Source organism: Elephas maximus, chromosome 3 (assembly GCF_024166365.1).
Source record: "Elephas maximus indicus isolate mEleMax1 chromosome 3, mEleMax1 primary haplotype, whole genome shotgun sequence".
Lineage (NCBI taxonomy): Eukaryota > Metazoa > Chordata > Mammalia > Proboscidea > Elephantidae > Elephas > Elephas maximus.
The window spans coordinates 24,245,948-24,318,036 of NC_064821.1; the positions used below are offsets into that span (position 1 = coordinate 24,245,948).

The 72,089-nt window shown below is 39.1% G+C and overlaps 1 protein-coding gene across 1 annotated transcript; it reads left to right on the top strand.

The window, feature by feature from the left end:
• The first annotated feature begins 14,104 nt into the window (after positions 1 to 14,104).
• On the top strand, positions 14,105 to 47,009 carry LOC126072068 (olfactory receptor 18-like). The gene is made up of 3 exons (XM_049876738.1): positions 14,105 to 14,566; positions 33,372 to 33,404; positions 46,077 to 47,009. The coding sequence occupies exons 1-3, from the start codon at positions 14,105 to 14,107 to the stop codon at positions 47,007 to 47,009; spliced, it is 1,428 nt and encodes a 475-aa protein (XP_049732695.1).
• The last annotated feature ends 25,080 nt before the right edge of the window (positions 47,010 to 72,089 follow it).

Genomic DNA, 72,089 nt, shown 5'->3' on the forward strand with positions numbered 1-72,089 from the left:
TTGAGGGCACCTAACAGCAATTACAACAACACTCACCCACCCTGACATTTCACTTCCTTGTTTTATTCACACAGAGACCCCATGCTCACTGTGCTCTTTTGTGGGGGGTTTCTGCTAGACCAAAGTGGAGAGCACTGGGTGTCTCTTGGTGCCTCAACTATCAGTAGGATAATTGTGAATACATGGAGAGATCACATCAGGAGTTGGAAGATGATAACTCAGGACATATCTCTCTTGCCTCTCACAGATTTTTTCTCAGTTTCCCACTTCCTCTTTCATCATTGTAACTTAGTACATCTCAACTTTGGAGACATAAAGACAGGATCTTGGGTCCCGTTCCTTGTCAGGAAGGTGTAATGAGTTAAAAGGTGTAACTTAGATGTATCTTTGCTTAAGTCCCCTGGACTTCTGCTTTAAACATTTTGAAATAAGAGGAAACAGAGTTAAGATGGTTAGTGTATGGGCCTCAGTGACTTACTTTAATTGTGAATCCTGTCTGCTGTACTTATGACCTGTGTGTCATAGGGAAAGTTCTTAGTCTCTCTCAGACTCTACATTGCCACCTGTGTTTATCCACAGTTAATAGAGAAAGAGATTAGCATTGCTGCAAGGATTGAAGAGATCATGGGTATTACATTATGTGATTAAACTACATGTTGTTGTTAGGTGTCTTCAAGTCGGTTCTGACTCATAGCAAACCTATCCACAACAGAAGGAAACACTGCCTAGTCCTGCCCCATCCTCACAATTTTTGCTATGCTTGAACTGTTTGTTGTAGCCACCATGTCAACCCACCTCATTGAGGGTCTTCCTCTTTTCTGCTGGCCCCCTACTTTACCAAGCATGATGTCCTTCTCTAGGGACTGATCCCTCCTGATTACACGTCCAAAGTATGTGAGACGTAGTCTCACCATACTTGCTTCTAAGGAGCATTGGGCTTGTATTTTTTCCAAGATTGATTTGTTCTTTCTTTTGGCACTCCATGGTATATTCAATATTGTTCTCCAATACCACAATTCAAAGGCGTCAATCCTTCTTCAGTCTTCCTTACCCATTGTGCAGTTTTCACATGCATGTGAGCGAATTGAAAACACCATGTCTTCTGCCAGTCACACCTTAGTCCTCAGGGTGACATCCTTCCTTTTCAAGGCTTTAATGAGATCTTTTCAGCAGACTTGACCAGTGCAACATATGGTTTGATTTCTTGACTGCTGCTTCCATGGGTGTTGATTGTGGATCCAAGGAAAATAAAATTCTTGACAACCTCAATCTTCTCTCCATTTATCATGATGTTGCTTATTGGTCCAGTTGTGAGGATTTTTGTTTTCTTTATGTTGAAGTGTAATGCGCACTGAAGGCTGTGGTCTTTGATCTTCATCAGTAAGTGTTTGAAGTCCTCTTCACTCTCAGCAAGCAAGGTTGTGTTATCCACTGAACACAGGCTGTTAATGAGTCTTCCTCCAATCCTGATGCCCCATTCTTCTTCATATAGTCCAGCTTCTCTAATTTTTTGCTCAGCACTCAGATTGAATAGGTATAGTGAAAAGATATAATCTTGATGCACACTTATCCTGACATTAAAACATGCAGTATCCCCTTGTTCTGTTTGAATGACCGCCTCTTCATCCATGTAAGCATGTCTAAGTGTTCTGGAATTCACGTTCTCCTCAGAGTTATCCATAATTTATTATGATCCACACAGTAGAATGCCTTAGCATAGTCAATAAAACATAGGTAAACGCCCTTCTGGTATTCTCTGCTTTTAGCCGGGACCCATCTGCCATCAGCAATGATATTGCTGGTTCTATGTCTTCTTCTAAATCCAGCTTGAATTTCTGGCAGTTCCCTCTCAATATACTGTGGCAGCCACTTTTGAATGATCTTTAGCAAAATTTTGCTTGCATGTGTTACTAATGATACTGTTCGATAATTTCCGTATTTGCTTGGATCACCTTTCTTGTGAATAGGCATAAATGTGTATCTGTTCCATCCAGCTGGCCAGGTAGCTGTCTTTCAAATTTCTGTGGATATTGGAGTGAGCACTTGCAGGGCTGCATCGTTTTGTTGAAACATCTCAACTGGTATTCCATCAATTCCTGGAGCCTTGTTTTCCCCCAGTGCCTCCAGTGCAGCTTGGGCTTCCTTCAGTAAAATCGGTTCCTGATCATTTGTTACCTCCTGAAATGGTTGAATTTTGACCAATTCTTGTTGGTATAGTGACTCTGTGTATTTCTTCCATCTTCTTTTGATGCTTCCTGTGTCATTTAATATTTTCCCTGTAGAATCCTTCAGCATTGCAACTCAAGGCTTCAATTTTTCTTCAGTCAGCTTGAGAAATGCAGAGCATGTTATTCCCTTTTGGTTTTCTACCTCTAGGTCTCTGCACCTGTCAGCATAACACTTTACTTTGTCTTCTCTAGCTGCCCTTTGAAATCTTCTATTCAGCTCTTTTATCTCATCATTTTTTTTTTCCTATTTCTTTATCTACTCGACCTTCAAGAGCAAGTTTCAGAGTCTCTTTTGACATTCATTTAGGTCTTTTCTTTCTCTCCTGTCTTGTTAATGACCTCCTGCTTTCTACATGGACTATGTCCTTGATGTCATTCTGTAACTCGTTTGGTCTTCGGTCACTAGTGTTCAATGTGTCAAATCTATTCTTGAGAAGGTTTATAAATTCAGGTGGGATATGCTCAAGGTCATTCTTTGGCTCTTGTGGACTTGTAATTTTCTTCAGTTTCAATTTGAACTTGCGTATGAGTAATTGATTGTCTGATCTGAAGTCAGCCCCTGGCCTTGTTCTGACTGATGATAATGAGCTTTTCCATCATCCTTTCCACAGGTGTAGGTGATTTGATTCCTTCATATTCCATTTGCTACATCCACACATGTATAGTCACCATTTATGTTGGCGAAAGAACATGTTTGGAATGAAGAAGTTGTTGGTCTTTCAAAATTCAGTTATGGGATCTCCAGCATCATTTTATCACCAAGGCCATATGTTCCAACTACTAATCCTTCTTATTTGTTTCCAACTGTTGAATTCCAATCACGAGTAATTATCAATGCATCCTGATTGCCTGTTTGATGAATTTCAGACTGCAGAAGTTGGTAAAAATCTTCAATTTCTTCTTCTTTGGCCTTAGTGATTGAAGTGTAAATTTGAATACTAGTTGCATTAGCTGGTTTTCCTTGTAGGTACATGTATATTATCCTATCACTGACAGTTTTGTACTTCAGGATGAATGCAAGGCCATTCCTCTTCAAAATGTTATTCCTGGCATAGGAGACCATACGATTGTCTAATTCAAAATCAATACCAGTCCTTTTCAGCTGACTAATGCCTAGGGTATCAGTCTTTATGTGTTCCATTCCATTTTTGTTGATTTCCAATTTTCCTAGGTCCACACTTCATACATTCTGGATTCCAAGTATTAATGGATGTTTTTAGCTATGTCTTCTCATTTTGAGTCATGCCACATCAGCAAATGAAGTTTCTGAAAGCTTGACTCCATCCAAGTCATTAAAGTGGGCCTATTTTGAGGAGATAGCTCTTCCCCAGTCTTATTTTGCCTTCCAACCTGAGAGGCTCATCTTCTGGCACTATATCAGACAGTGTTCTGCTGTTATTCATAACGTTTTCACTGGCTAATTCTTTCCAGAAGTAGACCATCTGGTCCTTCTTCCTAGTATCTTAGTCTGAAAGCTCAGCTGAAACCTGTCTTCCATGGGTGATCCTGCTGGTATTTGAATACCCGTGGCATAGTTCCCAGCATCACAGCAACACATAAGGCCCCATAGTAAGAGAAACTGATGGACCCATGTCATCTGAGTTGATCCAATGTTGCTAGAGAAAGAGATCTGCATTGCAGTAAGGATTGAACAGATAATAGACACTGCACGTGTGATTAATTCTACCTATCATTATTATTATTAATATAAACTAGATTAAGCTTCACACTACACAACTAAAGTATTCTGTGATGTGAAGTTTTTGTTTTGTCTGGATCCCTGTAAGGGCTTTTTATTTTCATTTTTTACAAGGATGTATAAGAATACTTGGGAGGAGACAACTGAGTGTTATTAATTTCTTATTCCAAGTCTATCTGGTGCTTGGCACTGAGTTAGTTACAACCACCACCACCACAACAAATCCGTATTAAATCCGGAATAGATCATTGGTTCCTTTGTTCCTTGTTTCAGAGGATCAAAGTGTAGGATGTGTTGTATATACTAAGTGCTTTCCTGCCTGTGTTGTCATCCCCCCAAGGATATCCCATTGTAGTAGAGAGAAGATAAAATGGGGCATGTATATGTCTATATCATGAGTTCTCAATGGGACCTATTTAATTAGTATAGTGTACAGCACCCAATTATTTTCAAAAAATTGTGCAGATTTTCATAAAAATGAAAGCGAAAAAGAAAAAATAGAGAAAGAAGGGGAAAATAAATCTTAATGTGTGACTATAGGCACATTTTATGATTTCAATTCATTCTATACTTGAATTTCCTGGCACATATTAGGCTTTTATCCTTACCACATAATCAAATAAAACTATGATTGTATTTAAAAATAAACCAGCTTCTTTTGTATGGATTCAAATGTTGATTACAAAACAATGTACAAGTATTGATTTAGTGCCAAACCTTTGTTGGCTGCCACATGATCTTTAAACCACTCTTCTTATTTCTCATCTGGCTTTATTGGTAAGTTTTTCCAATAATATTGAGTAAAGTTTACCACACCCTAATCCTGGCACTTTCCTTATACCTGTTTCCTTAGCCCTTGGTCAGGTAGCTTCTTTCTGTAGTTTCTGTGTATTGCCACGTTGCTAGTTTTTGCCTTTCAGTCCTTGTATAACTTTTATCAATTTCCTGTATGAAATGCTTTTCTTGGTGTTTTCACTTTTCTTTATTGAATATTGACCGATAAATTGTATTTGGGGAATAAAGATACTTGTAAAGTGTCTAAAATTGGGATGTACAAAGAATGCTTTAAAAAAAAGGTGGTTGTAAATGATATATTTAGTAAAGGTTGTGCAAGTGAGGATTAAGTTGTTGGAACCATATTTCCAATTGTTGTGGCTCTATTGGTACTCTAAGATCATTTATTCACTAAGTCATTATGAATAAATTAAATTTTATCTCATCTGTCATTAGTCTAGGCAAGCAAAGGGCCATGTCTTCCCCAAAGGGCAGCTCTTGCCTTTGGCTTGTAACATCTTGATGAAGCCTTATTGTTACTGTGTTTCCTTGTCTAGGCTGTTTCTCTGTTCTGCTATGGGTATGCATATGTCTTATATATACTCACATGATTTCTGAGGGAGCAATTTGGAATGTTCTGATAACCTGCCCAATCAATAGATTAATTTACTGTCTTCTACCACTGAGTTAAATCACCTAGAAACCTTCCTGACGAAAAATTTTGATAATGGAGAGTGGAAAGGACTTGACAGAGGATGAGGCCATACCAGTTCGTGGGAAGAGATGTTGTTGGTGTTGTTAGATGCCCTTGAGCCCATTCTGAGTCATAGCTACCCTATAGATAACAGAATGAAACAGTGCGCAGTCCTATGCCATCCTCATAATATTGTTATGCTTGTGCCCATTTTTTAGCTGCTGTTTCAATCCATCTTGTTGATGGTCTTCTTCTTTTTCAGTGACCCTCTGCTTTACCAAGCATGATATTCTTCTCCAGGGACAGATTCCTCCTGATTACATGTCCAAAGTATGTGAGACATAGTCTCATCATCTTTGCTTCTAAGGAGCATTCTGGTTGTACTTCTTTGAAGAATTTTCAGTCCATGGTATATTCAATATTCTTTGTCAACACCGTAATTCAAAGGCATCAATTCTTTGTCCATCTTCCTTATTCATTGTCCAGCTTTTGCATGCGTATGAGGTGATCGAAAACACAATGGCTTCGGTCAGGCTCACCTCTTCAAGGTGGCATCTTTGTTTTCAACACTTTAAAGAGGTCCTTTGCAACAGATTTGCCCGATGCAATGCATCTTTTGATTTCTTGACTGCTGTTTCCATGACAACCTCCATCTTTTCTCTGTTTATCATGATACTTTTTATTGGTCCATTTGTGAGGATTTTTGTTTACTTTATGAAGTCTGTGGTCTTTGATTTTCGTCAGTAAGAGCTTCAAGTCCTTGTCACTTTCAGCAAGGAAGGTTGTGTCATCTGCATAACACAGGTTGTTGAGGAGTTGTCCTCCAATATGTCGGAAGAGATAGTACTCATTAAAAAGCAGGAAGGTAGTGTTCTGATTCTCTAGTTATGGCTGACTGCAGAATTGGTTCCATCTGTCCCAGAAGTTAGTTTCATTTCCTTTTCTGCAAACCTAGGGATGACTAAAAAAAAAGAAAAATATGTATCCCAGGTATTGTTTCCTTTTGATATCTCCTGGGTATCAACGTCTATACCTACGGTGAATATATGGTGGGCTCATACAATAAACCCTAGGAAGCCAATTGATATCATAGCTCATACTATTCCAAGGTAACATTTTCTTCTCCCTTTTTAAACTTCAAGACTTAGAATAAGTCATAGTAGTTGACTATGGATGTGGAAAAGACGGAAAGGAAATATGCTAGAGTTTCCTAATGGCTATCAGAAAATGGTGTACTTATCTTTGACATGGAATTGGAACCATAGATAATAGAAAGGGTGTGGCATTTGGTGACACACCTCTAACCAGATCGTGGGTTATAAACTGGACACTTTTGACATCTCAGTGAACCTCATTGATCCTCAGAGTCCTCTTTGTCATTGCAATTAGTAGTGCTAATCTTCCAAGGCCATTGTTATGACTAAATGTAATGTTGTCAAGGTTGGATCAAATAACAGTTTCCCATCTAATGGTAATCCTTAATATCACTTTAACAAAGTTCATTTTAAGTGTGCATTCTAAGAATTCAAAAAGAACTTGATACTACAAAGCGATTTTAGGAAGAATATAAAACATGTTTCTGTTTAACTTCTTCATCTCTACGGTGTTGAGATGAAAAACACTTACCTGAGAGAGTGGCTAAAAGGAGCTGAATCAAAAGTACTGATTAGAAGAGTGTTTAGTACCTAGTAATGGATCAGTAAGGGAATTATATGCGTAGGCCAGCAACTGGTTTTGCAAGGAAACAGTTTGATTTTCAACATTAGCTCCTCTAACTCTTTAGCCATGTGGACATGGACTTGCTATTTAACTCTCATGGCCTTTGATTATTCATTTTCTATATTATTTACCTTTCAGCATTGTAAGGATTAAAAAGATAATGCATATCTTGCATTGTAAGAATTCAGTAAATATAGATATCATCACTGTTGTTGTCTAGGATAACACAGATGCCATTTAAATAAATTAATTGATCTCCATGTGTGTTTTCCCCTGGATGCCGGATGACCATTACATTTTATCTTCATACAACAAGATCTGGAGCTGTTCAGGGCAGAGATTGAGTAATCATTCATCTTTTTAATCAAAATCTACTGTATTAAGACCAGAGATTCATCCCATCTCTACTTTGTATAATGTTGAAAAATTACTATCTTATTAAAAAAATGGTGAAGACAATTTGACATCAATACATCCAGTATTTTTCTTTTATCCCGGAGCATTATACTTTCCACAGAGACCTTTAAGAACTCCTGAAGTAAGAAATGTACACTTGATTTGTTTTTATATCATGGACTTTTAATGGAATCTATTTCACCATTTAATTGTATGTGCAAGAATAAGAGTCATAGAATAAACAGTAGGGCTTTAAAAGTTCAATAAATAACACAAGAATAAAGATTTGAGAATAGACTTTCCTCATTTGGACATCTAAAATGGGAATGCAGGAATATGGTATATTTCTTTTTGCTTTAACGATACTCTGCCAGAGAGAATAGTGGGAAAAGTACAAAACAAATCTCTCTTTTTACTGTAGGAACACATCTCTCTGGTTTTCATACACTTGTCCTCTAACTTGCTTTGGCAATGAGTTTAGAAATTGATCCCATCTTTCCACTGTGTTTAATATTAAATATTTGCCACCATCCAAATTTAGGACTTATCATCTACCTCTCCAATCCACCTCTACACACCTGCCATTTGGTCTCCCCAAAATTATTCTTGGCCATTTATCCAAACATACATAAATAGCATCCTTTTGTCCGTATTCAGTTTCACTTGGTATATGTTCAAAGTTTCCTCATATCAGTTAATGACAAGTTAATCTCCTAGTTCTTGAGAACAGAGAAGACTTACCCAGGTGGTCACATGGATAGGATGTCAAATGTCCAATATGTCATCATTCCACATTATCTACTAGGGGAAAAAAAAAAATTATATAACCATAAAGCTAATTTTATTAAAGATTTCAAGAGTTCTGAACCGAAAGAAATCTAAGAAAAATTGCATTCTGGTCAAGGAGAAATCAGAAGCTGCTGGGGATAGTTTTTGAATTTGTTTTTGGAATGGCTGTGAGTGGCCTAATATTGATGGATGGACTCTGCTACTGTTATACAAACCAGAGTGGCTTCTGACTGTAAGATTTGGAACAGCATGATGGAGTTTTTAGGAATTCTCCTATGTGTCTGTTTTTTTCCAGGGAATGTTTGCTGAGAGCATGGTGGTACAATGGATTGAGACTGTGATGGAAAGTAGAGGGACTTCTCTAAAGTCTGGTGGTGCTTAGAGCCACCATCCTTATAGAGAGTGAAGCTTGTGTAGTGTGTAGCTTCCAAGATTCTCCCAACAACCCTTACTTCTTGCATTCATGTTCTTGTTGATAACCATCCCCTTGAGTGTGTGCTGGACTCAGTTCATTGCTTCCATCAAAGAGAATTTGGAAAACTATTGGAAGATCACTTCCAACAATGGGGTGTAAAAAGAATCTGACTGTCATCTTGCCAGTCCTCTTCTGCTCTCTGGCCACCCAACTCTTATGAAAACCAGCGTCCATGTTGTCAGCTGCCTGGTGGAGAGGCCCATGTGGTCAGAATTTAAAGGAGGCCTCTGGCCAATAGTCTGTGAGGAACAAATCCTTCCAATTGACACCTGAGTGACCTTGGAATCAAATCCTTTCCCAGTCAAACTTTGAGGTGACTGCAGGTCTTGCCAACATTGTGAATGCAGTCTTCCCCGACGCCCATATTTAGGTGAGGATGAAGTTACAAAAGAAGTACAATGAAATAGTTTTCTTAAGTACCAACATATATTAACTACACAGAATAACGAGAACTGATGATGTCATTCAAATTAGGAAAAAATAGAAATTGCCAATGCATAAAACCCAAACCACATGCAAGGGCTACAGAAAGAAGATAGGACATTCTCCTTCATGACACAAATATTAATTCAGAAAATGAAAATAGTATCAGATTTTTGGTATAGAAGATCTGTTGTTGTAGTTGTTAGTTACTGTTGAATTGATTTTGACTCTTAAGGACCCCGTGCGACAGAGGAGAACTGCCCAGTAGAGTTTTCTAGGCTGTAATCTTCATGGGAGTAGATTGACAGCTCTTTCTCCTGTGGAGTGCCTAAGTTTTTCCCTTTGCCAAACTTTCAGTCAGCAGTTGAGTGCTTTAACCACTGTGCCACAAGGACATTTATAGAATACTTATTCCTCCGTAAATTACTTGGTTCATTCAATGGGTTTGAGAATATTAAAACCCAGTGCCATTGAGTTGATTCATGTTAAAGCTCACATTTGTTCTTTAAATTGAAAAATTGAAAAAAAAAAAAAAGAGTGATTTTTATCTTAAGATTTGTAGAACTTGAAAGTTAGAGATGCGGAATATAGGTGGGCTTCCTCCTTAGAATGACATGGCCCAGAAAACAGGAACATTCAATTTTTGCTCTTTCTCTGTCATGTATACTAACAAGCCTTCAGAGACTGGAACAACATGAACCAATTTGGCTAATTATGAGCGCTGGGCATTAAGCTACCAAAGTGATACAACTGTAAATATTCTGCCCCTACCTCGAGAACTTCAGTTTGTGCTTTCCAGTCCAGCAATCTTCAAAACTCTGTATCTCCTCTACATTAGTACTTTGATTCAGGAGTCTTATGCCTGAATCTCTCTTCCTGTCAGTCCTGAGGAAAGAGCCTCAACTCTCATTGCCAACCAGGCAGGAGAGTGTTGGTGGACCGATACTCCTTGGTCATGCCCCAGCAGAGACCCAGTGCGATCCAGTGAGTTCCTTGGGAGACAGTGAACACAGAGGGGCTTGGGAGCATTGTTTCCTCCTTCTGAGGACAAGCAGCACAGTTGGGATGGCCAGATGAGAGGCCCTGAAATGTTAAGTTTCAGCTCAGAGGTCTGTGATGTTTCAGTTCGTGGTTCTGGTAGAGGTTTGAGAAGGCATATTTAGATTTTTAACTTCTTCTACATTGGTTCTGACTTCCATTGGTATGTCCCCACCAGAATGAGAAATGGGCCCCTCTCATCTGTCTCCTAAACAGTTCAACAAGATCTAGTTGATGCTGATAATGATAATGATGAGGATGATGGTAGTCACCATAGTATATTGTGAAAGTTTATTGAAGGCTGCCCAGTGCCAGAATCTGAGCTAAGCTTTCTCTGTAACTTGTTTCTTTTTCTGCACAACCACACCTAGAAAAGAGCAATTTCATAGAAGAGAAAATGAGCACAGTCTGTTTTTGTAACTTGTTCCAGATCATGGGCCAGAAAAGGTTGAAGCCAGGTTTGAATCCAGGCAGTGTGACACCAGACACAGGGCATCCAGCCAGATTCTCTTCTGCCACCCACCGTGCCATTCCACTTCTTTGGTCTCTCCACACAGAGACTCCCAGCTCACTGTGCTTCTTTGTGTGGGTTCTGCTTGACCACAGTGGACAGCAGTGAGTGCCTCTTGGTTTCTCCACTCTCAGAAGGATAATTGTGAATACAGGAGAAGATCACATCAGGAGTTGGCAGATGGCAATTAGGACAGGTCTCTATCTTGCCCCTTCTGGAATTTAACTTAGCTGTCCACCTCCTTTCATCATTGTAATTTAGCCTATCAATCTCAGAGACATGAAGACAGGATCTTGAGCTCCATTCTTCTTCAGGAAGCTGGAATGAGTTAAAGGTGTAACTTAGATGTATCTTTGGCTAGGTCCCCTGCACTTTTTCTTTAAACATTTTGAAATATGAGGAAACGGAGTGAAGATGGTTAATGCATGGGCCTCAGTGACTTACAATTTAATTGTAAATTCTGTCTGTGCTACTTATGATCTGTATGCCATGGGGTAAGTTTTTAGTATCTCTCAGACTCTATGTTGCCATTTGAGTTGATCCACAGCTGATAGACTGAAAGATCTGCATTGCTCTAAGGACTGAACAGATAATCCATATTATGTATGTGATAAAATATGTGATGGATGCATATCATCAGGGCACATTAATTTTACATATTATTGTTAGTATAAATTAGACAAAGCTTCATACCATTCATCTAATGCATCCTGTGATTTGACAGGTTTATTTTGTCTGGATCCCTGTAAGATTATTTTATGTCCATTCTTATACAAGTAAATATAGAATACTTGGAAGTGAACAACTGAGGTTCATTAATTTCTGATTCCCCAGAGCGTATCCTGTACTTGCCACAGAGAAGGTTTAACCACAATGACAACAACAAATCTGCATTAAATATGGACTAGACCCTTGGTTCCTTTTTTCCTTGGTTCATAGGATCAGATTGTTGGCTGTGCTGCTTCTGTGCTGAGTGCTTCCCTGCCTGTGCTTTCATCCCTCCAAGAATGCCCATCGATTAAAAAAGGCATGAATGTATCTATATCATGAGCTTTCTATGGGACCAAAGTATTTAGTAGAGGATATATCATTCAAATATATTTTCAAAAAGTTGTGGAGATTTTCATAAAACTGAAAACTAAAAAGGAAAAATGGAGAAAGAGAAGGGGAAAGTAAATCTTACTGGGTGAACCTAGGCACATTTTAAGATTTCAGTACATTCTATGCTCGAATTTCCTGGGACACATTAGGCTTCTGTCTTTCCCATATAATCAAATAAAACTGGGATTATATTTCAACAATAAGCCAACTGCTCTCATATTGATTCAAATTCTAACTGAAAACATCTTTCAAGTATTAAATGCCACAGCATTTTTAGCTGCCATGCACATCCTAGCAATGGGCACTATTCTCCATATTTCCAGGTAAGAGTTGTTGAAGGACGTACTTGCACCCCAGATTCATTGTGTGACAGATATGGGATTTGGGCCTTGCCCTTTTCACTCCTATTCCCGGATTCTGTCTCCTCAGCCAGAGCTTAATGATTGTGTTTTTTTTCAGATGAACAAATGGAGACTGAACCATTGATCCTTCCTCTTACAACTCAGTGAGTTGAACTGTGAATTAAGAAAATAGGCCAAATGGAGTCATGTTAGACCTACCAATAGAAATGAAGAAGTGTGTTGCCACCAGGGAGCTAAATGTGGTGAATTCCAATCTCCCCAATAAGGAAGGATTGACTTGGAAAGCTCTTAAGTGGGCCTATGATGACTGGGTTTCAAACCTGGCTTTGGAATGTCCCTGGTTGTAATTTCCTCAATTGTAAGTAAGTGTGTTCATTTGATAAGGAAATAATGCTTTCTAAACATTTAGGATGAACATTTCAGCCTTTTATGAAGGCGATAAAGAATGGAAACAAATAAAGGAAAATGTCAACTGAACGCCAGATATTTCCCTGAGATGGTATAGCATTGATGGAAAGCAGTGTCTACACAGTGAAAAATAGGAACAGAGTGTTTCTGAAAAGTAAATTGTCATTTAATCACAGGTGCATTTTACACTAATGCCATCTTTGGAATCAGCAATGTTGTATGAGTTGAACATTTATCAAACAGTTATCAAAGTTTGATGTCCAATAAGCCAAGGGAGAGGATATATACTTTAAAAGGTTTTTAAAGGTGACCCACATATTTGAATGACCATGTAGCTCCATATAAGATGGATGTCAGAAAACCAAAGAATGATGAAAACCTGTGAAGGTATTTGACATATAAACAAACTCTCTAATTACGAACATTTTATTTTAGTTTAGAATCCAGCTAATGAGGTCCCTGGGTGAAGCCAATGGTTTGAGCTCAGCTACTAACATAAAGGTTGGTGGTTTGATTGCACCCTTCAGTGCCATGAAAGAAAGACCTAGTTGATCTGCTTCAGTAAAGATTAAGGCCATGAAAACTCTGTGGAGCAGTTTTATTCTTTAACACATGGAGTCTCTGTGAGTTGGAATCAACTCTATGGCATTTTTTCTAAAAAAACGTGTCCCTATCCCATATACATTTTTTTTTAAATATACCAAAACAAGGGAATTTATACCAGTGTAAAAAAAAAAAAATTTTTTTTTTTCTTGGGTAAATACAGTACATTTGACTGCTCCTTAAAAAGAACTACCAGTTTCCATTGAGCAGATTGTGACTCATGGTGACACTATGTGTGTCAGTGTAAACTGTACTCCGTTGGGTTTTAAATGACCGTTTTTTTCAGAAGTAGATTACCCCAGTGAACTCTGTGCCATCGAGGCGATTCCGACTCGTAGCGACCATATAGGACAGAAGTAGATTACCAGGCCTTATTTCTGAGTTGCCTCTGGTTGGACTCCAGTCTTTTGCCTAGCTGCCAAGTGTGTTAACTGTTTACACACCCTGGAATGGGAAGTGATTTTCTTATTATCCTTTAATTGAAATGATTTTTTTCTTTAAAAAAGTGTATGTCTTATTGCGTATGCTTCTGTCATAGAGGGGTGTGATATTTCACTCTTTCTATGAACTTGTTATCATAAAATGTCCTTGCCATTTTAACTTTCTTTAGCCTAGCATCTCTAAAGTGGTTGGGTACAGAAAGAGGTGAATAAAACAGACAATGAGGGAAAAGCTTTGAGAAATACTACAGTTGGGTTTGCTGTAAGTGAGTAAGATTGCTGAAAAGTACTGGGGTATTAGGTCCTTAAGTGTGAACACATGTGAGTTTGCGGGCTTTGCTTGTGAGCTTTTTAAATTCAAAATACAGACACAATACTGGGTAGCTGTTTACCTGTTTCCTTTTAACAATCCTGTTTTCTTTTTCCAAAAGCTGTTGTAAGTACATGGAGCCACAGAATCTAACAGGTGTCCCAGAATTTCTCCTCTTCGGCCTCTCTGAGGACCCAGAACTGCAGCCCCTCCTCTTTGGGCTGTTCCTGTCCATGTACCTGATCACTGTGACTGGGAACCTGCTCATCATCCTGGCTGTCACCTCTGACTCCCATCTCCACACCCCCATGTACTTCTTCCTCTCCAACCTGTCCTTGGCTGACATCGGTTTCATTTCCACCACAGTCCCAAAGATGCTAGTGAATATCCAGACACAGAGCAAATCCATCACCTATGGCGGCTGCCTGATACAAATGTCCTTTTTTTATGTCTTTACATGCCTGGACGATCTGCTCCTCGCTGTGATGGCTTATGACCGGTTTGTGGCCATCTGTCACCCACTGCACTACACAGTCATCATGAACCCTCGCCTCTGTGGCTTGCTAATTTTGGTGTCTTTTTTCATCAGCCTTTTGGTCTTCCAGGTGCACATTTCAATGGTGTCACAACTTACCTTCTGCACAGATGTGGAAGTCCCTCATTTCTTTTGTGAACCTCCTCGACTCTTTAGCCTTGCATGTTCTGATAGCTCCGTCTATATCATATTAATGTATTGTATTGGTGCCATCTTTGGTGGTGTTCCAGTCTCAGGGATCCTTTTTTCTTACAGCCGAATTGTTTCCTCCATTCTGAGAGTCTTATCTTCAGGTGGGAAGTATAAAGCCTTTTCCACCTGTGGCTCTCACCTGTCAGTTGCATGTTTATTTTATGGAACGGACCTTGGAGTGTACCTCAGTTCAGCTGTCTCATCTTCTCCCAGGAAGTGTACGGTGTCCTCAGTGATGTACACCGTGGTCACCCCCATGCTGAACCCATTCATCTACAGCCTGAGGAACAGAGATATCAAGAGGGCCCTGTGGAGGCTCCTCAGCAGAACTGCTTAATGTCAACACTTGTGCCATCTTTTTTTGGCATATGGGTTGGAACAAATTTCAGATCCTAAGATCTACAATGATAAATCTTGCTTTTTGGCTACATAATTTTTCTAGGCCTCAGAGGTTTTGATCTTGAGATTTCATATCTGACCATTGCTTCCTTTGTCACATGTTTATTGGGATAGTGGAAATATTCTGGGATATGTCCATCTGCAAGATCAAATCCCATTGTACCTATGGAGCCATCTGTAGCTTCTCTTCTGTGACCCAGGATTTCTGATATAATGCAGTACTCTATTTTTATGTATTTAGAATCTTCATCCTTTACCATAATTCATCTCTATTATCCAGACTACTTTTGTATCTATCAGAACCGTATATGCAGGTTATATGTGAGAATGCATGTCACTGGTCTTAAACCTTGACTTCATAATGAAATCATACAGGAAGCTAAAAAATATTGGTGCTTTGGTCCCACCACTATGGATTCTGTTTTAATTGGAACAGCATGTGGCTTGAGCGTAAGATTTTTAAAGAACCTCAGGAGGTTTTAATGTCAAGTCGATGTGAGAACTACTGATCTTTTCAGACACTTCTTTAAAGATGACTAGTTTGTTGTGGGTCTTTTACGTCTCCTGAGCAGATGCTGTAGATCTCAAAGTGATCAGAGCTCACAATGGGAAAGATATGAGAGAACGCACCCTAGCAAGTGGTAAGTGAATTTTCACAATATTCCTGATGATGTTTCTTCTCATATCTTCTCCCTTTACATCATGTTGCTGTTGGTGGCTCTTGAGTTGTCTCCCTGACACGTGGTGACCTGATGCACAACAGAAGAAAATACTACCCAGTCCTGCACCATCTCTGTTATTGATCGTGGATCAGACCTTTGTGATCCACAGGGTTTTCACTGACTGCTTTTTGGAAGTAGATCTCCAGGCCTTTCAAACTAGTCTTTCTTAGTCTGGAATCTCTGCTGAAACCTGGTCAACATTTTTACATAGTGCATGCCTCTGCAGACAGGTCTTTGCTGCAGAAGAGGTACATTGGTTGTAAATCAGACCTGGGTTTCCACATGGAAGGGTAGAATTTTGCCAATGAACCACCAGTGATTCTGCCCTGCACAGCATGAAGTTGGTTATATGTGTTCGTTGATAAGCTATTGTCTCCTTTCTCCAGATTCACCTTCTATACTTTACTCCGAGATGCTGGGGCTAGAGAGGGGAGGATCCCAAACCACTCTTCTGAATTCCCATCTGACTTTATTGTTAGGTTTTTCCAATAATGATCAGTAAGGTTTACCACACCCTAATAAACTGGACATTTTCTTTATGTCTGTTTTCTTAGACCTTGGTGCCATAGTGTCTATCCCCAGTTACTATCTCTGTATTGCCACATTGCTCCTTTTGTCTTTTGTCTTTCAGTCCTTGTTTTTTGCCAGTTTCCTGTATGAAGTGCTCTTCATGGTGTTTTCACTTTTCTTTATTGAATCCTGACTGAAAATTGTATTTGAGGGATAAAGTTATGTGTGAAGTGTCTAAAATTGGAACAATTACAAAGCATGCTCAGGAAAAAAAAGATGGCTCTAAATTACATCTCTTGGTCAAGGCTGTACAAATGAGGATTTAGGTGGTGTACATGATAAATGGAGAAAAGATTGAAGTTGTCAAGGATTTCATTTTACTTGGATCCACAATTAGCAGCCACGGAAACAGCAGTCAAGAAATCAAAAGATGCATTGCATTGGTCAAATCTGCTGCAAAGGATCTCTTCAAAGTGTTGAACAAAGATGTCACCCTGAAGACTAAGGTGCACCTGACCCAAGCCATGGTATTTTCAATCGCATCATATGCATGTGAAGGCTGGACAATGAATAAGGAAGACTGAAGAAGAGTTGACGCCTTTGAATTGTGGTGTTGTTGAAGAATATTGAATATACCATGGACTGCCAAAAGAACAAACAAATCTGTCTTAGAAGAAGTACAACCAGAACGCTCCTTAGAAGCAAGGATGACGAGACTGCGTCTTCATACTTTGGACATGTTGTTAGGAGAGATCAGTCCCTGGAGAAGGACATGATGCTTGGCAGAGTACAGGGTCAGCAGAGAAGAGGAAGACTCTCAGCGAGGTGGATTGACACAGTGGCTGCAAGAATGAGCTCAAGCATAACAACGATTGTAAGGATGGCGCAGGACCAGGCAGTGTTTTGTTCTGTTGTGCATAGGGTCGCTATGAGTCGGAACCGACTCGATGGCACCTAACAACAACAACAATCATATTTCCAATTACTGTGGTTGTATTAGTGCTCTAGGATCATCAATTCACCAAGTCATTGTGGATAAATTTAATTTTATCTTAGTTTTCATTATTCTAGGATAGCAGAGTGTCATGTCTTCTGGAAAGCAGAGCCATTGCCTTTCACTTGTAGGAGACTGATGAAGACTTGACTACGTTACTATGTTTTCTTGTCTTCGGGCTCTTTCTGTGTTCTACACATGGGTGTGCAATGTCCTTTAGACATATTGGCATAATTTCTGAGGCAATTTTGGATGCTCAGAAAACCTGCCTATCCAATAGCTTAATTTTCTGTGTCCTGTACTACTGAGTTAAATCACCTACAAACTTTCCTGATTTGAAACTTTGACAACGGAGAATGGAGCGCACTTGCCAGAGAATGAGGCCATACTGGTTTGTGGGAAGAGATAGTTCTTATTAAAAAAACAGGAAAGTATCATGTGATTCTATGGTTATGGCTAACTGCAATGAGACTTTATGAGTCCCATCTACCCTAGAACTAAGTTACATATTCATTTCTGCAAACCGAGGAATGGGGAAAAAGATTGATGTACTTAAAGTATTTCCTTTTGATATCTCATGGTAGTCTTTCCTGAAAGGTAACATTTTCTTCTTTCTCTTCCAACATCAAGACTTAGAATGAGTGATGCTATTAGATTAATGCTATAAATGGGGAAAGCCTGGAAGGGAATATGTCAGAGGTTCCCAATGGCGGTTAAAAAGTGGTATACTTACCTTTCATATGGAAGAGAAATCGCGGATTTATGGAAAAGGTGTGGGAGTTGCTGACATACTTCCAACCAGATCTTGCCTTATAAACAGGACAATTTTGGCAACTCAGTGCACCTCATTGATCCTCAGAGTCCTCATCATCAAATTGTGATTAGTAGTGCCAATCCTCCAAGCCCATTGTGATGACTGTATGTAATGTTGTCAAGATTGGATTAAATAGTAGTGTCATCAAATGCTAGTCCTTCATGCCATTTTAAGAAGTTCATTTTAAGTGTGCATTCCAAGAATTCAAAACGAACTTGACACTACAAACTGTGCCTTTAGGCATAATATAAAACATGTTTCTGTTTAACTTCTTCATCTCTATTGTTGTGGTACCAAAGCACTCATCTGAGAGAATAGTTAAGAGGGGGCAATCAAAAGTAGTGAGGAGAACCCTGTTTAGTACCCAGTAATGATTAGTAAGTGGAAACTAATGTATTCACCATACAGTTAGGCCATTAGAGTAGCTCAACTAATGGGATTTGCAGGGAAACTGTTTGATTTTCAGCATTAGCTCCTCTAAGTCATTGTCTTTGTCAATGTGGACTTGTTATTTAACTCTCAAGCCTGTTGATTCTTCATTTTCTATATTATTTAGCTCACGGCATTGTAAGGATTAACTGGATAATACATGTCATGCATTGTAAGAATTCAGGAAAAATAGATATTATTGTTGTTGACATCTACTCAAAAGTAGAAGACATTCAAATAAATTGTTCTTTATCTTGGATGCCTGATGACCATTACATTTTATCTTTACACATTAAAACCCTGAGAGGTTCAAGGGCAAGGATAGTATGTCGTTTCTATATATAGTACAAATCTACTGCATTAATACCAGAGATCAGTCCCATCTCTAATTTTTATAATGTTGAATAAATTATTCATTGTCTTATAAAATAAAGGTGAAGAGAATTTAACATCCATACATCCAGTATTTTTCTTCCTCCTTGGGACATTATGTCTTCCATAGAGACCTTTAGAACTCCCAAAGAAGAAATGTATGGTTTGTTTGTTTTTGCTATTATGAGCATATGATGTGATCTTGTGTTCACATGCAAGAATAAGGGTTGTAAAATGAAGGGTAGGGTTTGATAAGTTCTATAAATAACACAGCCATAAAAAATCGAAGGTAGGTGTTCCTCAATTGGACATCTAAGAGGAGAATGCAGGAATGTGGTATCTCTCCTTTTCCTTTAAGGATATTCATTCAGAGAGGGAAGTGGGAAAAGCACAAAGCAAATCTCTCTTTTTACCACAAGAACACAACTCTCTCTGGTTTTTATACAGCTGTCCTCTACACTCAATTTGGCAGTGACTCTAGAATCTGATCCCCTCTTTCCATTATGTTTAATATTAAAATTTTGCAACTATCCAAGGGTGCTGAAAGCTCTCAATGCTTATCTTCTTTATCCACTCCTACACACCTGCTATTTGGTCTCCCCAAAATTACCCTCAGCGTTTTACCCACACATAGGTAAATAGCATCCTTTTGTCCATATTCAGTGTCACTGGGTATATATTCCAGTGTTCTTTTTGTCTGCTAATTACAGAGCAATCTCTGAGTGCTTCAGAATAGAGAAACCTAACCCAAGTGGCTGTTTGGATAGGAGGTAAAAGGTGCCACACACTATTATTCCACTTTATCTACTAGGGAAACAAACTGGATAAGCCATAAGCACATTTTATTAAAGGTTGCAAGAGTTGTGAACAGAAAAATCTAAGGAGAGTTACATTCTGGAGTGAAGCGAGCCCTTTGCAGTTAGGCTGATATCAGTTGTTGTTGGGGATGTGTGTTGAGCTTGTGCATGGAAAGGGTGCAACTGGCCTAATGCAAGGACTCTGCTGCTGCTAGAGAAACCAGAGGGCCTTCTGACTTCAAGTTCAGCAGCACTATGGTGGGGTTTCTAGGAATTCTACCCTGTGCCTGTTTTTCTTCAGAGAATGTTTGCTGCATGCATGGTGGTGCTATGGATTGTGATTATGCTGGAAAGCAGAGGGACCTATTTAGAATTTAGTTGTGCTCAGAGCCACCATCCTTATACAGAGTGAAGCCTGTGTAGTGTGTGACTTCTAAGATTCTCCCAACAACCCACACCTCCTGTATTAACGTTCTTGTGGATAAACATCCTCTGGAGTGTCTGCTGGAATCAGTTGTTTCCATCAAATAGAATTTGGAAAACTCTTGGGATATCACTTCCGACATTGGGGTGTAAAAAGAATCTAGCATCCATCTTGCCAGCCCTCTCCTGCTCTTTGGCCAGCTCGCTCTGATGAAAGCCAGCTTCCCTGTTGCCAGCTGCCTGGTGGAGAGGTCTATGTGGTCAGAAGTTACGGGAGGCCTCTGGCCAACAGCCTGTGTGGAACAAATCCTGCTAACTGATGCCTGAGTGACCTTGGAAAAAGATCCACTTTCAGTGAGGTCTTGAGCTGACTGCAGCCCTGACCAACCTTTAGAATGCAGTCATTTGTGAGGCCCTCAGAGGTATTTAGGGGACGGATCAAGTTGCCAAATAAGTATGACAAAAAGTAAACAATTTTCCAAAGTAGTATCACACATTAACAACAGAGAAAAATTAGAACTGTTGCTGTCATTCAAAGTAGCAAAAAATGTAAATTGCCAACTCATGAAATTACAGCCTTATGGAAGGATTATAGAAAGTAAGACTGAAAGTTGGAAATTTTCCTTCATGACACAAATAACAGTTCAGAGAACAAAAATAGCATCAGATTCTTGGTATAGAAGACCTTTTGTTGTTGTTAGGTGCTGTCAACTCATACTGACCCCATATGGCAAAGCAGAACTGCACCCTAGAGTTTTTTAGACTGTAATCTTTATGAGAGCACATCACCAGGTCCTTCTGCGGAGTGGCTAGGTGGATTTCAACCACCAACTTTTTGGTTAGCAACCAAGCACTTTAATCACTGTGCCACCAGGTTTTTACCAGATTTTTTTTTTAATTTTAGATGAGGGTTTAAAGAACAAAACAGTCTCTCATTAAACAATTAACATACATATTTTTTGTGACATTGGTTGCCACTCCCATGACACGTCAACCCTCATCCCTTTACTACATTGGGTTCTCCATTGCCAGCTTTCCTTTCCCCCACCTTCTCGTTTGCCCCTGGGCTGGCGAGCCCATTTAGTCTCATTTGGTTTTATTGGCCTGTCTAATCTTTGGCTGAAGGGTGAGCCTCAGGGCTGACTTCAGTATTGAGTCAAAAGTCTCGGGTTTTCTCCAGTCTGTGTCAGACAAATCTGTGTGGTCTTTTTTTTTTTTTTTTTTGAGCGAGTTAGGATTCTGTTCTACAATTTTCTCTAGCTCTATCTGGGATCCTCTATTCTGATCCCTGTCAGAGCAGTCGGTGGTGGTAGCCAGCCACCATCTAGTTGTGCTGGACTCAGTCTGGTGGAGGTTGTGGTAGTTGTGGTCTTTTATTCCTTTGAATAGTCTTTCCTCTGTATCTTTGGTTTTCTTCATTCTCTCTTGCTCCAGATAGGGTGAGACCAGTGGAGTATCTTACATGATCACCTGGAAGCTTTTAAGATCCCAGATGGTACTCAATAAAGTAAAATGTAGAATATTTTCTTTCTTTTTTTGAGGAAAAATATTTTATTTTTAAAAAGCCACAGTTCTGATGGGATCTGTATGCCTATTAGGCACTGCACAACTTCTCAGGCCTTGGAATCATACTAAACACCCTGATTTCCAGATTTCGTGTGGTATTTGCTTTTTGTCATGGCAACTTCCAAAAATTTAGCTTTGCAAAAATGTGATGTCATCAGAGAGAGTATATTATGATGCTATTAACTGTTGAAACTATAAATTATCTCAAGCAAATAGTTCACTCAGCATAATGCCTACCAGATTCAGATGTCACTGAGCTTCCCTCAAAAATGTAAAATAGTTCGTGGCACCCCTCTGAGTTCACTATGACACCCGGGGGTGACTTGATGCACAGTTTGTAAACCACAGCGGTATGGACAAGTTATCTTTTTTTTTTTTTTTCAGTTTTTATTGTACTTTAGACGAAGGTTTACAGAGCATAGTAGTTTCTCATTAAACAATATATGTATTGTTTTGTTGCATTGATTGTCAGCACTCTCTCCTTCTCAACCTTGGGTTCCCTATTACCACTTTTGCCCATTTTGTCTCATTTTGTTTTATGGGCCGGTCTAATTTTTGGATGATGGTGAACCTCAGGCGTGACTTCATTACTAAGGTATAAGGGTATCTGAGCGACATATTCCCAGGGTTTCTTCAGTCTCTGTCAGAGCAGTAAGTCTGGTGTTTTTTTTTTTTTGTTTGCTTGTGAGTTGGAATTTTGTTCTACATTTTTCTCTAGCTCTGTCTGGGACCCTCTATTCTGATCGCTGTCAGAGCATTTGGTGGTGGTAGCTGGGCACTGTCGAGTTGTGCTGGACTCAGTCTGGTGGACGCTGTGGAAATTGGGGTCCATTAGTCCCTTGGACTAATCTTTCCCTTGTGTCTTTGGTTTTCTTCATTCTCTCTTGCTCCAGACAGGGTGAGACCAGTGGAGTATCTTAGGTGGCTACTCACAAGATTTTAAGATGCCAGACGCTAATCACCAAAGTAGAATGTAGAACATTTTCTTTGTAAACTATGTTATGCCAATTGAACTAAATGTTCCCTGGGACCATAGTCCCCACAGCCCTCAGCCCAGTGATTTGGTTCCTCAGGGAATTTGGATGTGTCTATGGAGTTTCCATGAGCTTGCCTTGGACAATGTGTTCTGGCTTCCCCAGTATCGTGTACTGTCTTACCCTTCCCCAAAGTTACTACTTATCTATTGTCATTCAGTGTTTTTTGCTTCCCACTCTTCCCCTCCCTTTTAACCATCAAAGATAGTTTCTTTTTGTGTGTAAACCTTTTCATGAGTTTTTATAGTAGTGGTCACACACAATATTTATTCTTTTCTGACTGACTTATTTCACTCAGCTCAATGCCCACCAGATTCAGCCATTTTGTGAAATGCTTTGCAGATTCATTATTATTCTTTATTGTGTAGTATTCCATTGTGTGTATGTACCATAGTTGGTTTATCCATTCATCTGTTGATGGGCACCATCTTTTTGCTATTGTGAACAGTGCTGCAATGAACCTGGGTGTGCCTATGTCTATTCATGTGACTGCTCTTATTTCTCTAGGGTGTTTTTTTTCCTAGGAGTGGGATTGCTGGATCATATGGTATTTCTATTTCTAACTTTTTAAGGAAGCGCTGTATCATTTTCCAGAATGGTTGTACCAGCAGCGCATAAGAGTTCCAATCTCCCTGCAGCATCTCCAACATTTGTTATTTTCTGTTTTTTTGATTCATGCCAGGAAAGTCAGTGTGAGATGGTAACTTATTGTGGTTTTGATTTGCATTTCTCTAATGGCTTGTTATTGTGAACATTTCCTCATGTACCTGTTAGCTGCTTGAATGTCTTCTTTGGTGAAGTTGTGTACACATATCCTTTGCCCATTTTTTAAATGGAATATTTGTCTTTTTTTGCTGTGTGGATGTTGGATTTACCTGTAGATTTTAGAGATTAGACCTTTGTTGAAATTGTCACAGCCTAAACTCTTTTCCCAGTCTGTAGGTTCTCTTTTCACTCTTTTAGTGAAGTCTTTTGATGAGTGTGTTTTATTTTTAGAAGATCCCAGTTACCTGGCTTGTCTTCTAGTGTTTGTATGTTGCTAATTATGACTTGTGTCCTGTTTATGCCATGTATTAGGGTCTTTAGGTTTGGCCCTATTTTGTCTTGTATGACCATTATAATTTTTGGTTTTATATTTAGGCCTTTGATCCATTTTGAACTAGTTTTTTTTTTTTTTGTATGGTGTGAAGTACGGGTCCTGTTTCATTTTGTTTTGGAGATGGGCATTCAGTTTTGCCAGCATCATTTGTTAAAAAGACTGTCTTTTCCCCAATTAATGGACTTTAGTCCCTTGTCAAAGACCGCAGGCAGATGGATTTACACCTGGGTTCTCGATTCTGTTCCATTGGTCAATATATCTGTTGTTGTACCAGTACCAGGCTGTTTTGAGTACCGTAGCTGAATAGTAGGTTCATGAGGTCAGGTAGTGGGTGCCCTCCTACTTTTTTTTTCTTCAATAGTGCTTTATTTATCTGGATCCTCTTCCCTTTCCATATAAAGTTAATGATTACTCTTTCTATCTCATTAAAGAATGCTGTTGATATTTGGATTGGTATTGGACTATATGGGTAGATTCCTTTGGGTAGAATCGATATTTTCACAAAGTTTAGTCTACCTATTCATGAACTTAGTATGTTTTTCCATTTATGTAATTCTTTTGGTTTCTTACAGTAGTGTTTTTGGTTTTCTTCATATAGGTTTTTTATATCCTTGGTTAGATTTATTCCTAAGAATTTTATTTTTTTAGGGGCTATTATATATGATTTTTTTCCCCCTGATTTCCTTTTTGTAATTCTCTTTATTGGCATACAGGAATTCAACTGATTTTTTTATGTTTACCTTTTATCCTGCTAATCTGCTCAATCTTTCTATTAGTTCCAATAGTTTTCTCATGGAGCCTTTGGGTTTTCTTATGTATAGTATCATATCATCCTCACATAGGGACAGTTTTACTTCTTCCTCCACAATTTTCATGCATTTTATTTCTTTTTCTTGCCTTTTTGCTCTAGCAAGAACTTCCAGTTCAGTGTTAAATAGGAATAGCAATAAAGGGCAACTTTGTCTTATTCTTGTTCGCATGGGGAATATTTTCAACCTCTCTCCATTAAAATGATGTTGGCTGTTGGTTTTGTACAGATGTCCTTTAGTATGTTGAGGAATTTCCCTTCTATACTTATTTTATTGAGAGTTTTTATCAGGAATGTGTGTTGGACTTTGTCAAATGCCTTTTCTTCATTGATCGAGAGGGTCCTGTGATTCTTTTATTTATGTGGGGGATTTTGTTGATTAATTTTCTAATGTTGAACCATCTTTGCATACCTGGTATGAATCCCACTTGGTAGGGGTGTATTATTTTTTGATATGATTCTGAATTCTATTTGGCTAGAATTTTGATGAGAATTTTTGCCTCTATATTCATGAGAGATATTGGTCAGTAATTTGTGCATGTGTGTGTGTGATGTCTTTGCCTGCCTTTGGTATTAGGTTTATGATTGTTTCCTAGAATGAATTCAAAAGTATCCCTTCCTTTGCTATGTCCTGAAATAGTTTGAGTAGTATTGGTGTAAGCTTTTCTCTGAATTTGAATAGTATTCTCCACTGAAATCTTCTGGGCCAGAGTTTTTTTTGTTGTTGTTCTGAGTTTTTTTTTTTTTTTAATTACGTTTTCAATCTCTTCTCTTGTGATGGGTCTGTTCATATTTTCAACTTCAATTTGTGTTAATCTGGGTAGGTAGTGTGTTTTTAGAAATTTGTGGATTTCCTCTAGGGTTTCAAATTTGTTGGAGTATAGTTTCTCATAGTAGTCTGTTATGAATCTTTTTGTTTCAGTTGGGTCTGTTGTAGTGTCCTCTGTTTTATTTCTTATTTGGGTTATTTGTGTCCTCCCCTGTTTTCCTTTTTTTCAATTTTCCCAAATGGTTTGTTGATATTGTTGATTCTATCAAAGAACCAACTTTTGGCTTTGTTGATTCTATTGTTTTTCTATTCTCTATTTCATTTATTTCTGTTCTGATCTTTTTGTTTCCTTTCTTCTGGTGGCTCGGCTTCTTTTGCTGTTCTCTTTCTATTTGTCTGAGTTGTGTGGCTAATGTTTTGATTTTGTCCCTTTCTTCCTTTTTGATGTGTGCACCTATTGCCCTTAATTGACCTCTGAGTGCTTTCTTTATTGTGTGCCAAAGTTTTGGCATGAAGTGTTTTCATTCTTCTGTGATTCTGTGAATTTTTTGATTCCATCTTTGATTTCTTCTATTTCCCAATCACATCATATGCATGCGAAAGCTGGACAATGAATGAGGAAGAATGAAGAGGAATTGATGGCTTTGTATTGAGGTGTTGACAAGAATGTTGAATATACCATGACTGCCAAAAGAACAATCATGTGTGTATTGGAAGAAGTGCAGCCTGAATGCTCCTTAGAAGCAAGGATGGCGAGACTGCGTCTTACATACTTTGGACGTGTTGTCAGGTTGAGTCTGTTCGTGGAGAGGGACATCATGCTTGGGAAGGTACAGGGTCAGTAGAAAAAGGAAGACCCTCAATGACATGGTTCGATGCAGTGGCTGCAACAATGGGCTCAAGCATAACAATGATTGAGAGCATGGTATAGGACTAGGCATTGTTTTGTTCTGTGATACATAGGGTTACTATGAGTTGGGACCGACTGGATGGCACCTAACAACTACAGCAACATTTCCCAGTGGTTTTTAAGCAGGGTGTGATTCAGACTTCATGTATTAGGTTTTTTTCCTTTGCTCTCTGTGTTATTAATTTCTACTTTTATGGCATTGTGATCGGAGAAGTTACTTTGTGTTGTCTCAGTGTTGAGGATTGCTTGGTTGCCTAAGATATGGTCTGTCCTGGAGAATGTTGCATGTGCATTGGAAAACAGTGTGTGCTTTGCAGCAGTTGGGTGGAGTGATCTATATATGTCTATTAGTTCAAGTTGGCTGATTGTGGCCTTTAGATCTTCTGTGTCTTTGATGAGTTTCTTTCTAGATGTTTTGTCCCTTACTGAGAGTGGTGTGTTGAAGTCTCCTAGTATTATTATTGTGGAACTGTCAGTTTCTCTTTTCAGTTCTGTTAGAGTTTCTTTTATACATTTTGGAGCCTGTTTTTGGGTGCATAGATATTTATTATGGTTATGTCTTCATGATGGGTCATCCCTTTAATCATTTTGTAGTGCCCTTCTTTGTCTTTTGTGGTAGATTTTGTCTTAAAATCTATTTTATTTGAGATTAGTTTTGGCACTCCTGCTCTTTTTTATAATATCTGTTTCCTTGATATATATATATTTTTCCATACTTTGATTTTGAATAGGTTTATGCTTTTGTTTCTATGGTGTGTCTCTTACAGACAGCATATTGATGGATCCTGTTTTTTTTAATCCATTCTGTCACTTTTCAAGCTGCTCTAAGGATTCTTTCTTTGTCTTTGGCTTTAGCGAGTGTGATTATGATATGCCTTGGTAATTTTCTTTTGAGATCTGTCGTATATGGGGCTCCTTGTGCTTCTTGGATGGTCAGCTATTATATTAAGGAAGTTTTCTGTCAGCAATTCTTCCATGATCCTCTCTGTGTTTTCCATATTCTCCCCACCTCTTTTTTTTTTTTTTAAACTTGAATCACTCTCAAATTTTTGCTTTTGATTGTATGGGAAAGAAGACAGAGAGGGAGGTAGGAGCCGAAAAAAAAAAAAAATTGCGGAGGGTGACTTACATTGGAGTCGAGAGACAAGAAACCAAGAAATGAAGAAAAATAAACAGAAAAAAAAAAAATGCCTTCAGGGATTCCACCTACACGGTGGAGTGGACTGGTATAGCACTTCCCCAGCTGAGCAGTACTTCATAGCCTGTCAAGAAGAAACATAGATGGCACACAGAGTCAGGTGTTTGAGAGGTGGGGTGAGGGGGAGGAGGTGAGAGGCAGGGAAGAAATGAAAAGAACCTGAAAAAAGCAACACCAGCGACAAAGAAATGGCACTGAAGGAGCTGGGTGGTGTGGGGGGGGGGTCAATACTCATGGCATGGAGGAAGCACCTCCAAGGCCATGGTTGCTTGGCCCGCTGGGATGTAGTGGATCAACCCCCTGGGAAGTAATGGATCAGCTTGCTGGGAAGCAGCGGAAGCCAAGCAGGGGGAGGAAATGTAAGGGGTAGAAAAGCATGTATTGCTGGTTACCAGGTGCTCTGTCTCCCGCTGGGAGCTCTGTGAATCTGCTTTTCCTTACTCCCTCTCCACTGATCTCCACAGAATTCCAAGATGGTGAATTTGTGCTGTGTTAGCTGAAAGGGGATTTCCACTTGTATTTCTTATTGCTCTCTGTTCTTTGTGAGTTTCTCATTCCGTTCAGTGCTTGGTTGAGTTCTTTATCTCTTCATTTGATGCTTAGGGTTCCAGGATTGACGTTTGTTTCTGTTTTACTTATTTTTTTATTTTTTGGTCTTTGCTGTGGAGAGACGGCGTGGTGCTTCCGTCTAGATCTCCATGGTGGCTTTGCCTCCAGGTTTGTTAATTTTCTTTGTGGTACCTTGAAACTTAGCCCATCTTCCCAAGATTAAACGAGTTTTTATTGGTAGTGGCCTGACTTCCCCTCCCTTTGAAAGTTTTACACCTACACCATTTATTCCCTCTTTTATTGTTCTAACATTGTTGTCATTTTTTGATTGATCTCCCTGTTTCTCTGTCGTAAATTTTTTAGCTGGTCCCTCAGCTATGGTGGAGCAGGGCAGGTCCATTGGATGGCGAGGAGTTGGGATGGGTCATTTGCAGCACATACTGTAGCTGAGAGGGTGAGGCAGTGCAGCAGTGCGGGGCCGCCTGTGATGTTCGGGGATGAGTGCTCAGTGCATGGTGCAATTAGATAGGAGGAAAGAGGGAGGATGTGAAGTGTGGAACTAAGTAGGTGTGGGAAAAAAGAGAGAGAAGAGAGTGAGACAGAAGAAAAATAAATGGTGCTAAGGGACCCTGCTGGTGGAGTGACGTGGGCCCAGGGAAGCTGTGTGCTTGTGATTTCTAGCTGGGTGGTGTTGCAAAGCCCATCAAGAAGGGGCAGAGACTGCACAGTGGCTAGGTATGCAGAATAAAGGAAATGGAGGAAGGGAGAGAGAGATAAGAAAGAACCTGAAAGAAAACCACAAAAGTAAAGAAAAGAAAATGTGGACATGTGGTTAAGTGATGGAGAGTAAGAAAAGGAAGGAATGTAGAGAGAGACAAGAAACTGAGAAAAAAAAATGCCCTGACAGACTGCACTGGTGTGGTGGTGCATACTGTGAAGATGTGTGCTGTCAACAGTCTAGCCAAGCGGTATGGCACAGCCTGCCATAAAGCGGTAGGGATGGTGCATGTAGTCAAGTAGTCAGCAGAAAGGAAGTTAAAGAGAGATAAGAAACCCTAAAAGAAAAAAAAAATGTCCTAAGGGCGTTCCCTGGCATTGTGAAGTGGAATTGTGAAGCTGTGTGCCTGTGGCTCCCCAGCCGAGCAGTGATGACACAGCCTGCCCAAAAGCTGCGGTGAAGGTACAAATGGCCGCATGGTCTGGAAAAGGAAAGGAAGGAAAGTAGAGAGAAACAAGAAAATGCCCTGAGAGTGCTCATAAGCGTGGTAGCGCACACTAGTGAATTCATGTGCCTGGGGATCCCCAGCCAGTTTGGAAAAGCTTGTCAAAAAGCTTCGTTGACGGCACATGTGGCCAGGCCACCAGGCTTTTTATAGAATACTTAATTCTTCCTAAATTACATGATTCATTCAATGGGCTTGAAGATATTAAATTGTACACCGGTGTTTTAAATTGAACAATTGAAAAAGAAATCTCCGATTTTTATGTTAAGATCTGTACAAGTTTGAAATTAGAGGTGAGAAATGCAGGCTAGCTTCCTCCTTTTAATGGGAGAGCTCAGATACCATGGACATTCACTTTCTCCACTTCTTGTTACATTAATATTTACAAGTCTTCAGAGACTGGAATAACGTGAACCAATTTGGCTAATTGTGTACTCTGGGCATTGAGCTTCAAAGGCATATTGCTGTAAATAACATGCCTGTGCCCATCTGTCCAGTGAGGTCCGTACCCATGTCTCTTCTCTAGAGTGGTGGTTTGCCTAAGGACATCCAAGTCTGGTTCTCTCTTCTTGTCAGTCCTGAGGAAGGAGCCTTAGACATCAGGCACATGAGGGAGGGAAGGAGTGCTGAACCCACGAATTTTGATCATGCCCTAGCAGAGACCCAGTGCAATCCAGTGAGTACCATGGGAGACAGTGCACACAGAGGGGTGGGAGAGAATTGTTTCCTCCTCATCAAGACAAGCAACACACTTGGGATGGCCTGATGGGAAGCTCTGAAATGCTAAGTTTCACCTTCAGAGTCCCGTGAAGTTGGTGTTCCTTGTTATGGTAGAGATCCAAGAAAACTCATTTAGTGTTTTAATTTCTCGTACATTGGTTCTCACTCCCATAGGCACTTCCTCACCATAGCAGGAAATGGGTACCTCTCACCAATCTGTGAATACTTCAGTATGAACTTGTAGATGATGATGATAATGACAATGATAGGATGATGACAGTGTCAAGAATATTTATTGAAGGCTGCCCAGTGCCAGGATCTGAACTAAGTTTTCTACATTACTTGTTTCCTTTTTGTGCACAACCACACCCAGAGAAGAGCAACAAAGAGTTATTGTCATTTCACAGATGAAAAGGAGCACAGCCTTTTTTTTTTTTCTTCTTTGTTAGTTGTACCAGATCATGGGCCAAAAAAGGTTGAAGCCAGGTTTCAATATGGGCTGTGTGACATCAGACACAGGGTACCTGGCTATATTGTTCCCTACCCACCTACCCACTGATGGGAAGAGATCCATATGTATGCGTATTCACAAGAAAGGTGATCCACCTGAATGCGGAAATTAAAGAACAGTATCATTAATATCACACGTAAGCAAAATTTTGCTGAAGAGCGTTCAAAAACAGCTGCAGCAGTATTTCGACAGAGAACTGCTAGAAATTCAGCCAGTTTGAGAAAGGGTCGTAGAACCAGGCATATCATTGATGGTGTCAGATGGATCCTGGCTGAAAGCAGAGAATACCAGAAGGATGTTTACCTGTGTTTTATTGACTATGAAAAGGCATTCCACTGTGTGGATCACAACAAATTATGGATAATAGGGAATTCCAGAAGACTTAATAGTGCTCATGAGGAACCTTTACATAGATCCAGAGGTAGTTATTTAGACAGAACAAGGGGATCCTGAGTGGTTTAAAGTCAGGAAAGGTGTGCGTCTGGGTTGTATCCTTGCACCATACCTATTCAATTTGTATGCTGAGCAAATAATCCAAGAAAGTGGACTATATGAAGAAGAATGGGGCATCAAGATTGGAGGAATATTCAATAACAACCTGCATTATGCAGATGACACAACCTTGATTGCTGAAAGTGAAAAGGGCTTGAAGCACTTACTAATGAAGATCAAAGACTACACCCTTCAATATAGATTGCACCTCAACATAAAAAAACCTAAAGAAAACAAAAATCCTCACCACTGGACCAATGAGCAAGAACATGATAAATGGGGAAAAGATTGATGTTGTCAAGGATTTCATGTTACCTGAATTCACAATCAACACCCATGGAATCAGCAGTCAAGAAATCAAAAAACACATTGCATTGGGCAAACCTGCTGCAAGGACCTCTTTAAAGCATTGAAAAGTAAAGATTTCACCTTGAAGACTAAGGTGCACCTGACCCAAGCCATGGTATTTTCATTTGCATCATATGCATGTGAAAGCTGGACAATGAATAAGGAAGACAGAAGAAGAGTTGACACCTTTGAATTGTGGTGTTGGCAAAGAATATTGAATATGCCATGGAGTGCCAAAAGAACAAACAAGTGTGTCTTGGAAGAAGGACAATCAGAATGGTCCTTAGCAGCAAGGATGGCAACACTGAGTCTTACATATTTTGGACACTTTTTCAGGAGGGATCAGTCCCTGAGAGGGACATCAGGCTTGACAAAGTACAGGGTCAGTGGAAAAGAGGTGGATTCACACAGTGGCTGCAACAATGAGCTCAAGCATAATGATTGTGAGGATGGTGCAGGACCAGGCAGTGTTTCGTTCTGTTGTATGTAGGGTCACTATGGGCTGGAACTAACTCGACGGCATCTAACAGCAGCTACAACAACACTGACATTTCACTTCCTTGTTCTATTTATACAGAGACCTCGTGCTCACTGTGCTCTTTTGTGGGGGGTTTCTCCTAGACCAAGTTAGAGAGCACTGGGTGTTTTTTGGTGCCTCAACTATCAGAAGGATCATTGTGATACACAAAGGGAACACATCAGGAGTTGGAAGATGATAATTCAGGACGTATCTCTCTTGCTCCTTCTCACAGATTTTTTTCTCAGTTTCCTACTTCCTCCTTCATCCTCGGAACTTAGCACATCTCAACTTTGGAGACATAAAGACAGGATCTTGGGTTCTATTCCTTGCCAGGAAGGTGTAATGAGTTAAAAGGTGTAGCTTAGATGTATCTTTGGTTAAGCCCCCTGGACTTCTGCTTTAAACATTTTGAAAGAAGAGGAAACAGAGTTAAGATGGTTTGTGTATGGGCCTCAGTGTCTTACTTTAATTGTGAATCCTGTCTGCTGTAATTATGATCTGTGTGTCATGGGGCAAGTTCTAAGTATCTCTCAGACTCTACATTGCTATCTGAGTTGATCCACAGTTGATAGAAAGATCTGCATTGCTTTAAGAATTGAAGAGGTAATGGATATTACATTATGTGATTAATTCTACATGTTGTTGTTGTTAGATGCCTTCGAGTTGGTTCCGACTCATAGCAAACGTATCCACAACAGAAGGAAACACTGCCCAGTCCTGCCCCATCCTCATAATTGTTGCTATGCTTGAACTGTTTGTTGTAGCCACCATGTCAACCCATCTCATTGAGGGTCTTCCTCTTTTCTGCTGGCCCTCTACTTTACCAAGCATGTTGTCCTTCTCCAGGGACTGATCCCTCCTGATAACATGTCCAAAGTATGTGAGACGTAGTCTCACCATACTTGCTTCTAAGTAGCTTTCTGCTTGTATTTTTTCCAAGATTGATTTATTCGTTCTTTTGGCAGCCCATAGCATATTCAATATTCTTTTCCAACACCACAATTCAAAGGCGTCAATCCTTCTTCAGTCTTCCTTATTCATTGTCCAGCTTTCATATGCATATGAGGCAATTGAAAACACCATGGCTGGGTCAGGCACACCTTAGTCCTCAAGGTGACATCCTTGCTTTTCAAGACTTTAATGGGTTCTTTTCAGCAGACTTGACCAATGCAACGCATCGTTTTATTTCTTGACTGCTTCTTCCATCGGTGTTGGTTGTGGATCCAAGGAAAATAAAATTCTTGACAACCTCAATCTTCTCTCCATTTATCATGATGTTGCTTATTGGTCCAGTTGTGAGGATTTTTGTTTTCTTTCTGTTGAAGTGTAATGCACACTGAAGGATGTGGTCTTCAGTAAGTGCTTGAAGTCCTCTTCACTCTCAGCAAGCAAGGTTGTGTTATCCACTTAACACAGGTTGTTAATGAGTTTTCCTCCTATCCTGATGCCCTGTTCTTCTTCATATAGCCCAGCTTCTCAAATTATTTGCTCAGCACTCAGGTTGAATAGGTACAGTGAAAGGATATAACCCTGATGCACATTTTTCCTGATTTTAAAACATGCAGTATCCCCTTGTTCTGTTTGAACGACTACCTCTTGATCTGTGTACAAATTACTCATGAGCACATTTAAGTGTTTTGGAATTCACATTCTCCTCAGTGTTATCCATAATTTATTATGATCCATACAGTAGGATGCCTAAGCATAGTCAATAAAATACAGGTAAACATCTTTCTGGTATTCTCTGCTTTCAGCTAGGACCCATCTGGCAACAGCAATAACATACCTAGTTCCATGTCTTCTAAATCCAGCTTGAATTTCTGGCAGTTCCCTCTCAATATACTGTGGCAGCCACTTTTGAATGATCTTTAGCAAAATTTTGCTTGCACGTGACATTAATGATATTGTTTGATAATTTCCGTATTTGCTTGAATCATCTTTCCTGTGAATAGGCATAAATATGTATCTCTTGCCGTCAGCAGGCTAGGTAGGTTTCTCTCAAATTTCTGGGGATATTGGAGTGAGCACTTGCAGGGCTGCATCCTATGTAGAAACATCTCAATTGGTATTCCATCAAATCCTGGAGCCTTGATTTTCCCTAGTGCCTTCAGTGCAGCTTGGATTTCCTTCAGTACCATCAGTTCCTGATCATATGTTACCTCCTGAAATGGTTGAATTTCGACCAATTCTCTTTGGTATAGTGACTCAGTGTTTTTCTTCCATCTTCTTTTGATGCTTCCTGTGTCATTTCATATTTTCCCTGTAGAACCCTTCAGCATTGCAACTGAAGGCTTGAATTTCTTCTTCAGTTCTGTCCACTTGAGAAATGTCAAGCGTGTTATTCTCTTTTCGTTTTCTATCTCTAGGTCTTTGCACATGTCAGCATAACACTTTACTTCATCTTCTCTAGCCGCCCCTTGAAATCTTCTATTCAGCTCTTTTACTTCATCATTTTTTCCTTTTTCTTTAGTTACTTGACCTTCAAGAGCAAGTTTCAGAGTTTCTTTTGACATTCATTTAGATCTTTTCTTACTCTCCTGTCTTTTTAATGACCTCTTGCTTTCTTCATGGATGATGTCCTTGATGTCATTCTATAACTTGTTTGGTCTTTGGTCATTAGTGTTCAGTGTGTCAAATCTATTCTTGAGAAGGTTTATAAATTCAGGTGGGATATACTCAAGGTCATTCTTTGGCTCTCGTGGACTTGTAATTTTCTTCAGTTTCAATTTGAACTTGCATATGAGTGGAAACCCTGGTGGTGTAGTGGATATGTGCTACGGCTGCTAACCAAAAGGTCAGCAGTTCAAATCCACCAGGTGCTCCTTGGAAACTCTATGAGGCAGTTCTATTCTGTCCTGTAGTGTTGCTATGAGTCAGAATGGACTCGACGGCAATGGGTTTGGTTTTTTTGGTTTAATGAGTAATTGATCATCTGATCTGAAGTCAGCCCCTGGCCTTCTTCTGACTGATGATTTTGAGATTTTCAATCATCTCTTTTCACAGACTTAGGTGATTTTATTCCTGCGTATTCCACCTGGTGACATCCATGTGTATAGTCACAATTTATGTTGGTGAAAGAACATGTTTAGCATGAAGGAGTCGTTGGTCTTTCAAAATTCAATTCTGGGATCTCCAGCATCATTTTATAACCAAGGCCATATGTTCCAACTACTAATCCTTCTTATTTGTTTCCAACTGTTGAATTTCAATCACGAGTAATTATCAATGCATCCTGATTGGATGTTTGATCAATTTCAGACTGCAAAAGTTGGTAAAAATCTTGAATTTCTTCTTCTTTGACCTTAGTGATTGAAGTGTAAATTTGAATAATAGTTGCATTAGCTGGTCTTCCTTGTAGGTACATGTATATTATCCTATCACTGACAGTTTTGTACTTCAGGATGAATGCAAGGCCATTCCTCTTCAAAATGTTATTCCTGGCATAGAAGACCATATGATTGTCTAATTCAAAATCAATACCAGTCCTTTTCAGCTGACTAATGCCTATGATATCAATCTTTATGTGTTCCATTCCATTTTTGATGATTGCCAATTTTCCTAGGTTCACACTTCATACATTCTGCATTCCAATTATTAATGGATGTTTTTAGCTATGTCTTCTCATTTTGAGTCATGCCACATCAGCAAATGAAGTTCCTGAAAGCTTGATGGCATCCAAGTCATTAAAGTAGACTCTACTTTGAGGAGAGAGCTCTTCCCCAGTCTTATTTTGAGTGCCTTCCAACCTGAGGGGGCTCATCTTCTGACACTATATCAGACAGTGTTCTGCTGTTATTCGTAAGGTTTTCATTGGCTAATTCTTTTTAGAAGTAGACCACCTGGTCCTTCTTCCTAGCCTGTCTTAGTCTGAAAGCTCAGCTGAAACCTGTCTTCCATGGGTGACCCTGCTGGTATTTGAATACCAATGGCATAGCTCCCAGCATCACAGGAACACACAAGGCCCCACAATAAGAGAAACTAACAGACCCATGTCATCTGAGCTGATCCACCGTTGATAGAGAAAGAGATCTGCATTGCAGTAAGGATTGAACAGATAATGGACGTTGCATATGTGATTAATTCTGCATGTCATTATTATTGTGAATATGAATTAGATTAAGCTTCATGTCACACAAGTATTCTGTGATGTGAAGTTTTTGTTTTGTCTGGATCCTGTAAGAGCTTTTTATTTTCATTTTTTACAAGGATGTATAAGAAAGCTTGGGAGGAAACAACTGAGTGTCATTAATTTCTCAATCCCTGAGACTATCTGGTGCTTGGCACTGAGTTAGTTCCAACCACTGCCACCACAACAAATCTGTATTAAATATGGAATAGACCCTTGGTTCCTTTGTTCCTTGTTTCAGAGGATCAGAGTGTAGGATGTGTTGTATATACTGAGTGCTTTCCTGCCTGTGCTGTCATCCCTCCAAGGATGTCCAGTTGTAGTAGAGACAAGATAAAATGGGGCATGCATATGTCTATATCATGGGTTCTCAACGGGACCTATTTAATTAGGATAGTGTCCAACACCCAATTATTTTTAAAGAATTGTGGAGGTTTTCATGAAATGAAAATGAAAAGGAAAAACAGAGTGAAAAAGGGAAAATAAATCTTGTGTGACCCTAGGCACATTTTGTGATTTCAATTCATTCTATGCTAGAATTTCCTGGCACATATTAGACTTTTATCTTTCCCACATAATCAAATAAAACTGGGATTTTATTTAAAAAATAAAAAAGCTACTCTTATATTGATTGAAATTCTAATTAAAAAGCAATGTACAAATATTGACTGAGTGCCAAACCTTTGTTGGCTGCCACATGATGCTTAAACCACTCTTCTGATTTCTCATCTGGCTTTATTGTTAAGTTCTTCCAATAATTTTGAGTAAGGTTTACCACACCCTAAGCCTGGCACTTTCCTTATACCTATTGCCTTACCCCTTGGTTAGGTAGCTTCTTTCTGTAGTTTGTATGTATTGCTACATTGCTAGTTTTTGCCTTGCAGTCCTTGTATAACTATTTTACCAGTTTCCGGTATGAAATACTTTTCTTGGTGTTTTCACTTCTCTTTATTGAATATTGACTGATAAATTGTATTTGGGGAATAAAGGTATTTGTAAAATGGCTAAAATTGGAATGTAGAAAGAATGTTTATAAAAAAAGGTGGTTGTAAATGATATATCTTAGTCAAGGTCATACAAATGAGGCCTAGGTTTTTGGAACCATATTTCCAATTGTTGTGGCTCTATTGGTACTCTAAGATCATTTATTCACTAAGTCATTATAAATAAATTAAATTTTACCTTACTTTTCATTAGACTAGGAGAGCAAAGGGCCATGTCTTCCCAAAAGGGCAGCTGTTGCCTTTCACTTGTAACATCTTGATGAAGCCTTATTGTTACTGTGTTTCCTTGTCTAGACTTTTTCTCTGTTCTACTGTGGGTATGCATATGTCTTTTATATATACTCACATGATTTCTGAGGGAGCAGTTTGGAATGTTCTGATAACCTGCCCAATCAATAGATTAATTTACTGTCTTTTACCACTGAGTTAAATCATCTAGAAACCTTCCTGACAAGAATTTTTGGTAATGGAGAGTGGAAAGCACTTGACAGAGGATGAGGCCACACCAGTTCGTGGGAAGAGATGTTGTTGTTGTTAGGTGCCCTTGAGTCCCTTCCGAATCATAGCTACCCTGTGGAGAACAGAATGAAACACTGCCCCAACTTGCGCCACCCTCACAATCATTGTTATGCTTGTGCCCATTTTTTCAGCCACTGTGTCAATCCATCTCGTTGAGGGTCTTCCTCTTTTTCGGTGACCCTCTACTTTACCAAGCATGATATCCTTCTCCAGGGACTGATTCCTCCTGATTACATGTCCAAATTATGTGAGATATAGTCTCATCATCTTTGCTTCTAAGAAGCATTCTGGTTGTACTTCTTTGAAGACAGATTTTTTCATTCTTTTTCAGCCCGTGGTGTATTCAATACTCTTTGCCAACACCTTAATTCAAAGGCATCAATTCTTTGTCCATCTTCCTTATTCGTCATCCAGCTTTTGCATGCATGTGAGGTGATCAAAAACACCATGGCTTGGGTCAGGCTCACCTTAGTCTTCAAGGTGGCATCTTTGTTTTCAACACTTTAAAGAGGTCCTTTGCTACAGATTTGCCCAATGCAACGCGTCTTTTGATTTCTTGACTGCTGTTTCCATGACAACATCCATCTTTTCTCTCTTTACCATGATGTTTCTTATTGGTCCATTTGTGAGGATTTTTGTTTACTTTATGAAGTCTGTGGTCTTTGATTTTCATCAGTAAGTGCTTCAAGTCCTTGTCACTTCCAGCAAGGAAGGTTGTGTCATCTGTATAACACAGGTTGTAGAGGAGTCTTCCTCCAATCTGTAGGAAGAGAGGAAGAGATAGTACTCATTAAAAAGCAGGAAGGTAGTGTTCTGATTCTCTAGTTATGGCTAACTGCAGAATTGGTTCTATCTGTCCCAGAAGTTAGTTTCATTTCCTTTTCTGCAAAGCTAGGGATAACTCAAAAAAAGAAAAAAATGTATCCCAGGTATTGTTTCCTTTTGATATCTCTTGGTAGACTCTCTTCCAAGGTAACATTTTCTTCTCCCTTTTTAAACTTCAAGACTTAGAATAAGTCATAGTAGTTGACTATGGGTGTGGAAAAGATGGAAAGGAAATATGCCAGAGTTTCCTAATAGCTATTAGAAAAAGGTGTACTTATCTTTGACATGGAATTGGAACCACAGATAATAGAAAGGGTGTGGCATTTGGTGACACACCTCTAACCAGATCATGGGTTATAAACTGGACACTTTTGACAACTCAGTGCACCTCACTGACCCTCAGAGTCCTTTTCGTCAAATCCAATTAATAGTACTAATCTTCCAAGGCCATTGTTATGACTAAATGTAATGTTATAAGGTTGGATCACATAACAGGTTCCCATCTAATGGTAACCCTTAATATCACTTTAATGAAGTTCATTTTAAGTGTGCATTCTAAGAGTTCAAAAGAAATTGATATTACAAATTGATTTTAGGCATAATATAAAACGTGTTTCTGTTTAACTTCTTCATCTCTATGGTTTTGAAAAGAAAAACGCTTACCTGAGAGAGTGGTTAAGAGCAGCCGAATCAAAAGTACTGATTAGAAGAGTGTTTAGTACCTAGTAATGGATCGGTAAGTGGACAGTAACATAGTAATCATATGGGTAGGCCAGTAATTGGTTTTGCAGGGAAATAGTTTGATTTTCAACATTAACTCCTCTAACTCATTAGCTGTGTGGACATGGACTTGTTATTTAACTGTCATGGCCTTTGATTATTCATTTTCTATATTATTTAGCTTACAACACGGTAAAGATTAAAAAGATAATGCATATTGTGCATTGTAAGAATTTAGTAACTATAGATATCATCATTTTTGTTGTCTATGATAATACAGATGCCATTCAAACAAATTAATGGATCTCCATGTGTGCTTTCCCTTGGATGCCTGATGACCATCACATTTTATCTTCATACAACAAGATCTAGAGCTGTTCAGGGCAGAGACTGAATAGTCATTAATCTTTTTAATCAAAATCTCCTGTATTAAGACCAGAGAATCATCCCATCTCCACCTTGTATAATGTTGAAAAAATTATTTATTATCTTAGAAAAAGAAATGGTGAAGACAATTTGACATCCATACGTTCAGTATTTTTCTTCCACCCTGGAGCATTATACTTTCCACAGATATCTTTAAGAACCCCTGAAGTACGAAATGTACGCTTCGTTTGTTTTTATATCAAGGACATTTTATGGACTCTATTTTACCATGTAATTGTATATGCAAGAATAAGAGTTGTAGAATAATCAGTAGGGTTGGATAAGTCCTATAAATAACACATGGATAAAGATTTGAGAGTAGACTTTCCTCATTTGGGTGTCTAAAGAGGGAATGCAGGAATGTGGTATATTTCTTTTTGCTGTAATGGTACCCATCCAGATAGAGTAGTGGGAAAAGCACAAAACAAATCTCTCTTTTTACCACAGGAACACAACTCTCTTTGGTTTTCATACACTTGTCCTCTACACTCGCTTTGACAATGACTTTAGAAATTGATCCCCTCTTTCCACTGTGTTTAATATTAAATATTTGCCACTGTCCAAGTTCAGGGCTTATCATCTACCTCTCCAGTCCACCTCTACACACCTGCCATTTGGTCTCCCCAAAATTATTCTTGGTCATTTATACAAACATACATAAATAACATCCTTTTGTCCGTATTCAGTTTCACTTGGTATATGTTCAAAGTTTCCTCATATCAGTTAATGACACGTTAATCTCCTAGTTCTTCAGAACAAAGAAGGCTTACTCAGGTGGCCACATGGATTGGATGTCAAATGTCCAATATATCATCATTCCACATTATCTACTAGGGGGAAAAAAAAACTGTATGAGCATAAAGCTAATGTAATTAAAGATTTCAAGAGTTCTGAACAAAAAGAATTCTAAGAAAAATTGCATTCTGTATTGAAGTGAGCCCTTTCCAGTCAAGCAGAAATCTGAAGCTGCTGGGGATAGTTTTAGAATTTGTGTCTGGAGTGGTTCTCACTGGGCTGATATTGATGGATGGACTCTGCTACTGTTACATAAACCGGGGTAGCTTCTGACTGCAAGATAAGGAACACCATGATGGAGTTTTTAGGAATTCTACTATGTGTCTGTTTTTTTTTCCAGGGGATGTTTGCTGAGAGCATGGTGGTGCAATGGATTGAGACTATGCTGGAAAACAAAGGGACGTCTCTAAAGTCTGGTGGTGCTTAGAGCCACCTTCCTTATAGAAAGTGAAGCTTGTGTAGTGTGTAGCTTCCGAGATTCTCCCAACAGCCCTTACCTCTTGCATTCATGTTCTTGTTGATAACCATCCCCTTGAGTGTGTGCTGGACTCAGTTCATTGCTTCCATCAAAGAGAATTTGGAAAACTATTGGAAGATCACTTCCAACAATGGGGTGTAAAAAGAATCTGACTGTCATCTTGCCAGTCCTCTCCTGCTCTCTGGCCATCCAACTCTTATGAAAACCAGCTTCCATGTTTTCAGCTGACTGATGGAGAGGCCCATGTGGTCAGGAGTTAAAGGAGGCCTCTGGCCAACAGTCTGTGAGGAACAAATCCTGCCAATTGACACCTGAGTGACCTTGGAATCAAATATTTTTCCAGTCAAACCTTGAGGTTACTGCAGCCATTGCCAACATTGTGAATGGAGTCTTCTCCAAGGCCCATAGAGGTATTTAGGTGAAAGATGAAGTTAGCAAATAAGTACTACAAGATAAAGAGTTTTCTAAAGTGCCAATATAAATGAACTGTACAGAAAAATTAGAATTGATGCTGTCATTCAAATTAACCAAAAATAAAAATTGCCAATGCATAAAACCCCAAACCACATGCAGGGGCTACAAAAAGAAGATAGTATATTCTCCTTCATGACACAAACATTATCTCAGAAAATGAAAATAGTATCAGATTCTTGGTATAGAAGGTTTGTTATTGTAGTTGTTAGGTACTGTTGAATTGATTTTGACTCTTAAGGACCGACCCCATGTGACAGAGTAGAACTGCCCAGTAGAGTTTTCTAGGCTGTGATCTTTATGGGAGCAAATTGACAGCTGTTTCTCCTGTGGAGTGTCAAAATGTTATTCAATTGCCAAACTTTAAGGCAGCAGTTGAGTGCTTTAACCACTGTGCCACCAGGACATTTATTGAATACTTATTCCTCCCTAAATTACTTGGTTCATTCAATGGGTTTGAAAATATTAAATCAAACATTTATTGTTCAGTTTGAAAAATTGAAAAAAAAGTGCGATTTTTATCTTAAGATCTGAACAATGTGGACGTTAGAGGTACAGAATATAGGTGGGCTTCCTCCTTAGAACGACAGGGCCCGGATAACAGGGACATTCAATTTTTCCTCTTTTTGTTTCATGTATACTAACAAGTCTTCAGAGATTGGAACAACATGAACCAATTTCACTAATTGTGAGCTCTGGGCATTGAGCTACCAAAGTGATACAACTGTAAATACTCCACTGCTGATCTCAAGGACTTCAGTTTGTGCTTCCCAGTCCAGCAAACTTCATAACTCTGTCTCTCCTCTACAGTAGTCCTTTGATTCAGGAGTCGCATGCCTGAATCTCTCTTCCTGTCATTCCTGAGGAAGGAAGGAGCCTCAATTCTCATTGTCCACCAGGCAGGGGAGTGTTGGTGGACCCATACTCCTTGGTCATGCCCCAGCCAAGACCCAGTGCGATCCAGTGAGTTCCTTGGGAGACAGTGGACACAGAGTGGCTTGGGAGCATTGTTTCCTCCTTCTGAGGACAAGCAGCACAGTTGGGATGGCCAGATGAGAGTCAGGCCCTGAAATGTTAAGTTTCAGCACAGAGGTCTGTGATGGTTCTGTTCCTGGTTTTGGTAGAGGTTTGAGAAGGCTCATTTAGATTTTTAATTTCTTCTACACTGGTACTGGCTCCCATCTGCATGTCCCCACCAGAATGAGAAATGGGCCCCTCTCATCGGTCTCCTAAACAGTTCAACAAGATCTAGTTGATGATGATGATAACGATAATGATTAGGATGATGGTAGTCATCATAGTACTGTGAAAGTTTATTGAAGGCTGCCCAGTGCCAGGATCTGAGCTAAGTTTTCTCAGTAGCTTGTTTCTTTTTTTCTGCACAACCACACCTAGAAAAGAGTAACACACGTTATGTCATTTCATAGAAGAGAAAATGAGCACAGTCTTTTTTTTTTGTAACTTGTTCCAGTTCATGGGCCAGAAAAGGTTGAAGCCAGGTTTGAATCTAGGGGATGTGACACCAGACATAGGGCACCTAGCCATATTCTCCCCTGCCATCCACCGTGCCATTCCACTTCTTTGGTCTCTTCACACAGAGACTCTGCTCACTGTGCTCCTTAGTGTGGGTTCTGCTAGACCACAGTGGACAGCAGTAAGTGCCTCTTGGTGTCTTCACTCTCAGAAGGATAATTGTGAATACAGGAGAAAATCACATCAGGAGTTGGCAGATGATAATTAGGACAGGTCTTTCCTTGCCCCTTCTCCTGAACTTTAACTCAATTGTCTACTTCCTTTCATCCTCTTAATTTAGCCTATCTCAATTTTGGAGACGTAAAGATAGGATCTTGAGTTCCATTCCTCTTCAGGAAGCTGGAATGAGTTAAAGGTGTAACTTAATTGTATCATTGGTTAGGTTCCCTGGACTTTGTCTTTAAACTTTTTGAAATATGAGGAAACAGAGTGAAGATGGTTAATGCATGGGCCTCAGTGACTTACAATTTAATTATAAATTCTGTCTGTGCTGCTTATGATCTGTATGTCGTGGGGTAAGTTTTTAGTATCTCTCAGACTCTATGTTGCCATTTGAGTTGATCCATAGCTGATAGACTGAGAGATCTGCATTGCTGTAAGGACTGAACAGATAATGCATATTACATATGTCATGGATGCATATAGTCAGGGCACATGAATTTTACATATTATTGTTACTATAAATTAGATAGATCTTTATACCATTCAACTAATGCATCCTGTGATCTGACAGGTTTGTTTTATCTGGACCCTTGTAAGATTATTTTATGTCCATTCTTCTACAAGTAAATATAGAATACTTAGAAGTGAACAACTGAGTTTCAGTAATTTCTGATTCCCCAGAACATATCCTGTGCTTGCCACAGAGAAGGCTTCAACCACAATGACAACAACAAATCTGAATTAAATATGGACTAGACCCTTGGTTCCTTTGTTCCTTGGTTCATAGGATCAGATTGTTGGCTGTGCTGCTTCTATGCTGAGTGCTTCCCTGCCTGTGCTTTCATCCCTCCAAGAATGTCCCATCGATTAAAAAAGGCATGAATGTATCTATATCTCGGGCTTTCTATGGGACCAATGTATTTAGTAGAGTATATATCATTCAGTTCTTTTTTCAAAAAAAGTTGTGGAGATTTTCATAAAACTGAAAACTAAAAAGGAAAAATGGAGAAAGAGAAGGGGAAAGTAAATCTTACTGGGTGAACCAAGGCACATTTTATGATTTCAATACATTCTATGCTTGAATTTCCTGGGACACATTACACTTCTGTCTTTTCCATATAATCAAATAAAACTGGGATTATATTTCAACAATAAACCAGCTACTCTCATATAGATTCAAATTCTTACTAAAAAAGATTGTCCAAGTATTTATTAAGTGCCACACCTTTGTTAGCTGCCCCGCACATCCTAGCCATGGGTATTATTTCCCCTATTTCTAGGTAAGAGTGGTTGAAAGATTTACATGCACTCCAAATTCATTGTGTGACAGATATGGGATTTGGACCTTGCCCTTCTGACTCCTATTCCAGGATTCTGTCTCCTCAACGAGAGTTGAATGACTGTTTTTTTCAGATGAACAAATGGAGACTGAACCATTGATCTTTCCTCTAACAACTCAGTGAGTTGTACTGTGAATAAATGGGCCAAATGATCTCATATTAGACCTACCAATAGAAATGGAGAAGTGAGTTTCCACCAGGGAGCTAAATGTGGTGAATTCCAATCTCCCCAATAAGGAAGGATTGACTTGGAAAGCTCTTAAGTTGGCCTAAGATGACTGGGTTTCAAACCTGACTTTGGAATGTCCCCGATCTTAATTTCCTCAATTTTAAGTAAGTGTGTTCATTTGATAAGGACACAATGCTTTCTAAACATTTAGGATGAAGAACATTTCAGCCTTTTATCAAGGCGATAAAGAATGGAAACATATAAAGGAAAAAGCCAGCTGAACACCAGACATTTCCCTGAGAAGGTATAGCACTGATGGAAATACCAGCGTCTACATAGTGAAAAATAGGAACAGAATATTTCTGAAAAGTAAATTGTCATTTAGTCATTGGTGCATTTTACACTAATGGCATCTTTGGAATGAGCAATATTCTATGCTTTGAACATTTATCTAACAGTCATCAAAGTTTTATGTCCAGTAAGCCAAGGGAGAGGTTATATAATTTGAAAGGTTTTTAAAGGTGACCCGCACATTTGAATGACCATGTATCTCCGTATAAGGTGGATGTCAGAAAACCAAACAGTGATGAAAACCTGTGAAGATAATTGACATATAAACACACTCTCTGATTATGAACACTTTATTTTAGTTTAGAATCCAGCTAATGAGGTTCCTGGGTGAAGCAAATGGTTTGAGCTCAGCTACTAACATAAAGGTTGGTGGTTTGATTGCACCCTTCAGTGCCATGAAAGAAAGGCCTTGTGATAGGCTTCAGTAAAGATTAAGGCCACGAAAACTCTGTGGTGCAGTTGTTTTCTTTAACACATGGAGTTTCTATGAGTTGGAATCAACTTGATGGCAGTTTTTTTCTTTAATGTGTTCCTATTTCGTATACGTTATTTTTTGAATGTATCAAAACAAGGGAATTTATAGCACTGTGCTTGTGTAAATAAAGTATATTTGACTGCTCCTTAAAAAGAACAACCAATTTCTGTTGAGTAGATTGTGACTCATGGTGACATTATGAATGTCAGAGTAAACTATGCTCCATTGGGTTTTAGATGACTGATTTTTCAGAAGTAGATCACCAGGCCTTATGTCTGAGTTGCCTCTGGTTGGACTCCAACCTTGTGCTTAGCAGCCAAGTGTGTTACCTGTTTGCACACCCTGGAACGGCAAGTGATTCTTATTGTCCTTTAATTGAAATGATTTTTTTCTTTAAAAAAGGGTATTTCTTATTGTCTGTGTTTATCTCATAGAGGAGTGTGATATTCCACTCTTTCTATGAACTTGTTAACATAAAATGTACTTGTCATTTTAACTTTCCTTTGCCTAGCATCTCTAAAGTGTTGGGTACAGAAAAAGATGAATAAGACAGACAATGAGGGATGAGCTTTGAGAAATACAGTGATTGGGTTTGCTGTAACTGAGTAATATTACTGAAAAGTACTGGGGTATTTAGTTCTTAAGTGTGAAGACATGTGAGTTTGTGGGCTTTACTTGTAAGTTTCTTAAATTCAGAATACAGACACAATACTGGGTGGCTGTTCACCTGTTTCCTTTTAACAAACCTTTTTTTTTTTTTTTCAGAAGCTGTTGTAAGTACATGGAGCCACAGAATCTAACAGGTGTCTCAGAATTCCTCCTCCTGGGCCTCTCTGAGGATCCAGAACTGCAGCCCCTCCTCTTTGGGCTGTTCCTGTCCATGTACCTGATCACTGTGACTGGGAACCTACTCATCATCCTGGCTGTCACCTCTGATTCCCATCTCCACACTCCCATGTACTTCTTCCTCTCCAACCTATCCTTGGCTGACATTGGTTTCATTTCCACCACAGTCCCAAAGATGCTAGTGAACATCCAGACACAGAGCAAATTGATCGCCTATAGGGGCTGCCTGATACAAATGACCTTTTTTTACGTCTTTGCATGTCTGGACGATCTGCTTCTCACCGTGATGGCTTATGACCGGTTTGTGGCCATCTGTCACCCCCTGCACTACACAGCCATCATGAACCCTCGTCTCTGTGGCTTGCTAATTTTGGTATCTTTTTTCATCAGCCTTTTGGTCTTCCAGGTGCACATTTCAATGGTGTCACAACTTACCTTCTGCACAGATATGGAAGTCCCTCATTTCTTTTGTGAACCTCCTCGACTCTTTAGCCTTGCATGTTCTGATAGCTCCATCTATATCATATTAATGTATTGTATTGGTGCCATCTTTGGTGGTGTTCCAGTCTCAGGCATCCTTTTCTCTTACAGTCGAATTGTTTGCTCCATTCTGAGAGTCTCATCTTCAGGTGGGAAGTATAAAGCCTTTTCCACCTGTGCATCTCACCTGTCAGTCATTTGCTTATTTTATGGAACAGGCCTTGGAGTGTACCTCAGTTCAGCTGTCTCATCTTCTCCCAGAAAGTGTGCAGTGTCCTCAGTGATGTACACTGTGGTCACCCCCATGGTGAACCCCTTTATCTATAGCCTGAGGAACAGAGACATCAAGAGGGCCCTGTGGAGGCTCCTCAGCAGGACAGCCTGATATCAACACTTGTGCCATCTTTTTTTGGCATGTGGGTTGGAAAAGATGGCAAAACCTAACATCTGCAGTCTTCAATCTTGCCTCTTGGTTACGTACTTTTTCTAGGTCTTGGAGGTTTCAATATGGAGATTTCATATCTGAACATTGCTTCCTTTGTCACATGTTTATTGGGATAGTGGAAATATTCTGGGATATGTCAATCCGCAAGATCAAATCCCACTGTAGCTATGGAGCCATCTGTAACTTCTCTTCTGTGACCCAGGATTTCCGGTATAATGCAGTACTGTATTTTTATGTACTTAGAATCTTCATCCTTTACCATAACTCACATCTATTACCCGGACTACTTTTGTATCTCTCAGAGCCATATATGCAGGTTATGTGTGAGAATACATGTCACTGGTCCTAAACCTTGACTTCATAATGGAATCATCTAGGAAGCTAAAAAATATTGATACTTTGTGGATTCTTTTTTAATTGGAACAGTGTGTGGCTTGAGCATAAGATTTTTAAAGAACCACAGGCGGTTTTAATGTTAAGCCGATGTGAGAACTACTGATCTTTTCAGACACTTCTTGAAAGATGACTAGTTTGTTGTGGGTCTTTTACTTCTCCTGAGCAGATGCTGTAGATCTCAAAGTGATCAGAGCACAATGGGAAAGATATGAGAGAACTTACTGTAGCACGTGGTAAGTGATTTTTCACAATTTTCCTGATGATGTTTCTTCTCATACCTTCTCCCCGTACATCATGTTGTTGTTGGTGGCTCTTGAGTTGTCTCCCTGATACATGATGACCCCGTGCACAACAGAAGAAAATACTACCCAGTCCTGCACCATCTCTGTTATCGATTGTGGACCAGACAGACCCTTTGTGATCCACAGGGTTTCCACTGACTGCTTTTTGGAAGTAGATCTCCAGGCCTTTCAAACTAGTCTGTCTTAGTCTGGAATCTCTGCTGAAACTTGGTCAACAGTTTTACGTAGTGCATGCCTCTGCAGACAGGTCTTTGCTGCAGAAGAGGTACATTGGTCTTGAATCAGACCTGGGTTTCCACAGGGAAGGGCAGAATTTTGCCAGTGAACCACCACTGATTCTGCCCTGCACAGCATGAAGTTGGTTATATGTGCTTGTTGATAAGCTATTGTCTCCCTTCTCCAGATTCACCTTCTATAATTTACTCTGTGATGCTGGGGCCAGAGAGGGGAGGATCCTAAACCACTCTTCTGAATTCCCTCTGACTTCATTATTAGGTTTTTCCAGTAATGATCAGTAAAGTTTACCACACCCTATTTTTTAATAAGGTCGACATTTTCTTTATGTCTGTTTTCTTAGACCTTGGTGTGGTAGCTTCTGTCCCCAGTTACTATCTCTGTATTGCCACATTGCTCCTTTTTGTCTTTCAGTCCTTGTTTAAGTATTTTACCAGTTTCCTGTATGAAGTGCTCTTCATGGTGTTTTCACTTTTCTTTATTGAATCCTGACTGAAAATTGTATTTGAGGGATAAAGTTATGTGTGAAGTGTCTAAAATTGGAACAATTACAAAGCATGCTCAGGAAAAAAAGATGGCCACAAATTACATATCTTGGTCAAGGTTGTACAAATGAGTATTTAGGTGGTGTATCGTATTTCCAATTACTGTGGTTGCATTGGTGCTCTAGGATCATCAGTTCACCAAGTCTTTATGGATAAATTTAATTTTATCTTATTTTTCATTATTCTAGGATAGCAGAGTGTCATTTCCTCAGGAAAGCAGAGCCATTGCCTTTCACTTGTAGGAGACTGATGAAGACTTGACTATGTTACTATGTTTTCTTGTCTTCGGGCTCTTTCTGTGTTCTACACATGGGTGTGCAATGTCCTTTAGACATATTGGCATAATTTCTGAGGCAATTTTGGATGCTCAGAACACCTGCCTATCCAATAGCTTAATTTACTGTGTCCTGTACTACTGAGTTAAATCACCTACAAACTTTCCTGATGAGAAGCTTTGACAACGGAGAATGGAGCGCGCTTGCCAGTGAATGAGGTCATACCAGTTTGTGGGAAGAGATCTTATTAAAAAAACAGGAAAGTAGCATTGTGATTCTATGGTTATGGCTAACTGCAATGAGACTTTATGAGTCCCATCTACCCTAGAACTACCTTACATATTCGTTTCTGCAAACCAAGGAATGGGGAAAAAATTGATGTATTTAAAGTATTTCCTTTTGATATCTCATGGTAATGTTTCCTGAAAGGTAACATTTTCTTCTTTCTCTTCCAACATCAAGACTTAGAATGAGTGATGCTATTAGATTAATGCTATAAATGGGGACAAGCCTGGAAGGAAATATGCCAGAGGTTCCTAATGTCGGTTAGAAAGTGGTATACTTATCTTTGATATGGAAGAGGAATCACAGATTTTGGAAAGGTTGCGGGATTTGCTGACATACTTCCAACCAGATCTTGGCTTATAAACTGGACAATTTTGACAACTCAGTGTACCTCATTGATCCTCAGAGTCCTCATCATCAAATTGTGATTAATAGTGCCAGTCTTCCGAGGCCATTGTAACGACTGCATGTAATGGTGTCAAGGTTGGATTAAATAGTAGCTTCCCATTAGTGTCAAGGTTGGATTAAATAGTAGCTTCCCATTAAATGCTAGTTCTTAATGCCATTTTGGGGAAGTTCATTTTAAGTGTGCATTCCAAGAATTCAAAACCAACTTGACACTATAAACTGTGACTTTAGGCATAATATAAAACATGTTTCTGTTTAACTTCTTCATGTCTATCGTTGTGGTACCAAAGCACTCATCCGAGAGAGTAGTTAAGAGGGGGCAATCAATAGTAGTGAGGTGAACCCTGTTTGTTGTTGTTGTTGTTAGGTGCCATTGAGTCGGTTCCGACTCATAGCGACCCTATGCACAACAGAACGAAACACTGCCCAGTCCGGTGCCATCCTTAAAATAGTTGTTATGCTTGAGCTTACTGTTGCAGCCACTGTGTTAATCCACCTTGTTGAGGGTCTTCCTCTTTTCGACTGACCCTGTACTCTGCCAAGCATGATGTCCTTCTCCAGGGACGCATCCCTCCTGACAACAAGTCCAATGTATGTAAGATGCACTCTCGGCATCCTTGCCTCTAATGAGCATTCTGGCCACACTTCTTCCAAGACAGATATGTTCATTCTTTTGGCAGTCCATGGTATATTCAATATTCTTCCCCAACACCACAATTCAAAGGCATCAACTCTTCTTCAGTCTTCCTTATTCATTGTCCAGCTTTCACATCCGTATGATGCGATTGAAAATACCATGGCTTGGGTCAGGCGCACCTTAGTCTTCAGGGTGATATCTTTGCTCTTCAACACTTTGAAGAGGTCCTTTGCAGCAGATTTGCCCAATGCAATGCATCTTTTGATTTCTTGACGGCTACTTCCATGGCTGTTGGTTGTGGATACAATTAAAATGAAATCTTGAGAACTTCAGCATTTTCTCCATTTATCATGATGTTGCTCATTGGTCCAGTTGTGAGAATTTTTGTTTTCTTTATGTTGAGGTGTAATGCATACTGAAGGCTGTGCTCTCTGATCTTCATTAGTGAGTGCTTCAAGCCCTCTTCACTTTTAGCAAGCAAGGTTGTGTCATCTGCATAACACAGGTTGTTAATGAGTCTTCCTCCAATCCTGATGCCCTGTTCTTCTTCATGTAGTCCAGCTTCTTGTATTATTTGTTCAGCATACAGGTTAAATAGGTATGGTGAAAGAATACAACCCTGACACACACCTTTCCTGACTTTAAACCAATCAGTATCCCCTTGTTCTGTCCACACAACTGCCTCTTGATCTGTGTAAAGGTTCCTCACAAGCACAATTAAGTGTTCTGGAATTCCCATTCTTCGCAGTGTTATCCATAGTTTGTTATGATCCACACAGTCAAATGCCTTTGCATAGTCAATAAAACACAGGTAAACATCTTTCTGGTATTCTCTGCTTTCAGCCAAGATCCATCTGACATCAGCAATGATATCCCTGGTTCCACATCCTCTTCTGAAACCAGCCTGAATTTCTGGCAGTTCCCTGTCGATGTACTGCTGCAGCCATTTTTGAATGATCTTCAGCAAAGTTTTGCTTGGATGTGATATTAACAATATTGTTCTATACTTTCAACATTCAGTTGGATCACCTTTCTTGGGAATAGGCATAAATATGGATCTCTTCCAGTCAGTTGGCCAGGAAGCTGTCTTCCATATTTCTTGGCATAGACGAGTGAGCACCTCCAGCACTGCATCTGTTTGTTGAAACATCTCAATTGATATTCCATCAATTCCTGGAGCCTTGTTTTTCGCCAATGCCTTCAGAGCAGCTTGGCCTTCTTCCTTCAGTACCATCGGTTCCTGATCATATGCCCCCTCTTGAAATGGTAATTCTTTTTGGTATAATGACTCTGTGTATTCCTTCCATCTTCTTTTGATGCTTTCTGCATCATTTAATATCTTCGCCATAGAATCCTTCACTATTGCAACTCGAGGCTTGAATTTTTTCTTCAGTTCTTTCAGCTTGAGAAATGCTGAGTGTGTTCTTCCCTTTTGGTTTTCCATCTCCAGCTCTTTGCACATGTCATGATAATGCTTTACTTTGTCTTCTCGAGAGGCCCTTTGAAATTTTCTGTTCAGTTCTTTTGCTTCATCAATTCTTCCTTTTGCTTTAGCTGCTCGACGCTCAAGAACAAGTTTCAGAGTCTCCTCTAACATCCATCTTGGTCTTTTCTTTCTTTCCTATATTTTCAATGGCCTCTCGCTTTCTACATGGATGATGTCCTTGATGTCATTCCACATTCCTAATCTGTCTTAGTACCCAGTAATGATCAGTTAGTGGAAACTAATGTACTCACCATATGGTTAGGCCAATAGAGTAGCTCAGCTAATGGGATTTGCAGGGAAACTGTTTGATTTTCAGCATTAGCTCCTCTAAGTCATTGTCTTTGTCAATGTGGACTTGTTATTTAACTCTCAAGCCTGTTGATTCTTCATTTTCTATATTATTTAGCTCATGGCATTGTAAGGATTAACTGGATAATACATGTCATGCATTGTAAGAATTCAGGAAAAATAGATATTATTGTTGTCATCTACTCTAAAGTAGAAGACATTCAAATAAATTGTTCTTTATCTTGGATGCCTGATGACCATTACAATTTATCTTTACACAACAAAACCCAGAGAAGTTCAAGGGCAAGGATCGTATGTCATTTCTATGTATAGTACAAATCTACTGCGTTAATACCGGAGATCAGTCCCATCTCTAATTTTTATAATGTGGAATAAATTATTCATTGTCTTATAAAATAAAGGTGAAGAGAATTTGACATCCATACATCCAGTATTGTTCTTCCTCCTTGGGGCATTATGTCTTTCATACAGACCTTTAGAACTCCCAAAGAAGAAATGTATGGTTTGTTTGTTTTTGCTATTATGAACATTTGATGTCATCTGTTATTTATGTGCAAGAATAAGAGTCATAAAATGAAGGGTAGGGTTTGATAAGTTCTATAAATAACACAGTCATAAAAAATTGAGGATAGGCATTCCTCAATTGGACATCTAAGAAGAGGATGCAGGAATGTGGTATCTCTCCTTTTCCTTTAAGGATTTTCATTCAGAGAGAGAAGTGGGAAAAGCATAAAGCAAATCTCTCTTTTTACCACAAGAACACAACTCTCTCTGGTTTTTATACAGCTGTCCTCTACACTCAATTTGGCAGTGACTCTAGAATCTGATCCCCTCTTTCCATTATGTTTAATATTAAAATTTTGCCACTGTCCAAGGGTACTGAAAGCTCTGAATGCTTATCCTCTTCGTCCACCCCTACACACCTGCTATTTGGTCTCCCCAAAATTACCCTCAGCGTTTTACCCACACATAGGTAAATAGCATCCTTTTGTCCACATTCAATGTCACTGGGTATATATGCCAGTGTTCTTTTTGTCTTCTAATTACAAAGCAATCTCTGAGTGCTTCAGAATAGAGAAACCTAACCCAGGTGGCCGTTTGGATGTAAAAGGTGCCACACACTATTATTCCACTTTATCTACTAGGGAAACAAACTGGATAAGCCATAAGCACATTTTATTAAAGGTTGCAAGAGTTGTGAACAGAAAAATCTAAGGAGAGTTACATTCTGGAGTGAAGCGAGCCCTTTGCAGTTAGGCTGATATCAGTTGTTGTTGGGGATGTGTGTTGAGCTTGTGCATGGAAAGGGTGCAACTGGCCTAATGCAAGGACTCTGCTGCTGCTAGAGAAACCAGAGGGCCTTCTGACTTCAAGTTCAGCAGCACTATGGTGGGGTTTCTAGGAATTCTACCCTGTGCCTGTTTTTCTTCAGAGAATGTTTGCTGCATGCATGGTGGTGCTATGGATTGTGATTATGCTGGAAAGCAGAGGGACCTATTTAGAATTTAGTTGTGCTCAGAGCCACCATCCTTATACAGAGTGAAGCCTGTGTAGTGTGTGACTTCTAAGATTCTCCCAACAACCCACACCTCCTGTATTAACGTTCTTGTGGATAAACATCCTCTGGAGTGTGTGCTGGAATCACTTGTTTCCATCAAACAGAATTTGGAAAACTCTTGGGATATCACTTCCGACATTGGGGTGTAAAAAAATCTAGCATCTGTCTTGCCAGCCCTCTCCTGCTCTCTGGCCAGCTCGCTCTGATGAAAGCCAGCTTCCCTGTTGCCATCTGCCTGATGGAGAGGCCTATGTGGTCAGAAGTTACGGGAGGCCTCTGGCCAACAGCCTGTGTGGAACAAATCCTGCTAACTGATGCCTGAGTGACCTTGGAAAAAGATCCACTTTCAGTGAGGTCTTGAGCTGACTGCAGCCCCGACCCACCTTTTGAATGTAGTCATTTGTGAGGCCCTCAGAGGTATTTAGGGGAAGGATCAAGTTGCCAAATAAGTATGACAAAAAGTAAACAATTTTCCAAAGTAGTATCACACATTAACTACAGAGAAAAATAAGAACTGTTGCTGTCATTCAAAGTAGCAAAAAATGTAAATTTGCCAGATCATGAAGTTCCAACCTTACGGAAGGATTATAGAAAGTAAGACTGAAAGTTGGAAATTTTCCTTCATGACACAAATATCAATTCAGATAATGAAAATAGCATCAGATTCTTCGTACAGAAGAACTTTTGTTGTTGTTAGGTGCTGTCGAGTCACTTTCCTCTCATACTGACCCCATATGGCAAAGCAGAACTGCCCCCTAGAGTTTTCTAGACTGTAATCTTTATGAGGAAACGCTGATGGCATAGTGGTTAAGTGCTACGGCTGCTAACCAGAAGGTCAGGAGTTTGAATCCTCCAGGTGCTCTTTGGAAACTCTAGGGGGCAGTTCTACCCTGTCCTATAGGGTCACTATAAGTCAGAATCGACTTGACAGTTTTGAGTTTTTGAGTGCATCTTTATGAGGGCACATCACCAGGTCCTTCTCCTGTGGAGTGGCTATGTGGATTTCGACCACCAACTTTTTGGTTGGCGGCCAAGCACTTTAATCACTTTGCCACCAGGTTTTTACCAGGTTTTTTTTTTTTTTTAATGTTAAATGAGGGTTTACAGAACAAAACATTTTCCCATTAAACTATTAACATATGTATTTTTTGTTACATTGGTTGCCACTCCCATGACACATCAACCCTCACCCCTTTACTACCTTTGCTTCTCTATTATCAACTTTCCTTTCCCCCGGCTTCTTGTCTTTGCCCCTGGGATGGTGAGCCCATTTAGTCTCGTTTTCTTTTATTGGCCTGTCTAATATTTCGCTGAAAGGTGAACCTCAGGGGTGACTTCGGTATTGAGTCAAAAGTCTCGGGGTTTCTCCAGTCTGTGTCAGACCAGTAAGCATGGTCTTTTTTTTTTTTTTTTTTAATTTTTTTAGCGAGTTAGGATTCGGTTCTACAATTTTCTCTAGCTGTATCTGAGACCCTCTTTTCTGATCCCTATCGGAGCAGTCGGTGGTGGTGGCTGGCCACCATCTAGTTGTGCTGGACTCAGCCTGGTGGAGGTTGTGGTAGTTGTGGTCCTTTACTCCTTTGGATAGTCTTTCCTCTGTGTCTTTGGTTTTCTTCATTCTCTCTTGCTCCAGACAGGGTGAGACCAGTGGAGTATCTTCGGTGACCACTTGGAAGCTTTTAAGATCCCAGATGGTACTCAACAAAGTAAAATGTAGAATTTTTTTTTTTTTTTTTTTGAGGAGAAATATTTTATTTTTAAATAGCCACAATATTTCCAATGGGATTTGTGCACCTATTGGGTACTGCACAACTTCTCAGGCCTTGGAATCATACTAAACAGCCTCATTTCCAGGTTTCATGTGGAAAAAAAATTTAGCTTTGCAAAAATGTGATATCATCAGAGAGAATGTATTATGATGCTATTAACTATTCAAAGTGTAAACTATCTCAAGCAAATAGTTCACTTGGTGCCCAACAGATGTCACTGTGCTTCCCTCAAAAATGTAAAATACTTCATGACACCCCTCTGAGTTAACTATGACACCTGGGGGTGAGTTGATGCACAGTTTGTAAACCACAGCAGTATGGACGAGTTACCTTTTTTTTTTTTAGTTTTTATTGTACTTTAGATGAAGGTTTACAGAGCATAGCAGTTTCTCATTAAACAATATATGTATTGTTTTGTTGCATTGATTGTCAGCACTCTCCCCTTCTCAACCTTGGGTTCCCTATTATCAGCTTTTCTGTCCCGTAAATGGGCTGTTTTGCCCATTTAGTCTCATTTTGTCTTATGGGCCGGTCTAATCTTTGGATGATGGTGAACCTCAGGAGTGACTTCATTACTGAGGTATAAGGGTATCTGAGAGACACATTCCCAGGGTTTCTTCAGTCTCTGTCAGAGCAGTAAGTCTGGTCTTTTATTTTGTTTTGTTTTGTTTGTTTGTCTGTGAGTTAGAATTTTGTTCTACATTTTTCTCTAGCTCTGTCTGGGACCCTCTATTCTGATCGCTGTCAGAGTGTTTGGTGGTGGTAGCTGGGCACTGTCGAGTTGTGCTGGACTCAGTCTGGTGGACGCTGTGGAAATTGGGGTCCATTAGTCCCTTGGACTAATCTTTCCCTTGTGTCTTTGGTTTTCTTCATTCTCTCTTGCTCCAGACAGGGTGAGACCAGTGGAGTATCTTAGGTGGCTACTCACAAGATTTTAAGATGCCAGACGCTAATCACCAAAGTAGAATGTAGAACATTTTCTTTGTAAACTATGTTATGCCAATTGAACTAAATGTTCCCTGGGACCATAGTCCCCACAGCCCTCAGCCCAGTGATTTGGTTCCTCAGGGAATTTGGATGTGTCTATAGAGTTTCCATGAGCTTGCCTTGGACAATGTGTTCTGGCTTCCCCAGTATCGTGTACTGTCTTACGCTTCCCCAAATTACTACTTATCTATTGTCATTTGGTGTTTTTTGCTTCCTACTCCTCCCCTCCCTTTTAACCATCAAAGATAGTTTCTTTTTGTGTGTAAACCTTTTCATGAGTTTTTATAGTAGTGGTCACACACAATATTTATTCTTTTCTGACTGACTTATTTTACTCAGCATAATGCCCACCAGATTCAGCCATTTTGTGAGATGCTTTGCAGATTCATTGTTATTCTTTATTGTGTAGTATTCCATTGTGTGTATGTACCGTAGTTGGTTTATCCATTCTTCTGTTGATGGGCACCATCTTTTTGCTATTGTGAACAGTGCTGCATAAACCTGGGTGTGCCTATGTCTATTCATGTGACTGCTCTTATTTCTCTAGGGTGTTTTTTTTCCTAGGAGTGGGATTGCTGGATCATATGGTATTTCTATTTCTAACTTTTTAAGCAAGCGCCATATTTTCCAGAATGGATGTACCATCTGCATTCCTACCAGTGCATAAGAGTTCCAATCTCCCTGCAGCATCTCCAACATTTGTTATTTTCTGTTTTTTTGATTTATGCCGAGAATGTCAGGGTGAGATGGCACCTTACTGTGGTTTTGATTTGCATTTCTCTAATGGCTTGTTATTGTGAGCATTTCATCATGTAACTGTTAGCTGCTTGAATGCCTTCTTTGGTGAAGTTGTGTACACATACCCTTTGCCCATTTTTTAAATGGAATATTTGTCTTTTTGTTGGGTAGATGTTGGATTTTCCTGTATATTTTAGAGATTAGACCTTTGTTGAAATTGTCATAGCCTAAACTTTTTTCCCAGTCTGTAAGTTCTCTTTTTACTCTTTTGGTGAAGTCTTTTGATGAGTGTGTTTTATTTTTAGAAGATCCCAGTTACCTAGCTCATCTTCTAGTGTTTGCATATTGTTAATTATGACTTGTGTCATGTTTATGCCATGTATTAGGGTCTTTAGGTTTGGCCCTATTTTGTCTTGTATGACCATTATAAGTTTTGGTTTTATATTTAGGCCTTTGATCCATTTTGAATTAGTTTTTTTTTTTTTGGTACGATGTGAGGTACGGGTCCTGTTTCATTTTGTTTTGGAGATGGACATTCAGTTTTGCCAGCATCATTTGTTAAAAAGACTGTCTTTTCCCCAGTTAATGGACTTTAGTCCTTTGTCAAAGACTGTAGGCTGATGGATTTACACCTGGGTTCTCGAGTCTGTTCCATTGGTCAATATATCTGTTGCTGTACCAGTACCAGGCTGTTTTGACTACCGTAGCTGAATTGTAGGTTCATAAGGTCAGGTAGTGTGTGTCCTCCTAGTTTATTTTTCTTCGATAGTGCTTTACTTATCTGGACCCTCTTCCCTTTCCATATAAAGTTAATGATTACTCTTTCTATCTCGTTAAAGAATGCTGTTGATATGTGGATTGGTATTACAGTATATGGATGGATTGCTTTGGGTAGAAACGACATTTTCACAAAGTTTAGTCTACCTATTCATGAACTTAGTATGTTTTTCCATTTATGTAATTCTTTTGGTTTCTTACAGTAGTGTTTTTAGTTTTCTTCATATATGTCTTTTACATCCTTGGTCAGATTTATTCCTAAGAATTTTATTTTTTTAGGGGCTATTACAAATAATTTTTTTTCCTGATTTCCTTTTTATAGTTCTCTTTATTGGTGTATAGGAATTCAACTGATTTTTTAATGTTTATCTTTTATCCTGCTAATCTGCTGAATATTTCTACTAGTTCCAATAGTTTTCTCATGGAGCCTTTTGGGTTTTCTATGTATAGTATCATATCGTCCTCACATAGGGACAGCTTTACTTCTTCCTCATGAATTTGCATGCATTTTATTTCTTTTTCTTGTCTTATTGCTCTAGCTAGGACTTCCAGTTTAGTGTTAAATATGAGTGGTGATAAAGGGCAACCCTGTCTTATTCTTGTTCTCAAGGGGAACATTTTCAGCCTCTCTCCATTAAAATAATGTTGGCTGTTGGCTTTGTATAGATGTCCTTTATTATGCTGAGGAATTTCCCTTCTATACTGCATTTTTACCTATTTTATCAAGAGTTTTTATCAGGAATGTGTGTTGGACTTTGTCAAATGCCTTTTCTGCATTGATTGAGAGGGTCCTGTGATTCTTTTATTTATGTGCCAGATTATGTTGATTGATTTTCTCATTTTTAACCATCCATGCATACCTGGTATGAATCCTACTTGGTCACAGTGAATTATTTTTTTGATATGTTGTTGAATTCTATTGGCTAGAATTTTATTGAGGATTTTTGCGTCTACATTCATGAGGGATATAGGTTTATAATTTTCTTTTCTTGTGCTGTCTTTACCTGGTTTTGGTGTCAGGGATATGGTGGCTTCATAGAATGAGTTTGGTAGTATTTCATCCTTTTCTATGCTCTGAAATACCTTTAGTAGTAGTGGTGTTAACTCTTCTCTGAAAGTTTGGTAGAACTCTGCAGTGAAGCTGTCTGGTCCAGGGCTTTTTTTTTTTGTTGGGTGTTTTTTGATTACCTTTTCAATCTCTTCTTTTGTTTTGGGTCTATTTAGTTGTTCTACCTCTGTTTGTGTTAGTTTAGGTAGGTAGTGTGTTCTTAGGAATTCATCCATTTCTTCTAGGTTTTCAAATTTGTTTGAGTACAGTTTTTTTATAGTAATTTGATATGATTCATTTATTTTCAGTTGGGTCTGTTGTAATATCACCCATCTCATTTCTTATTTGGGTTATTTGCTTCCTCTCCTGTTCTTCTTTTGTCAGTTTGGCCAGTGGTTTATCAATTTTGTTGATTTTTTTCAAAAAACCAGCTTTTGGTCTTGTTAATTCTTTTAAATGTTCTTCTGTTTTCTATTTCGTTTAGTTCAGCTTTAATTTTTATAATTTGTTTTCTTCTGGTGCCTGTGGGTTTCTTTTGTTGCTCTCTATTTATTCAAGTTGTAGGGGTAGTTCTTTGATTTTGGCCCTTTCTTCTTTTTGGATGTGTGCATTTATTGATATAAATTGGCCTCTGAGCACTGCTTTTGCTGTGTCCCAAAGGTTCTGATAGGAAGTGTTCTCATTCTTATTGGATTCTCTGAATTTATTCCATCCTTAATGTCTTCTATAATCCAGTCTTTTTTTAGCAGGGTGTTCAGTTTCCAAGTGTTTGATTTCTTTTCTCTGCTTTCCTGTTATTGATTTCCACTTTTATGGCCTTATGGTCAGAGAAGATGCTTTGTAATATTTCAGTGTTTTGGATTCTACTAAGGCTTGCTTTATGAGCTAATATGTTGGTCTATTCTAGAGAGTGTTCCTTGTGCACTAGAAAAGAAAGTATACTTGGTTGCTGTTGGGTGGAATGTTCTGTATATGTCTATGAGTTCAAGTTGGTTGACTGTGGCAATTAGATCTTCCGTGTCTTTATTGAGCTTCTTTCTGGATGTCCTATCCTTCACCGAAAGTGTTGTGTTGAAGTCTCCTACTATTATTGTGGAGCCGTCTATCTCCCTTTTCAATGCTGATAGAGTTTGTTTTATGTATGTTGCAGACCTGTCATTGGGTGCATAAAGATTTAATATGGGTATCTCTTCTTGGTGTATTGTCCCTTAATCATTATATAGTGTCCTTCCTTATCCTTTCTGATGGATTTAACATTAAAGTCTATTTTGTCAGAAATTAAAATTGCCACTCCTGCTCTTTTTTGATTGTTGTTTGCTTGATATATTTTTTTCCATCCTTTGAGTTTTAGTTTGTTTGTGTCTCTAAGTCTAAGGTGTGTCTGCTGTAGGCAGCATATAGAGGCATCTTGTTTTTAATCCATTCTGCCACTCTCTGTCTCTTTATTGGTGCATTTAATCCATTTCCATTCAGGGTAATTATGGATAGGTATGAATTTAGTGCTATCATTTTGATGTCTTTTTTTGTGTGTTATTGACAGTTTCTTTTTCCCACTTAATTTTATATGCTGAGTAGACTTTCTTTATATACTGTCCTTTCCTCCTGTTTGTTGTTGTTCATTTTGTTTCTGCTGAGTCTCTATTTTTCCTTGTATTTTATTTTGACGAGTAGGATAGTTTGTCTCCTTTGTGGTCACCTTATTACTTACCCCTATTTTTCTAAATTTAAAACTAACTTTTATTTCTTTGTATCACCATATATTCCTCTCCATATGGAAGGTGTATGATTACATTTCTTATTCCCACTTTATTATTTTAATGTTGTTTCTTTTATATAATACCATCGCTCTTGCCCTGTTTTGGGTTTTTTTTTTTTTATATAATCTTGCTTTGTTTTTTTGGATTTCCCTGTCTGGGTTGACTTCTGGTTGCTCTGCCAGTGTTCTAGTCTTGGGTTGGTACCTGATATTATTGATTTTCTAAGCAAAGAACTCCCTTTAGTATTTCTTGTAGTTTTGGTTTGGTTTTTACGAATTCCCTCAAATTTTGTTTGTCTGAAAATGTCTTAATTTCACATTCATATTTAAGAGACAGTTTTGATGGATATATGATTCTTGTCAGGCAATTTTTTTCCTTCAATTTTTTAAATATATCATCCCATTGCCTTCATGCCTGCATGGTTTCTGCCGAGTAGTCTGAGCTTATTCTTATTGGCTCTCCTTTGTAGGTGACTTTTCGTTTATCTCTTGCTGCTCTTATAATTCTCTCTTTATCTTTGGTTTTGGCAAGTTTGTGTCTTGGTGGCTTTCTTTTAAGATCTACCTTATGTGGAGTTCGAAGAGCATCTTGGATAGATATCTTCTTATCTTTCACAGTATCAGGGAAGTTTTCTGCCAAAAAATCTTCAACAATTCTCTCTGTATTTTCTGCTTTCCCTCCCTGTTCTGGTACTCCAATCACTTGTAGGTTCTAGGCTGTAATATTTTTGAGAACAAATCCATAGCTCTTTCTCCTGTGGAGTGCATGTTTTCCAATTGCTAAACTTTCAGTCGGCAGCTGAGCACTTTAACCACTGTGCCACCAGGACTTTTATAGAATTCTTAATCCACCTGAAATTACATGGTTCATTCAATCTGTTTTAGTACATTAAATCACACATTGATTGTTTAGATTGAAAAATTAAAAAAAAAGAATGATTTTTATCTTAAGAGCTGTACAACTTGGAAGTTAGAGGTATGGAACACAGGTAGGCTTCTTCCTTAGAATAATAGGGCCCATATAACCGGGGCATTCAGTTTTTCCTCTTTCTGTTTCATGTATACTAACAAGTCTTCAGAGGTTGGAATAACATGAACCAATTTGCCTAATTGTGAGCTCTGGGCATTGAGCTACCAAAGTGATACAACTGTAAATATCCCGCCTGTGACCTCAACACCTTCACTTTGCACTTCCCAGTCCAGCGAACTCCATAGCTGTGGCTCTTCTCTGCAGTGGTCTTTTGAATTAGGAGGCCCATGCCTGAATCTCTCTTCCTGTCAGTCCTGAGGAAGGAGCCTCAACTCTCATTGCCAGCCAGGCACGGGAGTGTTGGTGGACCCATACTCCTTGGTCATGCCCCAGCAGAGACCCAGTGCAATCCAGTGAGTGCCTTGAGAGATAGTGGACACAGAGGGGTTTGGGAGCATTGTTTTCTCCTTATGGGGACAAGCAGCACACTTGGGATAGCCAGATGGGAGGCTCTGAAATGCTATGTTTCCACTCAGAGGTCTGTGAAATTTCTGTTTCTGGTTCTGGTAGAGGTTCAAGGAGGCTCATTTAGATTTTTAATTTCTTCTGCATTGGTTATTGCTCCCACAGGGACATTCCCACCAGAACAAGAAATGGGCCCCTTTCATCTGTCTCCTAAACAGTTCAACAAGATCTAGTTGATGATGATGATAATGATAATGATGAGGATGATGGTAGTCACCATAGTATTGTGAAAGTTTATTGAAAGCTGCCCGGTGCCAGGATCTGAACTAAGTTTTCCATGTAACTTGTCTCTTTTTTCTGCACAACTACACCTAGAAATGAGCAACACACATTATATCATTTCATAGAAGAGCAACTGAGCACAGTCTTTTTTTGTAACTTGGTCCAGGTCATGGGCTAGACAAGGTTGAAGCCAGGTTTGAATCTGGGCAATGTGACACTACCATATTCTCCCCTGCTATCCACCATGCCATTCCACTTCTTTGGTCTCTCCCCACAGAGACCCCCTGCTCACTTTGCTCCTTTGTTGAGGGGTTCTGCTAGACCACAGTGGACAGCAGTAGTGCCTCTTGGTGTCTCCACTGTCAGAAGGATACAGGAGACGATCACATCAGGAGCTGGCAGATGGTAATTAGGACAGGCCTCTCTCTTGTCCCTTCTCCTGGAATTTAACTCAGCTGCTACTTCCTATCATCAGTATAATTTAGCCCATCTCAATCTCGGAGACATAAAGACAGGATCTTGAGTTGTATTACTTGTCAGCAAGGAGGACTGAGTTTAAAGGAGTAACTTAGATCTATCTTTGATTAGGCCCCCTGGACTTTTGCTTTAAACTTTTTGACATATGAGGAAACAGAGTGAAGGTAGTTCATGCATGGGCCTCAGTGACATACAATTTAATTGTAAATACTGTCTGTGTTACTATGATCTGTGTGCCATGGGGTAGGTTCTCAGTATTTCTCAGCCTCTACATTGCCATTTGAGTTGATCCACAGCTGATTGACGGACAGATCTGCATTGCTCTAAGGATTGAACAGATAATACATGTTATATAAGTGATTAAATGTATGGTAGATGCATATAGTCAGGGCACATTAATTTTACGTATTATTATTAGTATTTTTGTAAATTAGGTAATCTTTATACCATTCAACTAATATATCCTGTGGTCTGACAGGTTTTTTTTTTTTTTTTTTTTTTTTTTTTGGTCTGGATCCCTGTAAGATGATTTTATTTCCATTCTTATCTAAGTAGATATTGAATCCTTGGAAGTAAACCACTGAGTCTCATCAATTTCTGATTCCCCAGAGCATATCCTGTGCTTGGCACAGAGTAGGCTACAACCACCACCACCACAACAAATCTGTGTTAAATATGGCATAGACCTTTGGTTCTTTTGATCCTTGGTTCACAGGATCAGATCATGGGCTGTGCTGCTTCCACACTGAGTGCTTTCCTGCCTGTGCTTTCATTCCCCCAAGAATGTCCAATAGGGCTAAAGATAAGAAAAAAATAGCACATGAGTATATCTATATCACGGGCTTTCTATGGGACCTATTTATTTAGTAGAGTGTACAACATTCAGAAACCTTTGTTGTGTAGTGGTTAAGTGCTACTGGTGTTAACCAAGAGGTCAGCAGTTCAAATCTACCATTCACTCCTTGGAAACTCTATGGGGCAGTTCCACTCTCTCCTAGAGGGTTACTATGAGTCAGAATCAACTCGATGGCCATGGGTTTGGTTTGGCTTTTGGGTACAACATTCAGATATTTAAAAAAAAAATTGTAGAGATTTTCATAAAACTAAAAAGGAAAAATGGAGAAGGAGAAGGGAAAAGTAAATCTTACTGTGTGAACCTTGGCACATTTTATGATTTTAACACATTCTATACTCAGATTTCCTGGGGCATATTAGGTTTCTATCTTTCCCATATAATCAAATAAAACTGGGATTATATTTCAAAAATAAACCCACTACTCTCATATTGAGTCAAATTCTGACTAAAAAACATTGTTTAAGTGTTTATTAAGTGCCAAACCTTTGTTAGTGGCCATGTACATCCTAGCAATGAGTATTATTGCCTCCTACTTCCAGGTAAGAGTGGTTGAAAGATACTCCAAATTCATCGTTTGACAGATGTGGGATTTCGACCTTGCCCTTCTGACTGCTATTCCAGGATTCTGTCTCCTCAACCAGAGCTGAATGATTGTGTTTCTTTTCAGATGAGCAAATGGAGACTGAACCATTGATTCTTCCTCTTACAACACAGTGAGTTGAACTCTGAATTAAGAAAATAGGCCAAATGAAATCATATTAGACCTACCAATAGAAATGAAGAAGTCAGTTGCTATAACAAAAATGAAGAAAATTCCAATCCCCCTAATAAGGAAGGATTTTCTTAGAAATCCCTTAAGCTGGCCTAAGACGGCTGAATTTCAAACCTGGATTTGCAATGTCCCTGGTCCTAATTTCCTGAATTGTAAATAAGAGTGTTGATTTGGTGCCGGGGGCCAGCCTCAGCAAAGAACAGGGTCACCAGAGGAGGGGTAGAGTTTGGCGAAAAAGAATGAGACGTAGTGTGTCTTATATTTTCATTCTGCAGAGAAAGAAAGCCTGCTCTTTATTTTTTACATGGTCTTTTATATCATAAGCTTACAAAAGCATAACATCGCATGATCAACAAAGGGGCAGTACAAGATATAATCATTATAGATAACATCATTTCCCAGAGACATAATTTTCCAAGTGACACATAGTACAGTTCCGCATACGCACACAAATACAATGCGTTTAGTACAGTTCCGCATACGCACACAAATACAATAAGTTTTTGTTTAATTGAAGAGAACATTTTGTTGATTTATTTTTACACAAAGTAACAATTGACTTCATACTGCTTTACACTTACGCTTAATCTTGCAATACCTTCCACAGTTTTTATAACTATTAATCTTTTTGCAAAACCATTGCCACATAGGCTTTGTCCATCTTGTCCAGGGTGGCCAAGTTCTTGAAGTCCAGCCACTTTGGGTTACATCATATTGTCCACGATTATGCCAAGGACAATTAGCCCAATCTCTACACCCAAAGACCAGTCAAGCGCAGCAGTGAGCGGGGTAGACGAGAAGGTCGACCTGTAATTGGCTGAGAAATCGGCTGAGAGAACTCACTGCCTTTTGTTTTTCCACTTTTATGGGATCATGTGTGGGTGGTGGTTTAATCACAAAAGGGCCTCGGTAAATACCAGGATTCCACCATCCTGTTTTTGTTTTCCATAGTCGAGCTATTCATTTTCCCCCTAAGACAACTTCATGTTGATCCCCAGGTAATACACGGGCTGTCCCTACCTGGGATTTCACCAGGGGATTATGAGTAGGATGCCCCCCTCCAAAGGTCCCTAAATCTATAATGGAATTTTATGCTTATACATTCTGCTATACACAGGCTGAAAATGAAACAGAAACATAACACAGATGACAGAGATATTCCTGACTTTTCAGGAATTCTTCGATGTTTATGCTGGGGGCAGTGGGTGCAGAGGGGCCGCCCTTGCAGCCTGGCTCCCAGCAATTTGGGAAGGAAACAATGCTTTCTAAACATTTAGGATGAGAAATGTATTTCAGCATTTTATCAAGGCAATAGAGAATGGGAACAAATAAAGGAAAATGTCAACTGAACACCAGACATTTCCCTGAGATGGTATAGCATTGATGCATATACCAGTGTCTAGACAGTGAAAAATAGGCACAGAGTGTTTCTGAACAGTAAATTGTTCTTTAATCATTGGTACATTTTAAACTAATGTCATCTTTGGAATTGGCTATGTTGTATGATTTGAACATGTATCAAACAATTATCAAAGTTTGATGTCCAGTAAGCCAAGGGAGAGGATATATACTTTAAAGCATTTTTAAAGGTGACCCATATAGTTGAATGACCATCTATGTCCATATAAGATGGTTGTCAGAAAACACTCTGATTATGAACATTTATTTTAATTTAGAATCCAGCTAATGAGGTCCCTGAGTGAAGCAAATGGTTTGAACTCAACTAGTAACCTTGAGATTGGTGGCTGGAACACACTCTTCAGCACCATGAAAGAAAGCCCTGGTGATCTGCTTCTGTAAAGATTAAGGCCATGAAAAGTCTATGGAGTGGCTCTATTCTTTAACACATGGAGTTGCCGTGAGTTTGAATCAACTTGATGGCTATTTCTTTTTTAAAAAATATGTTCCTACACCGTATATACTGTTTTTTAAAAAAATAATTTTTATTGTGCTTTAAGTGAAAGTTTACAAATCAAGTCAGTCTCTTGCACAAAAACCCATATATACCTTGCTACACACGCCCAATTACTCTCCCCCTAATGAGATGACCTGCTCCCTCCCTCCACTCTCTCTTTTCCTGTCCATTTCGCCACCTTCTCTTCTAACCCCCTCCACCCTCTCACCTCCCCTCCAGGCAGGAGATGCCAACATAGTCTCAAGTGTCCACCTGATCCAAGAAGCTCACTCCTTACCAGCATCCCTCTCCAACCCATTGTCCAGTCCAATCCATGTCTGAAGAGTTGGTATCGGGAATGATTCCTGTCCTGGGGCAACAGAAGGTCTGGGGGCCATGACCACCAGGGTCCTTCTAGTCTCAGTCAGACCATTAAGTCTGGTCTTATGAGAATTTGGGGTCTGCATCCCACTGGTCTCCTGCTCCCTCAGGGGTTCTCTGTTGTGTTCCCTGTCAGGGCAGTCATTGGTTATAGCTGGGCACCATCTAGTTCTTCTGGTCTCAGGCTGATGTAGTCTCTGGTTCATGTAGCCCTTTCTGTCTCTTGGGCTCCTAATCGCCTTGTGTCCTTGGTGTTCTTCATTCTCCTTTGATCCAGGTGGGTTGAGACCAATTGATGCATCTTAGATGGCCGCTTGCTAGCATTTAAGACCCCAGATGCCACTCTTCAAAGTGGGATGCAGAATGTTTTGTTAATAGATTTTATTATGCCAATTGACTTAGATTTCCCCTGAAACCATGGTGGCCTTTGAAGCATTCAGTTTATTCAGGAAACTTCTTTGCTTTTGGTTTAGTCCAATTGTGCTGACCTCCCCTGTATTGTGTGCTGTCTTTCCCTTCACTTAAAGTAGTTCTTATCTACTATCTAATTAGTGAATGCCCCTCTCCCACCCCTCTCCCTCCCCACTCTCGTAACCACGAAAGAATGTTTTCTTCTCAGGTTCAACTATTTCTCAAGTTCTTATACTAATGGTCTTATACAATATTTGTTCTTTTGCATCTGACTCATTTCACTCAGCGTAATGCCTTCCAGGTTCCTCCATGTTATGAAATGTTTCACAGATTACTCACTGTTCTTTATCGATGTGTTGTATTCCATTGTGTGAATATACCATAATTTTTGTAGCCATTCATCTGTTGACGGGCAACTTGGTTGATTCCACCTTTTTGCTTTTGTAAACAGTGCTGCAATAAACATGGGTGTGCATATATCTGTTCATGTAAAGGCTCTTATTTCTCTAGGACATATTCCAAGGAGTGGGATTGCTGGATAGTAGGGTAGCTGTATATCTAGGTTTTTAAGGAAGCGCCAATTGATTTCCAAAGTGGTTGTAGCCTTTTACATCCCCTCCAGCAGTGTAGAAGTGTTCCAATCCCTCCACAGCCTCTCCAACATTTATTATTTTGTGTTTCTTGGATGAATGCCAGCCTTTTTGGAGTGAGATGAAATCTCATTGTAGTTTTGATCTGCATTTCTCTAATGGCTAATGATCGTGAACATTTCCTCATATATCTGTTAGCTACCTGAATGTCTTCTTTAGTGAAATGTCTATTCATATCTTTTGCTCATTTTTTAATTGGGTTATTTGTCTTTTTGCAGTTGAGTTTTTGCAGTATCATGTAGATTTCAGAGATCAGGCGCTAATGAGAAATACCATAGCTAAAAACTTTTTCCCAGTCTGTAGGTAGGCTTTTTACTCTTTTGTTGAAGTCTTTGGATGAGCATAGGTGTTTGATTTTTAGGAGCTCCCAGTTATCTAGTTTTTCTTCTACATTCTTTATAATGTTTTCTTTACTGTTTATGCCATGTATTAGGGCTCCAAACATTGTCCCTATTTTTTCTTCCATGATCTTTACCGTTTTAGGTTTTATATTTTAGTCTTTGATCCATTTTGAGCTCGTTTTTGTGCATGGAGTGAGGTATGGGTCTTGTTTCATTTTTTTGCAGGTGGATACCCAGTTATGCCAGCACCTTTTGTTAAGAAGACAGTCTTTTCCCCATTTCACTGTTTTGGGGCCTTTGTCAAATATCAGCTGCTCATATGTGGATGGATTTATGTCTGGATTCTTAATTCTGTTCCATTCGTCCTTGTATCTGTTGTTGTACCAGTACCAGGCTGTTTTGACTACTGTGGCAGTATAATAGGTTCTAAAATCAGGTAAAGTAAGACCTCCTACTTTGTTCTTTTTCAGTAATGCCTTATTTATCCGGGGACTCTTTCCCTTTCATATGAAGTTGGTGATTTGTTTCTCCATCTCAAACAATGTCGTTGGGATTTGGATCAGAATTGCATTAAATGTATAGATCTCTTTGGGTAGAATAGACATTTTTATAATGTTAAGTCTTCCTATGCATGAGCAAGGTATGTTCTTCCACTTATGTAAGTCTCTTTTGGTTTCTTGCAGAAGTGTACTGTATTTTTCTTTGTATAAGTCTTTTACATGTCTGGTAAGATTTATTCCTAAATATTTTATCTTCTTGGGGGCTACTGTAAATGGCATTGATTTGGTGATTTCCTCTTCGATGTTCTTTTTGTTGGTGTAGAGGGATCCAACTGATTTTTGTATGTTTACCTTGTATCCCGATACTGCTGAACTCTTCTATTAGTTTCAGTAGTTTTCTGGAGGATTCCTTAGGGTTTTCTGTGTATAAGATCATGTCATCTGCAAATAGAGATACTTTGACTTCTTCCTTGCCAATCTGGATGCCCTTTATTTCTTTATCTAGCCTAATTGCTCTGGCTAGGACTTCCAGCACAATGTTGAATAAGAGTGGTGATAAAAGGCATCCTTGTCTGTTTCCTGATCTCAATGGGAATGTTTTCAGGTTCTCTCCATTTAGGGTGATGTTGGCTGTTGGCTTTGTATAAATGCCCTTTATTATGTTGGGAAATTTTCCTTCTATTCTTTTTTTGCTGAGAGTTTTTATCACGCATGAGTGTTGAACTTTGTCAAATGCCTTTTCTTCATCAATTGATAAAATCATGTGATTCTTGTCTTTTGTTTTATTTATGTGGTGGATTACATTAATTGTTTTTCTAATGTTGAACCATCCCTGCATGCCTGGTATGAATCCCACTTGGTCCTGGTGGATTATTTTTTTGATATGTTGTTGAATTCTATTGGCTAGAATTTTGTTGAGGATTTTTGCATCTACATTCATGAGGGATATAGGTCTATAATTTTCTTTTCTTGTGGTGTCTTTACCTGGTTTTGGTATCAGGGTTATGGTGGCTTCATAGAATGAGTTTAGTACTATTCCATCCTTTTCTAAGCTCTGAAATACCTTTAGTAGTAGTGGTGTTAACTTTTCTCTGAAAGTTTGGTAGAACTCTGCAGTGAAGCTGTCCGGGCCAGGTCTTTTTTTTTTGTTGGGTGTTTTTTGATTACCTTTTCAATCTCTTCTTTTGTTATGGGTCTATTTAGTTGTTCTACCTCTGTTTGTGTTAGTTTAGGTAGGTAGTGTGTTTCTAGGAATTCATCCATTTCTTCTAGGTTTTCAAATTGAGTGTAGATTTTCTTAGCAATCTGATATGATTCTTTTAATTTCAGTTGGGTCTGTTGTAATATCGCCCATTTCATTTCTTATTAGGGTTATTTGCTTTCTCTCCTGTTTTTCTTTTGTCAGTTTGGCCAGTGGTTTATCAATTTTGTTGATTTTTTTCAAAAAACCAGCTTTTGGTCTTGTTAATTCTTTTAAATGTTTTTCTGTTCTCTATTTCATTTAGTTCAACTCTAATTTTATTACTTGTTTTCTTCTGGACTGTGTGGGTTTCTTTTGTTGCTCTCTTTCTATTTGTTCAAGTTGTAGGGATAATTCTTTGATTTTGGCCCTTTCTTCTTTTTGGATGTGTGCATTTATTGATATAAATTGGCCTCTGAGCACTGCTTTTGCTGTGTCCCAAAGGTTCTGATAGGAAGTGTTTTCTTTCTCATTGGATTCTCTGAATTTCTTTATTCCATCCTTAATGTCTTCTATAATCCAGTCTCTTTTGAGCAGGGTATTGTTCAGTTTGCAAGTGTTTGATTACTTTTCCCTACATTTCCTGTTATTGATTTCCACTTTTATGGCCTTATGGTCAGAGGAGTTGCTTTGTAATATTTCAGTGGTTTGGATTCTGCTAAGGCTTGCTTTATGACCAATATGTGGTCTTTTCTAGAGAATGTTCCATGTGCACTAGAAAAGAAAGTATACTTGGTTGCTGTTGGGTGGAGTGTTCTGTATATGTCTACGGGGCCAAGTTGGTTGATTGTGGCATTTAGATCTTCTGTGTCTTTATTGAGCTTCTTTCCAGATGTCCTGTCCTTTGCTGAAAGTGGTGTGTTGAAGTCTCCTACTGTTATTGTGGAGCTGTCTATCTCACTTTTCAAGGCTGATAGAGTTATATATCTTGTAGCCCTGTCACTGGGTGCATAAATATTTAATATGGGTATATCTTCTTGGTGTATTGTCCCTTTAATCATTATATAGTGTCTTTCCTTATCCTTTCTGATGAAATTAACTTGAAAGTCCATTTTGTCTGAAATTAATATTGCCACTCCTGCTCTTTTTTGATTGTTGTTTGCTTGATATGTTTTTTTACATCCTTTGAGTTTTAGTTTGTTTCTGTCTCTAAGTCAAAGGTGTGTCTCTTGTAGGCAGCATATAGACAGATCTTGTTTTTTAATCCATTCTGCCAGTCTCTGTCTCTTTATTGGTGCATTTAGTCCATTTCCATTAAGGTAATTATGGATAGGTATGAATTTAGTGCTATCATTTTGATATCTTTTTTTGTGTGTTGACAGTTTCTTCTTCCCACTTGATGTCACGTGCTGAATAGATTTTCTTTGTGTATTGTTCTTTCCTCTTAGTTGTTGTTGTTGATTTTGTTTCTGCTGAGTATTTTTCCCTTGTATTTTATTTTGATGGGTAGGATAGTTTATCTCCTTTGTGGTTACCTTATTATTTATTCCTATTTTTCTAAATTTAAAACTTTTATTTCTTTGTGTCACCGTATCTTCCTCTTCATATGGAAGGTGTATGATTACATTTCCTAGTCCCTCTTTATTATTTTAATGTTGTTTCCTTTTATATAATAACATCGCCATTACCCTGTGTTGTGCTTTTTTTTTTTTTTTTTAGTCTTGCTTTGTTTTTTTTGGATTTCCCTGTCTGGGTTGACTCCTGGTTCCTCTGCCCAGTGTCCTATTCTTGGATTGATACCTGGTATTATTGATTTTCTAAACAAGAAATCCCTTTATTGTATTTAAGAGACAGTTTTGATGGATGTATGATTCTTGGCAGGCAATTTTTTCCTTCAGTTTTTTAAATATGTCATCCCATTGCCTTCTTGCCTGCATGGTTTCTGCAGAGTAGTCCAATGTTATTCTTATTGGCTCTCCTTTGTAGGTGACTTTTCATTTATCCCTCGTTGCTCTTATAATTCTCTCTTTATCTTTGGTTTTGGCAAGCTTGATTATAGTATGTCTTGGTGACTTTCTTTTAAGATATACCTTATGTGGAGTTCGATGAGCATCTTGGATAGATATCTTCTCATCTTTCACAATATCAGGGAAGTTTTCTGCCAACAAATCTTCAGCAATTTTCTCTGTATTTTCTGTTATCCCTCCCTGTTCTTGCACTCCAACCACTCATAGGCTATTTCTCTTGATAGAGTCCCACATGATTCTTAAGGTTTCTTCATTTTTTTTTTAATTCTTTTATTGATTTTTCTTCAAATATATTAGTGCCAAG

Excerpts from the sequence above, each read along its gene's own strand:
- LOC126072068 (XM_049876738.1), top strand. The coding sequence starts at position 14,105 with ATGGAGCCACAGAATCTAACAGGTGTCCCAGAATTTCTCCTCTTCGGC. Across the intron at positions 14,567-33,371 it reads CTTTTTTCATCAGCCTTTTG|CCCAGCTTCTCAAATTATTT; the intron begins GTCTTCCAGGTG and ends TTCTTCATATAG. Across the intron at positions 33,405-46,076 it reads ATTATTTGCTCAGCACTCAG|TACATGGAGCCACAGAATCT; the intron begins GTTGAATAGGTA and ends AGCTGTTGTAAG.